General features: G+C 36.1%; 3 protein-coding genes and 1 pseudogene across 5 annotated transcripts; 2 read left to right on the top strand and 2 right to left on the bottom strand.

The window, feature by feature from the left end:
• Positions 1 to 5,910: 5,910 nt before the first annotated feature.
• Positions 5,911 to 13,927, top strand: LOC147511720 (synaptotagmin-5-like). The gene is given in 17 exon segments (XM_086603384.1): positions 5,911 to 6,019; positions 6,098 to 6,169; positions 6,171 to 6,203; positions 6,275 to 6,325; positions 6,402 to 6,522; positions 7,548 to 7,669; positions 8,481 to 8,582; positions 8,668 to 8,742; positions 9,883 to 9,962; positions 10,374 to 10,524; positions 10,609 to 10,839; positions 11,972 to 12,079; positions 12,081 to 12,180; positions 12,183 to 12,252; positions 12,254 to 12,269; positions 12,870 to 12,983; positions 13,405 to 13,927. Coding segments are annotated over 17 exon segments (1,698 nt in total). The 5' UTR covers positions 5,911 to 5,914; the 3' UTR covers positions 13,552 to 13,927.
• A 1,785-nt stretch (positions 13,928 to 15,712) lies between these two features.
• LOC147511721 (NAC domain-containing protein 14-like) lies at positions 15,713 to 24,334 on the bottom strand. Its single transcript, XM_086603385.1, has 6 exons — positions 23,993 to 24,334; positions 23,277 to 23,542; positions 22,190 to 22,483; positions 21,707 to 22,090; positions 16,332 to 16,780; positions 15,713 to 16,249 (listed from the first exon to the last, which is right to left on the bottom strand). Exons 1-5 carry the CDS (start codon positions 24,156 to 24,158, stop codon positions 16,757 to 16,759), a joined length of 1,134 nt encoding a protein of 377 aa, XP_086459511.1. The 5' UTR covers positions 24,159 to 24,334; the 3' UTR covers positions 15,713 to 16,249; positions 16,332 to 16,756.
• Positions 24,335 to 25,791: 1,457 nt separating this feature from the next.
• Positions 25,792 to 27,367, top strand: LOC147511722 (transcription initiation factor TFIID subunit 7-like). 2 transcript variants are annotated; one of them, XM_086599410.1, is made up of 6 exons: positions 25,792 to 25,926; positions 26,007 to 26,142; positions 26,213 to 26,346; positions 26,439 to 26,558; positions 26,681 to 26,750; positions 27,013 to 27,367. In XM_086599410.1, exons 2-6 carry the CDS (start codon positions 26,028 to 26,030, stop codon positions 27,171 to 27,173), a joined length of 600 nt encoding a protein of 199 aa, XP_086455536.1. In that variant the 5' UTR covers positions 25,792 to 25,926; positions 26,007 to 26,027; the 3' UTR covers positions 27,174 to 27,367. The 2 variants fall into 2 exon arrangements, with proteins under 2 accessions (XP_086455536.1, XP_086455535.1); XM_086599409.1 differs by lacking the exon at positions 25,792 to 25,926 and having other exon boundaries at positions 25,957 to 26,142.
• A 1,134-nt stretch (positions 27,368 to 28,501) lies between these two features.
• Positions 28,502 to 34,703, bottom strand: LOC147511723 (bifunctional purple acid phosphatase 26-like; annotated as a pseudogene). The gene is made up of 11 exons (XR_015219492.1): positions 34,500 to 34,703; positions 34,092 to 34,301; positions 33,315 to 33,516; positions 32,976 to 33,087; positions 32,114 to 32,340; positions 31,853 to 31,991; positions 30,884 to 31,089; positions 30,673 to 30,808; positions 30,355 to 30,517; positions 29,770 to 29,816; positions 28,502 to 28,995 (listed from the first exon to the last, which is right to left on the bottom strand). The product of XR_015219492.1 is annotated as a bifunctional purple acid phosphatase 26-like (transcript).
• Positions 34,704 to 72,089: the final 37,386 nt, after the last annotated feature.

The following is a 72,089-nucleotide window of genomic DNA, read 5'->3' on the forward strand; positions in this document are numbered from 1 at the left end:
CACATGTGAAAATGCCGCGGGCTCATATCTTGTCGGTTAGCGGCGGGTTGGATATATTGGGCCGAGCGTTTGGCATTTGAGACATTTGAGGGCGTATGCTTTAGCATCGATCGCATCGGGGCCAGAAATATCCTTGAGAGATGGCCTTGTGGGCTAATGGCTGACGCCGGCGTGATTTCCACATTAAGCGCCGTGGATTTGGCAAAATCAATCGACCGCTGCGGGGTAATGCATCGTAAGTGTGGGCCACCAACCGGATTTCTGAATAAGCTTGTTTTGGACTAAACAATAACGCCCGAGCTTGATAAAGAGACCTGCGGCCTTGAGTGCGCTCCTCGGGGGCGTCGCGTCTTGGATATAATCGATGATGGGGTCGCATCCATGTTTGGCTCAGGCAATCGGAGAGGAAATAGGTAAACTTATCAAAGGTATGAAAGTGGAACTTGGTATGCGGTCGATTAGGCGACTTCTATGAGAACTTGTCGGAGGGCAGCGGCTTCGGAGATGCAGGTAGCCAAATAAGCTAAAAGCTGTCTGCGTGGCGGTTCTCCTCCATAAGAAATGATGTATATGTACCGCTTAAAAAGAAGGCAATAAGCCCGATGAAACGACACGAAGATACTTGGAAAGGTTACCTTAAATTGGGTAGTGTACTCTTTTTGCAACTTTGGCGAGCGACCGGTTCGCGAGTCACTAAAGACTTGGAGCTCTTCGACACGGCTGCGGTATATCCGTAGTCCCCTAATTAAACGCCCGTCTTCAGCCGCCATTGTTGGAAGTTGCAAAATCAATCTGGTTGACTTTTCAATCATATTTCCGTCGGGGAAACTAAGGCGACTCGATGCCGCTTCCACGAGATTACTCGAACCATCCACAAAGAGAGACCAATGCGATTTGACTCCGTTTTTTAATGCAGGAGCTTCGGTTTCTTGTTCCCGTTAGGGTCCTCGATTGGGAAATCTGCTAGAAATCGGCTGACGACGACGACGACCTTTCGAAGTCGCGGGGGCGAACTCTATGTGGTGTTCTCCGAGTTCTTCGGCCCCAACCGCCATTCGAGTAGTCTTGTTTTCTTTGTGAAGGACTTTCTTCATGGAAGGTCGGTAAGAACTTTAATTTGATGTGCTTGAAAGTACGGCTGAACTTCCGCGCGGAATCTGACAAAACAAAGCAAAATGCACGCTCGTTCGAGGAAGGAATAATTCTTTTCGGCCGGCGTGAGTGTCTTACTTGTGAAGTAGATCGGCTTCTCTGAATTGTTCTCCTCTTTAAAGAGAACTGCTGATGGCGAAAGTCGGAATGGCGGATAAAGCCCGGTGTCTCTCCATATCTTGGTTTGGCTAAGGCGGGGGCGTGGTGAGATACTCTTTGAGAGTAGCGAATGCATGATGACATTGATAAACTCCATGAAACGGCTCGCCTTTTTGAGGAGCTGCGAGGAACGATCGACATTTATCGAGGCCCTTGATATGAATCGGTTGGCCCGACCATTCCCGACAACCGTATCTGTTTCTTTGTCGTGGATCGGGCATATCTAAGAACGCCCGGATCGGGTCGATTTGCCTCGATCCGCTGCGACACGATACCCTAAAAACTTGCGGGAGGGCCCAAAGAGGCATTTTTCGGTTCAACTTCATGCCCGTCTGGCGTAGTCTTGAGAACGCTTGTTCTAAGTGGGTGAGGTGATCACCCGGCTTTTTTGCTTTTGACCACCATGTAAAATCAATGTAGACCTCCATGGTGTCGCCTAACATGTCTTGGAACATATCCGTGACCGGGCGTTGGTATGTAATCTCTCCAGCTTCTTTAGACCGAGCGGGAGGGCGTTGTAACAATAGATCCCTTTGCTCCGTAATGAGCGAAGTCTTCTCTTGATCTTCTTCGGCGAGTGGGATTTGGTTGTACCCTGCATCGCGCATCCATAAAGGAGAGGAGTTCATGACCACAGGGTTTGAATCGACCCGGTTAATCAATGCGAGGCAAAGGAAAGCTATCTTTAGGGCGTGGCCCGATTGACATTTGTGAAATCGACGATAAAGCTTATTTGCCATTCTTTTTGGGGGCGGCAACAATATTGGCAATCCACTCGGGGTAGTCTACCTTTCCGATGAAACCGACTTGCTTGAGTTTTTCGACCTCGTCATTGATGGCTTTTGAAAGCGGGGATAGTCGGCGAATTTGTTGTCGGACCCCGGTCTAGCATTGGGGTTCACGTTTAATTTGTGGCAAGCGAGGTTAGGATCGATTCGGGCACATCGATATCGACCAAGCAAAACATCTTTATTCATTGATAAGAAATTTACAAGTTGGGATCTGAGTGTGGGGTCGAGGTTAGCCCCTACATATACAAACCGGGTAGATAATACGTGCCAAGATTCACTTTTTCTTTTTCTGCCATTGGGGTTTTACAACCGCGGCAAAGCACTACTTGGCGACTCACGCTTCCGAGAAGCGCTGAAATCTGGGACGATGGGGCGATCGGTGATTTGATGATGGTGGAAGCGACTGTTCGGCGAACGGCGGGGGTAGCCAACCAACGGGGAGTGGGACCTGGCTGCAAACATATTGATGATGTGCGGCTGCTATTGCGCTTTAATGGCGGCCTTAGCGGCATGGGCTGAGACGATCTCGAAACTTTAACCGACGGCCAGCCATCACCATTTGGGTCAAAGCTAGAGGTCTTCGGGTGCATTGAGGACTTCGGGGGCGAAAGTGCAGGTATCGGCATTGGAGAGAACTTCGCTTGGGAAGAGCCCCAGCGTTACGCTTGGCGATTCGGGGTTGGACTTCTCGCGACTAAGTCCGCGTGCCATTGTGTAGGCTGGAGGGCTCATATATGGTGGGAAGCAATTCCGCGGCGGTCGATCGTTGATTGGACTGGATTTACAATGGTGCGCTTCAAGTTGATTGCTTCTAAGCTCCATCATGCCCTCGAGGTCCCGGGAAGCGGAGAACTTGATGTAAAGTGGATCATGCGACTACCGCATCGATGAATCCAGCGTCGTCCAGATGGCATTGTATGGCGAATTTTGTCGTCGAGAACGCGGTGAAACCGGAGTATTGCGGGTAATCTTATCCTCCTCGAGAGCCCACCGATCTTGGTAAGATAATGTCACCAATGGGTTGACTCTGGAGCCATTGAACCCGTAAAGGGGAAGCGATTAGATTAGACTAGAACGGACTTAGGGAGGTTCATCTCTTGCATGGTGTGGTAAAATAAGATGTCCACAGAACTGCGAGGTCGATCGGGGCCATTGACATTATCGATCGCTGATTTTGACATGAAATCGACCAATGCGTCATTATGAGGAAAGGCGGACTTTGTTTAAGTCGGCCTCTGTGAAAAATGATATCGCTGCGCTGCTTGCGACTGAACCAGCGGGCGTGAGCTGCCCAATGAAGTAAAATGATAGACTTCACGAAGAGCGCCGACCCGGCGTCTTTTCTCTCGGGAAGAGGTTACCGAGTCGTCCGGAAAGGTAATCACATGAATAGTCGAGAGCATTGTCACGATCCGGACGAGTCTTTGCCTTCTCTCGTGGCGAAACGATCCGCGGGGCGTCCTCTTGTGAGGGCGAGCACAGTATCCTTGGCGGTGATGGTGAGGTGGAGACCGACTCATTACCTGACGAGCCATCAACTTGTGGCGCAGTCGCCATCGGGAATGCTAATGTAATGTTTGATATAACCGGCTTCCACCAGTCTTGGAGATAATGCTTGAGCCCCGGCATGCATCGGTTTCATGGCACTTTGCTTTATGAAATGCACAAAAAGGCTTACCCAGTCGATCTGGGCGTGGGATGGTTGGCGGAAAAATGAGGCGCTTAATCTTATCCATTATGTGGTAGGGGAACGTGTCGGGACGATGAACTCTCTGTTGTTATCGATCGCACGAAATTTGGGCATCGCGACTGGCGCTTCTTGCCCGGTGGGGAACGATCCGAGACTTCGACCTCCTCGTGGCTCTACTGCTAAACCATGGAGTTTTAAAGTTTCTTGCAACTTGATGTACTTATCCACGAAGCGGCGTAGAGCTCGGACGATGTCTCTGGCGTTCCTTCATCAACGACCTAGCTAGGTCGCTTATTTCGCGACTTCGGCAAGCATTGGAAAAGGCGGTGTGGCGAAAAGATTCTTTCAAAGCCACTTTCCATGCAATGATTCGGCCTTGAACCGTCCCTAGGAACTCACGAATAGTTTAAGCCCTCCTTGAATGATAATTGAAACAGAGAATCAAGATCGCCTTCTTCCGCTTTTGTGGGCGTCTTGGCCGGGCGAACAAATCGATGAAATTTGTTCGAAAGTGTTTATAGAATCGGACTCGATTAAAAAGAACCAATCTAGAGCCATCCTCGGGGGCTAATGGAAATAATCTGCAGTGGAGATAATCAAACTTCGGGTGAGCTATAGAGTGCCAAACTCGAATATAGCGAGCCACGTCTTTAACCGGGGCATGTCTTTGCCGTCGTATATGGGAAAGCGTGGCTGGATAAAGTCGTGTGGAGAGGATTTCCGAGGGACCTCTGCGGTGAGCGGAGATCGCGCGATCGTTTTAAGCATCTTGTGTACAATGCGTCGAAGTCCTTCTTCTTCGGAGAGTCCGGCCAATCCTTTGGGATAACTTCGTTAAAACTGGCGATTAACGTCATTGATCTTGTGTTCGGCCGTTTCCGACTTGTTGTTCTTGATAACTATCCACCGAAAGCACGTAAAGTAGCATTTTCCTCCCCGCAAGGAAATGCTCTCATTCGTTATTCCTAACCGGTGGGCGAGGTTCAACTTGATCTTCTATGCTAACCATGCTTCGGGGTGGAGAGTTAGAGATGGATGAACCCGATCTAAAAGTGGCTCTCGATGTCGAAACCACGAGGCGGCCTTGATGTAAAGGAGCGTTTTAGTTTTTCGATTATAGTAGAAGAGGTCGAGATGGGTTTGGACTTTGGATGGGGCCGAGGTCGCCAAGCTTTAACCGCCTACGATATCTTCTCTTGTTCTTCCTTTTTGTTGGGGAGAAGAATCGGTCCGAGCGTAGTTCCGATTAGATGGTATTTATAGGATTTTGGGAGCGGAGATCCTTTCGGACCGTGTACCCTTTGTGTACAAATGTAGGGTAGAGATCGTGAATGAGTCTTTGGAGTGGTTTTGGTGTGAGTCATACTGATTGGGAGTTAAGCGCGGTAGTCCCTATTTCCTGGTGGGGAATACAAATAAGATTTTAGCAATGATTACATCCGGTGGGCGTTAAATGTCTCGGCAAAGCGTTAAATCTTGAGATATCTTTGTTCATTACCACCTACTTGTAAAGAGTCGCCGCTCCTTGATCGGTCTTGGAGGTCGATCGTTGAGGTCGCTTGTGCTTAAAATGCGTCTGCAATGTTCCTTAGTGGGGATATTGCTCCCCTACATATAGGACATGCAGGAGGGACTACCCAGGAGTACCTTAAACCAGAGGGCAACATTTCATTGGACTCAAAAGTAACTGTAAATCGTCTATTCGGAGGAACTTGATCAGTTGCAGGCAGCACGGAAGCGTCAACTATTTGCCTAGCAGCCCATATAGCACTCTTTCTCTTGTCCGCTGGCTACTTTTATCTTCCCCGTTTGTTCTCACACCCCATACGATAGTGAGTGCAAATAAGTTTATAGTTAGTTAGTCGGCAGACAAAGTCACGTGTAATACACCCCACGGGCGGCCAAAGTAATAAAGCCAAAACCTCTGAAGTTCCCCCTTCTAGAAACTCCAAAACCAAGAGAGACACATCCTCATTTTTTTCCATTTTCTCCTCTACAGCAACCAGCTGTATACCGAAGATTTTTTCTTTTTTTCCCAAAACGCCCCCCACTCATCTCAATCTCACTACACTAGACTTCTTTTAAGTAGAGAAAATTTCTGTTTTTACATTTGTAGAGAAAGATGTCTTTTTTTTTTGGTTTGATTGTTGGGGTTCTGTTTGGGATTGGAATCATTGTTGCTTTTGTTAATTGTGAAAATACCCGATCTAAGAAGCGTACTGATTTGGTAAATGTTTTTCAACATCCATTTTATTTTTGATATAATTGATCCCCAAGTATAAGTATTCATTTTGATATTTTTTAGGCGGCGGCAATTGCGGCATTTGCTAGAATGACGGTAGAGGATTCCAGGAAACTTCTACCAGCTGAATATTACCCCTTCTTGGGTTGTTTTCTCACAAAGGCAGAAGGTGTAATTTTTATTCCAATTGTGCCCATTTGTCTCTTTGTTTGTTACTGATTTTTTTTTTTGTTTTGCTAGTTAAAATGGCTTAATCTAGAACTTACAAAGATCTGGCCATATGTTAATGAGGTCAGTATCCTAATTTTAGTAAATTTTATGTTATATTTGTGGAAATGGTAGTTTGATTTGGTGAGAGGTTAAACAGGCAGCATCAGAGCTGATAAGGACAAATGTAGAGCCAGTTCTTGAACAATATCGACCCGTGATTTTATCTTCACTTAAGTTTTCCAAGTTGACTCTCGGTACAGTTGCTCCTCAATTTACAGGTTAGTTTAAGCTGTCCCTTTAGTATGATTGTTTATGGTCTCCTAAAGTTACATTACGTGCACTTATCATGGTTAAATATTGTCTTCTTTTTTGTAGTTTTGATGGTAGCTAATTGTGGTCCAAACTTTATCACTTTCATTACTGTATTTGACCTTGTACTTATGTCAAACTTATATGATACCTGTCAACATTAGTTACCATATGAATTGTGTTATTTTTTTTTGTCAATATCATGCCCTTGTCAATATTTTTTGGTGGTACACTATCTTGTTGGGTCACCGTTGTAAAATTCAGTAAAACTCCAAAATGAGTGGGGTTGAGCAAGTATCTGCATGTTAACCTTGACATAATAGGTTAGCACCTCTTAACCCACTTATCATTCCCATTGCACCTTTTGATCCCTTGGCACAACGTTGTTGGCAAAGTAACCCACAAAAGATGCAATGTGGATTATAAAACCATTGAGTCCTAGTTACTACGAAGTCTTAGGACTTCAATTGAGCCTTCTTAAAGTTGGTTGCCATGCTGCCCAACCAAGTCGTCTCTATCACGTCAGGGCTAGTTTGCTTCTCTCATACTTAGAGAGATCCTCTTATTCCCGTCTTTCTGGAAGGCCCGTACAATGTACTTTGGGATTTGATTGGCCAACTACTGGTGCGTGAGCCTAAAGTGGGTGAATTATTAGGGGCTCTGTAAACCTTCCTTGATGTGGTGTGGTGGAGTCTATTTCAAGGAGCCACTGAGTTAAGCGATGCAGCCCGTGAGGTTGTTAAACTATAAAAGGTTTCAGAATCACCGAGGTTAGGGACAATAATTATACTTAATTTAATATCTACGTTTCATTGATGCCCGCTTTTATACATCAGGTTCCACATCTTTAGCTTGGTCTTTTAGGGATCTCAAAGCTCTTACATAATAACAGCAATGATCTATGAGATTACACTCTCCTTCTTTGTCCTATCTATATGTCAGTTCCTTTGATTTCATTGCTTATATTCTCATGTAAGTTGATCATGTTCTTTAGGAGTATCAATCGTTGAAGATTGTGGTGAGGGCATCACAATGGAATTGGAGTTGCAGTGGGACGGTAATCCAAGCATTGTTCTTGACATTAAGACTAGAGTAGGTGTTGCCCTACCTGTTCAGGTGATTTTCTAATTGCTTGAGCTTATTAGTTCTACATTTCCTTTACTATTCGATACACTCTCTTCTTATGAAATTGTAATATAAAGAACTTGCATGGACTGTTATATTATATTATTCTTGAAATATATCTACCACCAAAGAAAGATGAATGGCCATTATTATCTCTATTAGGAAAATCACACACTGTTTACGTACAATGAAAGGACTCACTCAACTAGATGTTTGACTGTGTCATTATTGTTCAGTGTTAGCATGAGCAGTGGGCAGATCATCTTTAAATAATTGACTGAGTGACTTGTGCCTGTTCAATTTGAACTGAATACTGGCCAGTTGAAAAAATGTTAGTTAAATGCTTTTTTACCATGATATGGATTTAGTACTTTGTACTACCTTAAGATTATGGTTCATATTTCTTGGTGACAAGGAGTTGCCATTCTTCCAAGTTTATCACCATCGTTGATCCTGTTGCATTACCAAGTCGAGCTCTGTCCTTTTTATGCATCCAGTTCTCTTAAAAGGCACTTAAATAAAAAACCTAGACAAAAAACTCACAGAAATCAACAACATAACACCCCCCAAAAAAAAAAAAAAATATAAACACAAATAAAAAGAAAACATGTACACATTTTTTAACTAATAATAATTTCTGTTCCCACTATATCATTGAAAATGAGATGTTTCCTTGTGGTATTTCATGAGCATCAGCTATTGAAATTTAACTTACTCTTTTCTCTTATAATTAGGATTTACTGTTTTTATGTAATGTACGAAATAAGGGATTCTAATGATTTCTTATATGTTTTCTGTCTAGGTTAAAAATGTTGCTTTTACTGGGGTTTTTAGGTTAATCTTTAGGCCACTGGTTGATGAGTTCCCTTGCTTTGGAGCCGTTTGTTATTCTTTAAGAGAAAAGGTTTGGTGTTTATGAAGACCTTTATGTCCATCGTGTAATCAAACATAATCTGTGACCTGACAACAACTTGATGTTTGATTGGCAGAAAAAGATGGATTTCACACTTAAAGTTGTTGGCGGAGACATATCATCAATTCCTGGGATATATGATGCTATTGAGGTTCTATACCAGTCTTTTTAATCATTTTTTTTTTATTCTCTTGAGCAGTTTGATGTTTGTGTGATAGGATACCTGGAAAATTTACCAAAGTATTCTATTAGGAAAGTAAAAGGAAACAGAATACATAAAGGGTTAGCTGTATACAAATATGGCCTAGTTACACCAATCATTTCCAATGTCTTAGCTTGATCACCTGCTCTATAGAAACATCTAATCCCTTGTTGGTGAGCCTATTTACTTGATTAGGGAGATCCATAAAATGCCAAACTCCTTAGCCAAAAACAGGTTTATAGAAGAAAAGCTAATGGATGTAATTAAACGACCCAAAATTTTCTATTGCAGATGCTGACTGGGTTTAAGCCTTGTACTTGGAAGATTATCTAGGGGCATGTATACATTTTCTACAAGCTCAATATATTTTCCACCGCTATGGTTCTTCTGTTTCTAACAAGCATTATCTTGCAATCTTGAAGTTACTTCTGGTGGATGTGATGGTTTTGAATGACTCAGTACCTCGCCTCACATGTAACTTTCTAGATAAAAAAAATTCATTCGTTCTCTGACAGAAAAGATAGCTCCTTTACAGTTTATTTAATTAAACTTTTTCATTCACATAAATAGGTTCCAGATTAGCGAAGTTCAATTGTTCTGTTCTTCAATGGTTGCCGTATATATTGGTGCTAGCTGGCAGCTATTGATTTCAGAGTTGGAGTTGCTTTGTAAATCAAAATCCCTCCAGTAAAGAATTATCTTGTGCATGATTTTAACTGTGAACCCAAAATGAATGGTACATTTTAATCATGCCTGTGCTGGTCATTTTAGAACTCATTTGAGAAAGAACCGCCGCTATATGCTTGTTTCACTAGCCTACTGTAACGCTGAAAATAGTACCGTAATAACGTAATTAGACTTGGCAATATTACTGGGCGCTATGTTGCATTGAATGGATTTTTTTTCTATGTATCCAGGTTTGTAGATAGACTAATTTTACCGCAGGTTCGGGTTGTAAGAGAATGATATGACAGCTGTGGGTCTCTGGTTTATGCAATAAAATAGACATAGTAGCATATTCAATTTTTAAGAGCCTGGTTAATCTGTCTTGCATGCATTAAATTTGAAATTGCTACACCATTTATGCAGGGAACAATACGAGATGCTATTGAAGATTCCCTGACATGGCCAGTGCGAAAAGTTGTTCCTATTTTACCTGGGGATTATAGGTATGCTTGTTTGTATCAATGCTTGGTTAAGAAAGTTAAGTCCGTCTTTTCATGGATCATAGTTGGCCCCACCAACATTCAGCACTAAGTCTGTCTTTTCATACATCTTGAGCATGATCAGGTCTACTAACTTTAGCAATAAGCCAATAGATAAATAGCAGACAATCAAAATTTGAGTCAGAATAAGCAACATGAAACATGATAGATTTTACACTCTAAAAGATTGGCCAAATATATGTTCTTAAGTTGTACTTAAGCACACATAAACATATATATGCCAAGTATGTCAACCCTGTTTCCTTTGAGACTGGTACTTTTTGATGTTCTATATTCAAATGCTCAAGCAGCAGTACAGCACCATGTCTTCTGTTTCGTGTTGCTTCCCTTATCTGCAATTTTATTCTTTTGTAGTGACCTGGAGCTTAAGCCTGTTGGAACATTAGAAGTGAAGCTTGTGCAAGCCAAAGAATTGACTAATAAGGACATTATTGGGAAATCCGATCCTTATGCTGTATTGTATGTGCGACCATTACGTGACAGAACAAAGAAAAGCAAAACAATTGTAGGTGGTCTGATATTCTTACCCAGCTTTCTCCATTTTATCTTCTTTCATTTTCTTAGCACACTTTTCTATAATTCTCTCCAGAACAACCAGTTGAATCCTGTTTGGAACGAGCATTTCGAATTTGTTGTAGAAGATGCGTCTACGCAACACTTGGTTGTGAAGATTTTTGATGATGAAGGACTTCAAGCGTCTGAACTCATTGGATGTGCACAAGTACGGTTAAAGGACCTAGAGCCTGGGAAAGTGAAGGATATCTGGTTGAAGTTGGTCAAGGATCTGGAAGTTCAAAGAGATAATAAGAACAGGGGTCAGGTGAGCGCACAAAATTCTTCAGTTCTGTAGACTAATTTATGTGTCTAGAAGCAATAGAGAGAAAACACATGTAGAAAAAGAAATGATCAACTACTTTACTACAACAACATATGATTGAATAGGTTTCTATCAAAAGAAAAGCAAAGTCCAATTTATATATTGTGAACGGTAAAAAGAGGTAGAATCTTTTTTCACATATGGAGCACTCTTTCATCTATTCCACGAAATTGGCACAAGTTACTTTAACGAATATTGAATTAGTTCTGTGAAATATTTGCTCCTAAATCAATATGGTGATGGAGGGATTTACAAAATGACACTGGGGATGAATTTAATTCTTTAATAGACATGAAAAGTGTTCAACTCCACTGTTGTTTTCCAAACAACGAGATCCTGCAATTTGCATTGACCTGTAAAGAAGAGAGAAGAAAAAATTATTACTCAAGTTGGAAATTGGCCTCCCTTTGGCGGAATGAATTACAGCTTGCCACCACAGGGAGGCCGACTCGCCCCTGTTCAGGATTCCGTGAAGTTATGGGGAGGGGATAGAGCCACTCCATCGACTTACAAATTGAATTAAGACCTGATTTTGTGTGGATATGATCTTCTAATGTATAATATGCCCACAAAATTTCATCCTATTTGGATATGTCTAATCTTAAGCGAAAACTAGTGTTCAATTTTGAATGTTTATCTAACGGTCCAGAATTTTCCAATTTCATAATAATATTTGATTAGGTTAGATATATTTGAATGAGCCAAATTTGGTGAGCATGTTACTCGTGGTGGGGAGATCATATCTACAAAATATCTGCCCTTAATTCAACTGGTAGGATGAGATATGGCTTTGTATGTTTTGGGAGTGGCTCTATCCCCCTGTGTGTGTGTGTGTGTGTGTGTGTGTGTGTGTGTGTGTGTGTGTGTGTGTGTGTGTGTAATTAAATATGTTGATTGTATTTCATGAAGTCAGAGAGTTTGGACTCTTTTCTTACTATGAAAACCGAGTCCGCCTGTTTTTTTTTAGAAAATATTATATTATTTTAAGACATTGTATTTTATGTATGTGTATGATGCACATGGATTTCTTCAGATGGAGGTAATCCGCCTTTATATTTCTATATTTTTGGCTTAGGTGCATCTGGAGCTTCTCTACATTCCTTTCGCATGGAAAATGGCTTTTACCAATCCTTTTGCCCCAAATTTCTCAATGGCAACATCATTGGAAAAGGCACTCAAAAAGTGGGATAGATGGAGCAGAAGCTAACGATACTGAGAAAACACCAACTCAGAAGAGGAAGGAAGTCATTGTGAGAGGAGTTCTTTCTGTTACGGTGATATCCGCCAAGACTTGCCTGCAGCTGATTTAATGGGAAAAGCTGACCCCTTTGTTGTCCTTCATATGAAAAAACAGAATCAAAAACAAAACCAGGGTGAGTGAATTGGTTGAAAACGTAATTTCCTTTGTCCTTTCCTGAACGGATGTCCAAAATAGTGTCTATATTTGATGGTTATGAACCTATGACCGGCCCTATGGATCCGATTTTTAAAGAGTTACTGATCTCATTTAAAACAGGCTTGCCAATAAAAAAATAGATCTGATTTTGATGTATCTTTGTCGCTGAAGCAAGAACAATAGATAATGCTAATGTATAAAAATACCCAAAACTAGGGTTTAATGAATAAAAACGAATTTCATAAATTCAATCTAATAATAAATCAAGTCTGAAAATCTTAAGGTTTATATCTGCTTATATAGAGAACTAGTTAACAAATCCTAATCATAATAGAACTTGGGAAACTAAAATAGAAGCTAGTCTAATTCTAATTAACTAAGGATTTAAAATAGAAGTAGAATAAAAGATGAACTCTAGCTGTAGCATTATGCATGTGCTGTGCACATGATAATCTATTGCATCCTCAAGATCAGATTTTTACCCATTGGGATGATGATTGATTTTTTGTGTAGAATTTCTAGCTTCTATTATGTACTATCGATAGTTTCATTCTGAAAATGTGTATTGCATTTCCAGGTTGTGAATGAGAGCCTTAATCCAGTTTGGAATCAGACATTTGACTTTGTTGTGGAGGATGGCTTACACGATATGCTAATTCTTGAAGTTTATGACCACGATACATTTGGGAAGGTAATTTGCTTTGATCTATCACCAGTTCTTTAGATGTGATGCTATGCTAGATTTGTTTAAGACACTGAGAATCCAAACATGATAATCCCCAATCAAATATTACACTGTTTTATATGCAGCATTGGCATCATTTGTTTGACTCAGCAGTAGTACCTATATATACCCTGATCTTAATCGATTTTGTTCCTTGTGTATATCAGCAATTCAGTATTCAGCCAACCTGCTTCTTGTATAGTTTGGGTCTGCTACCTTTAGCCAGTTTCACCCTATGCTTTTCTCCTTCTATGACATAGTCACGCACTTGACACTTCGACTTAATAATTATAATATTCCTTCCTTGGGTTCAATATATTGGTTAACATTTCTAAGAGAACGCCTTTTGCAACTGAAGTTAAATGTTGTATTTGTATTATCACTACAGGACCATATGGGAAGATGCATTTTAACGCTGACTAGAGTAATATTAGAAGGGGAATACAAGGATTCACTTCCAATAGATGGGACAAAATCAGGTAAGCTAAATTTGCATCTCAAGTGGGCACCACAACCAATCTACCGAGACAATTGAATTTGACAACTACAACTCTGTTTGATGGAATATTCTTTGCATTGGGGTGTTCTGCTATTGAGCATATAGATATGTATACTTGGTCTTGTTCTCCCAGTGGAAGTAAGAAGAAGATTGTAAGTTGTGAAGTCCTTGTACATTATGCATTGTCTTCCAGGTGTTTTTCAGTCAAAGCCAGACTTCAATTTTTGGAAGCTTACATGAGAACGTCAGGCAAATGATTGTTAGAAGTACCCAATAACTGCCAAAACTTTGATGTGTAGATTAAGTAGGAAACGGATGGAAAGTTTTTGTAAATGGGAAATGATCCAAAATGGTTATGTATATGAGAAACTCATGCACAGTTCATTTATAGAAGTTTTGTGGGGTTGCTATCTGACTTGATTTCAGGGACTTTGGTTTTTGTTAATTGCTGCATCGAGTTTTTATTATTTTTTTTCTTTGAACTGAAAAGAAAGTCATTTCTCCCTTTTGAATCTATTTTGGGTGTTCAATACTTGAAAAATTAAAAATATTTTCTGCGAGCCCCTTTTTTGAACTGTCTATTGCATTGTTGTCCGAAGAAGTAATGCATTTCTCGCTTTGAGCAACAACTTGCTTGTACTGGTTTCGCATTTAGAGGCGCTGCAGGAAAAAAACCTTTTCTGGCAAGACCGGTTCTTGTGCTGCAGTCACTCCTGCTGCAGCGGCTGCAAGGATTTCTGACTCTAGTGCCTCTGCCAGATTTCCCCATCTGCAACTGCAGCTGCTGGAGCCACAATTCTGGCTCGTTGTTCTCCCCAACTTGGGAGTTGGGATCTGATTATCTTGCAATAGACTGCAAAACACGAGTTGTGTCATTCTTTTGTTTTTGTTAGCAAATCGTTCGTTTTCATTGTTAGATATCGACTTCCTCTCTTTCGTTTGCCTCCAATAACAACCAAATTCGTTGTTCGTTCATGTGAGCGCCAAGGTGCACAATGTATGGGTAGAAGTATTATCCCACTTCAAGAAAGTGATCAGGTCTGGTCGAGTAGATATTCACAGGAAAATTAAAACAATTAATGATGTAAGTGGATTGTATTGGGACAGAATCTGTGTAACTCCATACGGACAACGGACAGTAGAATCTGTCTTATTACTCCTTATGAACCACACTCCTTTGGGAGCGGACCAACCAACGGCCTAGCCTCCCTAAGATCGTGTTCCATATCCTTCGTAAATACATGATACTCTCATGATATAAACAGATCGAGCTGTTGGCATTACCACACGGTCTAAAAATGAACCGTAGGATTTGTTGACCCTACTCGAAATACGTCAACAGTTTCATTATCAACTTACGCCCTTCAACAGGAACCAGCTTACACTTTTCTGCAGCTAAGTGTATTTTCACTCTTCTAACACCACCGTAACTCGTAATTTTAGTAATTTTCTTACAGTAGTTACACCCAAACTTCTTGTGACGGTTTTCCATATTTCCAACCAAGAACTTCTGCAAATCACTTCTGGTTAAGAAACCGGAAACTATTTCTTACTGCTGCATCGAGTTTTGATCGACGTTATAAGAAACAAGAAAATGAACTTTGACTACTGGGGACTAACTTTGTGACTTGTCCAAATGTGTAGATTGATCTAACCATCAGATTGGGCTAACCCAACGGTTATTGACTCTGTACGTGTACAACTTTGTGTACATTGATAGCTAGCTGCCTCGTTTTTGAACAGTGGCTCTTTAGCAATTTGTTGCCAGCAACAAGAGAATACAGTTAATTGGTAGGAACACTTTCATAGCGCATATAAGTTATAGTTTCTCTGGGAACAAAGGGATACAGGAGATACATTAAAAGAAAATAAGTCTCGTATTCTTTTCGTTTTTTTTCCCGCCATAGCAAGTTCAGAAAGAACTCATAAGCGTTCGAGCAATATATGTTTCCGAAGACTGAAACCAACATGGCAACACGTACAAGACTTGGAACAGATTTATTGACAGCCAAATATACGAACAAGGAACATTACAACTTAATTGCAAATTGAAGACACTGGTGCCTTCTCATCCAATACTTATAGGCTTTATAGCACTTGCTGATAAAATATTCCGTGGTAATTAAGATATAGCCAAGAAAAGAGAAAAGAAAAGAAAAAACTGGGGCAGAACGAATAGTTAAAATGGAACTCTATGTAGTCAAAATGGAACTCTATATGCAGACCGCAATTGTCTTGTTTCTTTTCCTTTACCTTACATACATATAGGCGAAAGCAAACACTGCCTTCAATATATCAGAGTCAAAGCCCTCAAATCCTGCCAGTACAATCTGCATAAAATTATACACACATATGCATACATATTACCTAATTCTACTCCCACTAACCAAAAACCTCTCCATTTACAGCAGTTATATGTCCTAATATAGAACTGAAAGGAGAATAGGATTTATGTTGTCAAGCATCGCCACACACCAAGGAGCACAGCCGAGATTGTAAATACCGCCCCAAAGACAAAATAAGGAAACGAATAGCTAAAGGGCCGCAAGGTAGACGCCTTAGCAGCTACAGATATATCCTGTTGTCCACTGTCAGTTTTACCATAACGTTTCGATCTTGATCTCAACCTCAGCTTTGTTTTGAATTCACAGGAGATATCAACACCATCCTCAGAAGCTGCGACGTTAGCAGACTGCAGCACGACTGTTGCATTGTCTTTGGTTTCGCCAGTACTCTGCAACAACAAAAAAAACATCTTTTGAGTTCACGAGTAACTATCAGATACTAACCTTTATTTCGATTGACGAACTTCTCACCTCGAGAATTTTTGGTTTTATCTCCTGGTCTTTTGCACTGCCACTTGATTCTCTCCCCTTGAAGGAAGCTACTCTGCGAGTGAGTTTTTTCTGTAAACGAATTCTTCTTGGGGCGTTGCCCTGATATACCAAGTTATGAGAACTTGTATGACTTTGTGGGTGGTGGGTCCTTAATTTGACCCCTGTCCCTACAACGCCTTTATCATCATCAAGAGGAGTTGCTCGAAAGTTAGAGATCCAATATTCTTGATGGAATTGCTGTAGTATGTAGCAGAGTCATCGGCTGGAGACTCCAATGCAGCAGGGTTACCAAACCGATACTCATATTTCCACTCCAGAACTCATCCCCATAGAATCCGTCAATACTGTTTATTTCTGAAACGTTCTATGCCTGTGCATAACCACGGGCGAGTCCATACCAAGGCTTAAGCTTCCACTTTCGAATAAGTCTGGAATATCAAGAAACATAAATAACATACATAAGTACATTGAAGTACAGTCAATCATACTAGATGGTTTTGTACAAAATATGAAAACTTTAGATCAGAACCAGTGTTTAAGCTACTTGGTTGCTTACACCAACAAGAAATGAATTAGGGATTCATGGTCTTATCTTATATATAATGCCAATACTTGCTTTTTCGATTAGTTCCTCATTTCGGTTTTAGACCACAGTTTTAATCAAAAAGAGTACCAGAAAGTTGGACAGCCACATTCTTTTTGCTCTTCGCAGAAAGGGTATATCAGTAATTTAGAATATTCCCACACTATAAAAATACTCTAATTCTTCAGCAAACAGAGACACCATTTTAAGAAAGAGAAAACCGTTCCGACTTCTCCGCTCCTGACATTACCCCCCTCTCTAATTCCCAAATTAACTTAAAAATCAAGATTCCTTATGTTCTCTATTTCGAGTTTTCACTTTATACCTTCTTCCCACCAAAACTTGATAAATACTCGCCGAATATTGCCTTCAACTTTGGTACAATGTTATTTTCAAAAGGCTAAAGTAAAAGGGTGCATCCTCATTGGAATTGAAGACTTCTAACATCCCTATTTTAACGGTACAGTTTCCGAAAACTGTTTTAGTATTTTTTATTCTTTAATCGCTGCAGGTTTTGAAGGATCTCTGTTTCGATTTTTTCCTGTTTACATTACAGTTCCAGTCATTCATGACTGTTGTTGTTTTATTCAAGACTTTCACCCCAAAAAATTCATTTTTAAATCGCAAAGGTATCGTATTCTGCCGCCTCTTTTTAGATTACTTATTTGTTTATTGCAATTGTGCCTTTGACCTTAATATGATAATACTAATGAGTGTTTCAAGTCATGTTGCTTCAATTCTTCGATTTACAGTTGGTATCACTCGTTCTGTTGTTTATATACCACTAATTTTCATTAACTCCCTATAACGGTAAAAACTCTTCTAGACAAATTGTATATGTCGTGTTCCATCGCAAATATCCGTTTCATCATAGAATCGTTTGCAAATGGTTGATTTAGGGAACATGTTAGATTGATGTGATGTTTCACATTAACCACTATCTGTGATTTGCTGCTTCTAGACATCTAGACATTTTGTACTGACAACTTTAGAGTCGAAATTTCCCCAAATATTATTTCAGTATACCATCAGTTCGGTAAATGTATAAGTGCAAACAGGAGCGGACCTACAACAGGGATAGCAGGTGTTGCAGCAGTATACCATCAGTTCGGTAAATGCAGTTGAATCTCCTACCAAATTAAGCATACAACTTAGAGAGATGAACCCAGAATATGCTTTTACAAACTCCTATTATCAATATCTTTCTTTTTTTTATTTTTTTTCAGTTCTTTTTATTTTTTATTTTTTTGTAGGTTCTTATTTCTTAAGGTATTGTTGTTTCGTCCTTTTACCAAGTTGGTCACAGTGACCAATTACACAACCCAAATTTTTTGTAAGCTTTTGTATCTATAAGAGAGAAACCGCCTGAGTCATTTAGTTTTTTAACCATGTATAAACACAGTGACTTAATAGAGTGCATATATATATAGTCTTTCTCTAAAAAGTAGCTACTTAAGTTAACTTAAAAATAAGTACGTAAGTAAAACTTCACCTAGAAAGTAAGTAAAACTTCACCTAGAAAATGAATTCAACCCTAATACTTTGTGGTTATGAAGCACTCATCATAAAGATTATCTCCACAAAATTTCAACGCATTTAGAAACCTCTAACATAGATAAAAATTGTTGTTATTTTAAAAAAGAAATCTAATTGTCCAGAAATGTTGAGTTTTTGCAATTATTTTTTGCCAATGTTAGAGGTTTTCAAATGAGCTGAAATTTTGTGGAGATGATCGTAATGTTAAGTATATTATATCCACAAAAAAAATTAGGGTTGAATTCATTTTCTAGATGAAGTTTTACTTACGATTTATTTTAAGTTAACTTAAGTAGCTACTTTTTAGAGAATTATCATATATATATATATATATATATATATATATATATATATATGTAATATAAGATATACAATTGGAATACCTGTTTTTGTAAGTCACCCTGGTGAAGCAGGTCTCGATGGTGTCATTCAGTTGTCTAAAGCAAGGCCAAAAATATCGACCGATAAATCCATATATCGGCAATATATTTCAATTTTTGGCCCCTCCGATATAGAGATATTAAGATATTTCGAATGTATATATTGATATAATTTCAAACAGATATATATCGAGTTTTCTGATATATCGATATATATATATCGACTGATATATCCGATTTTGACCGCCGACTTTGTTGATTTTGACCGATGTTTGACTGATTTATTATTATTTTTTTCGATATTTCCGATATGCATCGCTATATATCGACAATATTTCCTGATATATTGACACAAATTTTTTTTTGACCAATCAACAAAAAAAGATATATCGTCCGACATATCAACATTTACGATATATTTTCATTTTTGAAAGGTCCCAAATATCGCCCGATTTCAAAATATTAGGCCTTGGTCCGAAGTGCTTCTCAAAGATTTTTGAGCGATGCTTTCAAGTTTTGCTACTTTGAAGTATGTTTAAAACCTAGGAAAGAGGATGATACACAGGTTAGAAACATTAGGCCACCTCTTTTACCAGATTTATTTGAAGCACCAAAGGTGGTTTTTTGCTTAGGAAACTAAGTTGATCAAGAAAAGTGCTTAGTCACCAACAAGGCTGGACTTTTAGGACAGTATGCAAATTAATGGTTTTATTGTGCAATCGCTCACTTCAAATACAATATAAGCCATGGATAAGTAGTCAAGTCCAATTCATCATAAATAGTTTTTGTGACATTGTACCCCCTCCAGATCAACATTACTAAATAAAGGCTAATTGCTCTTAATTCTTAAAATTGTATGTCTTGTATATACTTTCAAAATGCAGGTTCGGAAAGAATAAAAAAAAATATTACCAAATACTATCTCAAATTCAGGGCGAAACTGTCTAGTGATCAACTAAATGATGTAATCATGTAATCATTTAGTTTTATCTAAGTTTGAACTTCATGCCCTTCCAATTGCGGATTTGTTATGAAAACCAGAGACGATATGCTATATGAGAAAATATAGTTATTTTTAAACGCTCTTTGACTTTATGTTTGTACCTACCATTTGTTGAAATGTTTGGTATATTACTGTGTTAAATATCCTTACCTTGACCTAAAAACTTATGCATTTAAATAACAGTAGTGCATTATTCATACAAATCCTTTTAAATTGGAATATTACAAATTTTACATGAATGTTATTGCCATAAATGCTTTGTTTTGTAATACATACCATCCATGTATGTGGTTTACATGTGTTACTTTATTTTGAGCTTGGCACTACTCCATCAAGGTTGTGTTTTCACTCAATTCACAACCCTTCACCAATTTTCGATATAATATATACTGTGTGATGATTTTTTCTAATCTAGAAACATAATTATTTTGTTGATGATCAAAGAACAATTAGAAGTATTGAATCAAGAAAAAGAAGAGATCTAGAAAATAATGAGTTGAACTATGTTCTTTAATAGTTGCCTACGTATCCTGTGAAGAGGAATTAAACTCAAAACGTAGTTCAACTATCTTATTTATAAGAATAAATTAGGTTTCCACAATTGCTTGTGAATTAAGTAATTAGTGTTTAACTAGAAAACAATCTCTTGTCAAGTCTTATCCAGACTCTTCTAGAAACATGTGTTTCCCAAATCAATAAGTCTTCTTTATTGACTTAAACAATAAGGAAAAATGTTCAGGTTTGGATTTGGAGTTCCAAACTTGGTAGTTCCGGATTTGGAATTCCTAGTCAAGAGTTAGTAATCCGAACCTACTATTCTAACTAATTCCGAACCTCCTCTTCTTATTTCACTCCCAAACCTAGGAGGTGAGTTAGTCAAGACCTGGATTTAAAGTGTGTTATGGTACTTTCTACCCACACTAAGACCATACCATAGCGTTAAGAAAATGTTGCCACGTGTCACATATTTATTCGTTAAAATATGTACACAAGATATTACCCTTTTTCCTTAAGGGTTTGAGTTACAACCCATAAAGAAAAAAGAGAGGACATTTGTGTGTACATATTTTAGCAAATAAATATGTGACATGTGACAACATATTCTTAACACTCAGGTATGATCTTAGTGTGGGTAGAAAGTACCAAAACACACTTCAAGTCCAGGTCATGACTAACTCACCTCTTAGGTTCGGGAGTGAAATAAAAAGACGAAATTCGGAATTGGTTAGAGTAGTAGGTTCAGATTGCTAACTCCTGTGACTAGGAACTCCAAATCCTCCGGAATTACCAAGTTCGGAACTCCAAATTTAAACATGTTTCCTTGTTGTTCAAGTCAATAAATAAGGCTTATTGATTTGGGAAACATAAACTTCTAGAAGAGTCTAGATAAGACTTGACAAGAGATTGTTTCCTAATTAAACATTAATTACTTAATTCACAAGCAATTATGGAAACCTTATCTATTCTTATAAATATGATAGTTGAACTATGCTTTGAGTTTGATTCCTCTTTACAGGATACGTAGACATCCATTAAAGAAAGTGGTTCAACTTATTATCTTCTAAATCTCTTCTTCTTGATTCAATACTTCTAATTGTTCTTTGATCATTAACAAAATACTTGTGTCTCTAGATTTGAAAAAATCATCACATATACTAACTCTTAATATGTTATGTTTCATATATACTGTCCATGATGTTTTTGCTAGAATGATTTCTTTATTGAAGTTTTTATCGTGCAAATAGATATTATGTTTTCTAGCCATTGCACTTGCAGGCGCAACGCGCATGCCCGTTTACTAAGATGTTAAAATCATTGCCTAGTTCATACGTTTATAAAGGTTTCAATTTACCTGTGCCTGTAAACCTTCATTGTCTGCATCACTGCAAGAAGCTCTATCCTTTCCAAACACAGATTCTCCTGATTGTTGTACCGCATAAATGAAAGCAACTTCAGGTTCACTCTCAACAGCATAGTGTTTCTGACTAGTTGAGTCACCACAGTAGTCTTGGTTACCCAAAACCTTCTCCATGAAATCGAGATCAAATAAATCCTGCTCTGTGCTACCATCCTGATTGTGGGCATTTCCAAACTCGGTAGCCAAGGCAGAACCTGAGTAAGAAAATCCTTGACCAGTAGACATGTTAACATGTGGGGGAGTCAGAGCTTGATCCAATGGTTCAAGTTCAAGTATGGGATCATCTAGCATACCCACATAATCAAACTGCGGATCCACCTAAGGAAACAAGAAACAAGATTTAGTTTCTGAAACATCTTCCAGCGTAAGGTGCAACATAGCACAACTACAAGACAGAAAAACAATATCTTTTCTCACCTCTACAACTCTTAAATCTGCTCCATGATCTTCCCCATCGGAAGCCTGACAACTATTGGAGTAACTTTGTTCAGGTAACGGCGTACAGGAGGTTAGGTTGTCTGACTTCTCTTCTCCTGTAGAATTCTCCTTTATTTGATCTGCTCCAGAAGTTTCCTGCATCAGTGCCTTCTCTGGTCGCAGACTTTCGATAGAGGAGTTGGTAGCTGTAGGGGAGGAGCCTGTTGGTTCTATTTCATCACATTCCGAGTCTGCTTTCTCTTTATTGAATAATCGGCAAAGAACAAATGGACCCTGCCCAAGGTCGAGGAAGCAAGAAACAAATTCAAACAATGAGGATGGATGCTTTACTGCTGAGTATGTGTAGAAAAATAAGGAGCGTAAAAGAGCAAGAAAAGAATGTATACAGTATATCTAAATATCATGTAGAAGAGCTACATATGAGGCACACTGATCCTATACATAATATCTTAAAACACATGAAATGTATTAGATACAGCTACTTGGTAATATGAGATTTTACAACTGACACCAATACTTGGAAGAAGGGTGATAGATTAAGCACGATTCATACCTTTTTTCGAAACACTCGCGTCAAGATTTCAACTATGGCACTTCCTTTTATTTAGGTGTATCAAGGAGCTAACAAAGAAGAGTAATAGGATCCCAAAGAATCTTGAATTATAAGTGCGCCATTGCAACCAAAATGATGAACAACTTCAGACTCTACAATTCTTAGTAAGTACGTCATCCCGGCCTACTCTCTTTTTATCTTCATGGAACCTTTGTCATCTTCATTCTTAACCGATTCCAAATAAATAAATTTTCATTAAGTATATATGGCATGCAATAAAAGTATTAATATCTTTACTAAATAGTGTTTACAAGTTTTAGACAGTGGTCCATAGTTGGTAGGTGTTTTATATAGAAAGTTTAGAGTAACCTTAAAGAAAACTAACAACTTCAACAAAATAGAAAACCAGAACAATATCCTTGGCGATTCACATAACATACAAACAATCAACAAACCATGCTCACCAAGTTCAAATGCAATATAGACCACTGTAAGGGGTATTTTAAATAGTACCTCTTCAGCACAGCTCGTATGATATTCATGCATTATCCAGTGAGTCCTTTTACCACGAGGAGCACGTCCAGTGTGAAAAACCAGAGTCTTCTTCATACCAATCAATTTCATTCCGGAAGAGCGAGACTTGATTGTTCGATCTTTACCAGTTGCTTTCCAATAGCCCTTTTCCGTCGCCCTATTAGAACGACGCCCTTTTGGATACTTTTGATCACGCGGGCAAAAGAAGAACCACTCTGGATCTTCATTCTTTATCACTGACAAACCTACAAGCAACACAAACACTAATTAAAATCAAGGAAAAATGTACCACTTTGTGTACCAACCTATTTTAAGTAAGGGATCAACACCCACATCAAAATATGCCAAAAGCAGTATTATTTAGGAAGCAACAGAACTCAAAATCTTTAACAAATGACACTTATGGAAACATACAGAGCTCAGAAACACAAAACCTCCAAACACTCATTCAACCACCCTATTACAAAAATATATATATATATATATCAAGATCCAAAATTTATCCAAAGACTAAAATGCCCATAACTTCAAAAACCCATAATCACAACAAACCAACCATGAAATTTAACAATTATCAACTAAATTAAGCACCAATTAAAAATACCCAAACAATAAATTCATCTAAATTAACATAAACATCAACACCCATTCATCCAAATCCATCAAAGACACAAACTTGTGAAAGAAAAACTTACTAGGCAAATCCCAAGGCTCCCATTTACAAACATCAACTTCAGATATAGCTTCAACTTTAGATTCTTGACCTTCAATCTTCAACTTCAAATAGAAATTCACTAATTCTTCATCTGTTGGACTGAATCTATATCCAACTGGCAGAAAATTAAGTGGCAAAACCGCCATCTTTTTTCTTTATCCTTCCTCTAAATAACTCACAAAAGTATTTTAAAAACAAAAAAAAACAATCTTTTTTATGCAATCGAATTCCCGAATCATCTGTGGTCTAACATGAGAGGTTGTTTGTTTTCTATGGTGTGTTGTGTTGTTTCACTAGCTCATCTTCTTCTTCACTGCAGCCTTTTTTTTATTTTTAAAGCGCGTATATACCGCGTAAGGATGTTTGCCCTTGGACTTTATGAGAATAACGATGATGCCATTAGTCAACCGTTGTGTGTGGTAGGAATGTAATAAGTTGGAAAGAATAGGGGTTTGAGATGAGGGATGAGAGGGGTTTTACTTTCATTCAGCTAATAAGAGCGTGCCACGTATGGAAGATGATATCATGTTTCCGTACTGATCCCACCGTGTTGACGTCACGACATGGTAACGTAATTTGGATTGAATGTTCTGGGAAGGTGAGATGCATGGAATATAGTGGGATCATCCCAGTTTCTAAGTTGGATAGATTTGGTACTGAATAAGCCTAGAATCAATATCTTTACCTTTTATATTTTTATATATATGAATGAATGATATTATTTGCACCTACTGAATGTAAGTACATTCATTCGTCCATATAATAATAATCAACAAAAGAAAAAGTGCATCCATCCAAAGTCTGGGAAAAGCAAATGAGTACCAATGTTTTCTTTTTTAAAACTTGAGGCTCAAGCATTTTCAGATGCACAAAACTTGGTGATAACAACATTTTATCGTCCACTATCTCCCTCCTTATGATCCCTGTCACTACAAATCGTACAATATTCGGTACAATAATGGTTTCTATGTCTAGCTTTTCAAACATGAAAGATTCCGTTGAAAGTTGAATTGTCGGCGGGTTAGAACTTTATCAAAGGAAAAGGTTCATGCCATCCTTATCTTTTCAGACAAATTTGAATGTTCTCCATCCTGATATATGAAGATCAAACAATAGAAACCCCTAATATGAAGATCTCCTATGTCATTATTATCAGACCATTTAAGAACTTTTTTTTCTTGACCAATTATACCAAACAAACTAAAACTAACTTTTGAATCTATGACCAACTTGTTGACAGCCGACCACACTAGCACTGGATCAACCGAGTAGTAGTGATTCAAGACCTATTGTTCCCAATCCAATAATGCCTAGCAGCAGGCTGGATATTGATCTTACTATCTTAGACAAACAAGTATGCAAATCTTTGCTATGCATCGGTTTTTTTAAGTCTTGAAACTCGTCCCTCAAGATCGATAGTTAACATGGTTTATTTGGATTCTAATTATAAATGGTAATTGTAATTATATAGGAGAGACTCATCTATTTATTTATTTTAAACAAAATATGAGATAATTATGCTATTCAAGTGATATTAGGGAGTTCCTTTTAAATTATTAATAATAAAATAGATTTTGTTTTAATTTCAATATGGGAAATGGGGGTAATTATTTAATTTAAGTGATATTAGAGAGGTGTTTTTAAATTATTAATAAAAAAAAACCTTATTTAAATTATATTAATAAAAGTGAGGATTTATTCTAAATATAGTGAGGGAGGTGTTTCTAAATTAAATAAATAAAGAGATTTAAATTTGCCTACTCGGCTATTATATGTGTAGTAGAGATAGGAAAATTTGACGAAATATGTTGGTATTCCAGAGTTTTCTGAAATATGTTGACATTTATGAATTCTTCTTAATAAATCCAATTGAAGAGTATAAAAGCCATCAGAATCAAATCTCTCTTCTAACAGGTACGTTTGTTTTACTTATTATTCTTCCTATGTATGGTTATGGTTATATTCAATTTTGAGGCCATTATGGTTTTTTATAGGATTTGACTGCCTGAAACATAATGGAAGAACAGTTTATACTGAGAGTGCCACCTTCCGTCGCCGAAAGGATTGATCTCCTTCTAAGTGAGAACGCTTCGTCTTCGGAAGACAAGTCACTGGATTTATCCTTTTCTGGTATGCATATCTTTCATTGTCTTTAATATGTAAAAATTGAATTTCTGACACTTGAATTGCTTTGCTGCAGAGGATGGAAGAACTGGGACATTTGTCATTGGTAATGACCACTTTCCTGCTTCTCTCTTGGATATTCCTGGCATTGTGGAGTCATACAAAACTTATGATGATAATGTGCTAATCAAAACTGCAGATATTGGTCAAGTAATACCACTTAACACCACTTCTATTTGTACTCATACTTTCATACATGGGGCGCTTTCTTTTACCCTTTTCAACTCGTCATTTTTATACAGATAATAATGGTAAAAGAAGATGGTGGTAATGGTCCAGATGGAATAGAGTACCGGCATGGTCTTACCCCTCCAATGAGGGATGCTCGAAGGAGAAGGTTTCGCAGGGAACCCGATCTTAATGTATGCAATCACCTCATAATTTTGGGTCTTTCTATCGTTCTATTAAAAGAAGAGAAACTATGTAAATGTATGCCTTGTGAGCTTATTGTTTTGTGCTGACAATTTGTTTGATGCATTCGCAGCCTGAGTTAGTTCAGCGGGTTGAGAAAGATCTGGTGAATATTATGGCTGGTGGAACAGCAGAGAATGTGGATATCCTTTGATGCAATTGTCGTATTTCACTTTTATTTTATTATATTTATTCTACTCAATTGTTATTATGTTTACATACAAGAGAGTACACCAAATCTTGTACAATGAGCTGCACAATTCAGCACTACATTTGTACCTATTGTTTCTTAGTGCTGTATGATTGTGGTTGAATTTGAGAAATGGTTGCCTTAATATATTCTACGCCATGTTATATGTGATTCATTTTTATATGTAGCTTTCCTTGACTAGTAAAGCAGTTCACATGTTGAAGTGGTTGAGCAAGAGGAAGATATGGATGGAAGTGCACGTAACGCACAGGAGAAAGCTGCTTCTGTGCCTAAAGCAAAAACTAAGGTTCCAGTGGCTGAGAGGCAGCCTGAGAGAAGCGAAAGTGACGATTCTGACGATTCAACGTCAACTTGAAAGCCAATTTTCTTCCTTTTGTTATCAATGTGTATGCTATCTTTTTGAAGTGCTTGATGCAAGCTTTCATGCCTACATGAATCGCATGTAGAAGCATTACAAATGTGGTTGTTTTTTCGACTCTGTGATATATGCCATGTATGAGTGTATGAATAGACGTTCTTAACAGTTAGTGCATTTGGCTGTTCTTATAATTTTGTTATATTGTGTTTCTGGCTTGCTTCTTAGTTGTTCAGGATGGGGTGTCTAAATACTTATTTTGCGTTAGGCTATGGAAGTATAAAATAAATAACAGGAAGATGCTGAAGTATCTGCTTGAGGTCTCTTGTGAGTTGTGACTTGTGACCGAATTCAAAATAGAAACCAGAAATACCAAATCATAGGGAGAGGCGGAGAGCAAAGTCCACGTGAGGTTAATATGCAACTCAAGTGGATGAATGAATGAATCTTTGGAATGACTTCATTATTACACTTACAAGAGAATGACAAACTGGTTAATGACGTGTGTTAAACTTCTCGAAGGAGAGTTTCAGCTGTAAAAGCATTCATATATTCTAGTTTTTGTTTTATTCAAATTTTCAGGGCATAGGATACAGAGAATAGCAGAGTGTTAAGTATGGTTGTCGTTACTGTATACAGTGAAATTTTACTCATACTGCAGTGATTGTACCAATGCCAAAGTTGAGTCATGTATGCAGCAAAAAGTTCCTCAGAGACAAGCATACATAGTACCAGGGCAGATGAACAGTACTCATAATAATCAGCAGTCATGCATGGCCTGTGGTTTACAAGTGTTGATGCAGCTTAGCATAGAGCTTTGTTACGACTTACGAAACACATCAACAAAGCAAGATGCAGATAGAGACGCTATAAGTTCTCTGGTGCCTCAGCACTCATAACCTTCTTGCTATTTAACGATTCGCAAACCTGTTGCAGATGAACAAATCCAGAGTCGAACAACTGAGAAGATATTCCTACAACAGTTGGCATTGAGCATCCTTGATATCGTGTGTTATTCCATTTCTGTCATCTTTGTTATTACGCTAATTCTCCAATTTCTTTTTTCGCATATGGATTGGAGTACACAAATTCTGCGATATATACAAAAAAACCACTTGAACAGAACAAAGCTCTGATATTCTCCAATTTATGCATCGTTAAAAAGCATATCCCTTCTAAACTTCGTCTTTGAGTCCAATCTTACTTTAACCGAAGAGATTAAAAAAACAAAGACATTCTTTTGTGAGGTGGGGTAACAAAATCATTACTAAGGGCTAAGGAGTAAGGAGGCATGTCATTGAGATACTCTATGACCGCAGGTGCCGGTGAAACCAATGAATTTGTAGATGAAATTAATATAGAAATGCGAAAGCACAACAACAGACACAAAATGCAATCACATCACTCCCCTCTCTCACACACACGCACACCAGCTGTTAAGAAAATTATTAGTATTAAAAGCTCGAGTTGTCAAGGAACGAAAAGCTAATTACATAACACAAGCAGCTAACACTAGATGTTCTATGTTCTATCCTGTTGGAATAGCTGAGAAGCTTGAGCGGATACTGGTAGGAATTGTGAATCATGTGTTCGATTCTTCTTCTTAAAGAAATGAACAGCCCAAAAGTCCGCCGCAGGAAGAGAAGTGGATCAGTTCCTGTATATCTGAATGTCTACGATGTCACTCCCATCAATGGTTATGCATACTGGATTGGTCTTGGAGTTTATCATTCTGGCATCGCAGTTCATGGCATTGAATACGGTTTTGGTGCTCACGACTTGCCAACAACAGGGATCTTCCAAGTTGAACCAAAACGTTGTCCTGGATTCAAGTTTAGAAATCAATTATGATCGGAAAAACAGATCTTGGCTCAAAAGACATTCGAGCTTTCATGGAGAAACTAGCGCAAGAGTACGTGGGGAACACATATAATCTTATTACTAAAAACTGCAACCACTTCTGCAACGACATTTGTCAAAGATTGACAGGGAGTCGAATTCCTCGGTGGGTCAATCGCATCGCCCGAATTGGCTTTCTGTTAGATTGTGTTCTTCCGGTGGATCTTAGCCAGGTCGGGCATCAAAAATCAGCTGCACAGATGGTTAGGAGAATACCTTGAAGATCGTGCAACAGAAGATGGCTACGTTTATTTCTATGAAAACATATTGTAATTACTATGTATGATTTTTGTATTATGCATGTAAACAACTTAGAATAAAGAAAATAAAGAAAATGACCATTGATAGAACAGCATTGAGTTTTGTTTGTCCTGTTTCTCGTATTTGTTTTTCATGTTAGTATCGTACCACAATTAACTCAAACTACCAGTTCATTTTTTTCAAAATGATCATTAGCACATACCAATATTTGGATTCCCGTCCATTATTCAGTAGAAAATGATTTGAATGTTAATACTAGTATCAGAATATGAAGAAGAAAATATCTACACTCAAGCTACTCTCTGGTATAATAATTGAAATGGATGCTACTCAAATTATTCTAGTTGTTTCCCTTCATTTAAACATTTCCAATAAATAAGAGAGAGACATTGACACATGGTATATAATCAGTTAGTTGCAACGCTTCTATAGGCACCTGTTAGATGTTTCTTCTTCAGTCTTCTCCTTTGCAAATTGCTTGCCCTGCATGATCACAAACTTATTAACTTAATAAAATATTACAATCTCAGGTGAGAAATAAAGAACAATGTAAGATGCTTAACGAGATGGTAACTTCCTTCAGAAAAAAAGTATATGTTGACTCTATTATTCATATCATCGTTTGGTTTTATGAACGCGAGAGTAGTATGATTACCTCCCCTCTTTTCAATTTACTTGATTTCTTATCCTCTTTTCAGCTTACTTGTATTTATCCAAACACTAGTAATTATTCTATATCTATATGGTGTAGGAATCCAATAAACTTTCCCAACTCATATGACTGGAAGAATGGAGCATTCTCTGCAAAAGGGATGAGCCGGAAGGACATACCTTTTCACATAAACCCGTCATCTTTCTTATCTCTATATTAAAAGATTTCAAGTTTTTAATATCACATACCAACTTCTAATAAACACATTTGAAAGGCCCACATTCAAACTATTGCTTTTGCTATTAATCAGACAATTTTTTTTGCTATTTACAAATAGGAGGGAAATGCTATATTCTAATTACCACTTACCAGTATTGATTGAGGAACATGACGGAGTCTGTTGGCACCTTTTTCCCATCATCATTCTTGGTTCCAATGGTAAAATGCATGTGTTCTGTTTTTTATCTCCAATGTCGAATGCCCATAACTGGCTTCCCTGAATGCAGAATAATCTGGCTGTGGATCTCTAAATCTAGAAACGCAAACCAGATACATGGTAAATGAATACTGAACATTTTATATTGAAGACAGCATATCAGAAACATCTGCTCACGTTGGAGAGCAAACTTGAAATTATCAGAAAGCCAAAGTTTCCGCGGAACTGAACTATGAACGGAAACTTACTACCTCCCAGCAAGACCTTCCTGATTTCCTCCGTCACCAACGGTGATGTACACGGGGCTGATTTGTCAGGTATGGGGTAACAATCACCACTTGATACATTGTAGTGTAAATTCGAGATACGGTACTGCAGAACAACACACTTCACTGTATGATATTTCTATACAGTGAATGAAACCAGGAAGAACAAGAATAGTCCATACCGATCTTTCAGGGCATGGACATGGCCAGCAAAAATGAGATCAACTTTGTATTTGACAAACCAGCTCTCAAAGACGGGACGCATGCTCTCACCCTCCATGAAGTGAGCTACATTACTGTTGTATATTGGGACATGCATGAGTACAATTAACCAAGGTGTCTTCTCACGGTCCACTTTAGTTAGCTCTTCCAGTAGCCACCGCCACTGGGGTGTGTACTTCACTGTGGAAAAGGTTTTATAGATCTTGAAGCGAGGCATACATAGAAAGAAAAAATAAATAAATAAAAACCACAATTTTAAGATAATGAACTTCTTCGTAGTTCGTGTCTCTTTTCAACGAGAACAGCACCTTACACGTAAACTGATGCAGTCAGTGTTCATGATAAGAACCAATCTGACTGTATTGTATCTGTGACACTAGCAGAAATAACATGCAACTTGACATTGCTATCTCTTCCCCACAGGTAGAGGCAGTTAGAAAAATCAATGGTATAAAAAGAACCCAAGTCTAACGGTTACTTACTTACATGATATAGCGTGGAGCACTGAGTTTGTGATTCCAGAAATATAATTACGGGCTGGGGTTAGATCTCATCCTCTATAGGACTTAACATGAGGTTGAGTTTTGTAACATGAAGGCAAGAGGGTTGAGATTTGATCTCACACTCTCTCCAACATCTATAGATAGATGTGGGCTTCAATTCATCTTCCTCTCTATAGTCTTAAAATGCAGATTGTAAGGACATCAACAAGTGCCAAATATCTGTGAGTGATTGTGAGTGCAGGAAGAACGTTGCACACATGGGAGAGACAAAACATCTTCATGATTTTCTTATACTTTTTATGTGAGAATCTAAGGTTCCTACTCAGCTTAAACAGTAGCACTTCCAAAATTTATGAGCACATTAACTAAAACTTAGATGAACAGTAGCACTTCCAAAATTTATGAGCGCATTAACTAAAACCAAGTAAGTGAGCGATTACCAAATGGCGAATAGCTGGATAGCACAATAATATGAGCAGATGCACGTCGAATTGCATACCAAAGAGGACTGGTGCTCTTGGAGGCCAGGAAAGGTGTTGTGTATCTTTGTAAAAGTTCCTGAAGGGGACGGACTTCCCCTAAACAAACACCATAAAAATGTGGGACAGAAGTTGTTCGGTCAACAGTTGGAGCTAAGTTGTTCGAGAGAAAAGACAAAATAGTAACAATATATTGGAGTAAAAGAAGCTTTTCAGCAGTACCATTTCTGGAAAGTAATCAATTTCATGATTCCCTACAGACCAAATCCATGGCTGATATGCAGTACTCTGCTCAGCAAAACGACCCCATGTGTCCCACCGAATACCCACGTCATTATACATATATCTATCAGCATAAGAGAGATCTCCAACGAATAAAACTGTTTGCCCTTGGCTTTCCATGTAGTGTTTGAGAGTGGAAAGAGAATTATATGTTTGGCCCAGATCACCTGAAATATATGAAGAAGTTCAGTTCTAAGAGGAATCAGTGAAAGAAATGGAAGATATTAAACTGTAGTTATCATCAAACTAGTTACTGGTGTTTCTTTTATGCAGTCATTTGATGCAGAATTATACAGGGGACAGAACTATAGCCATTGAAGATTTTGGAGCGTAAGAAGCTGGAAGAAATGACATCTTTGCTCTTCACTCCGAATTTTCTCTAAAGTCGTCAACTAATCAGAACTGGGAAATTTTGGTGTCAATGTCATAACTATGAGATGCTAGCATATTCACTCAGTTCATCTTATGGATAACCATTCAAGAGAGATTACGCAGAGAGACATTTTTCCCGATTAATTACCCTCTACTAAGAACAAAATGTGTGTTAAAGATGTCAACTATATGAGTGTTGGTTCATCAATTTTTTTTTTTTTTGAACTGCAATTTTGGCATTACATTATACTAGCTTGGATAATCATATGCATCAAATTTCTTATTTTAAGTAATCTTTAATAGAGTAATATGGATGCATACTCTGCCTGATATCTCAACTTCAACAAATTGAGATCACAACTACATTCCACTAGCTCAATAAAAATTAGTTTAGTTATTTTACAACAGATAGAAGGGAAGTATAACCCACCAATGATACCGAAGGTGTAAGGAACATCAGGACCAATCTTCGGAGGTGTTTGGAACCAAAACTCCCTTGAAGAATCACCTTGCCCAATCTTGTAGTAGTACTTGGTGTCATACTACAAAGCAAAATACTAGTTTGATATTAGTTATATGCAATGTCCAACTTAAGGTGCCTCCAACTGACGTAAAAAAACATACTAGAGAACGTGGTACAGAAAAGGAATGTGTTTTCACATGCCAAACAATTTTAAGAAGTACTATAAATCAAGAGGAAATCAGCAGGAAATAAGAAAAAGGTTCACATTGCTAGCAGAGATTAACTCATAACTCAACGCCATATTACCTCAAGGCCGTCAACTAGACAGTGGTGAATGTAACCAGAGTTATACTTGTAAAACGTATAGTTTGTCGTATTCCCCTCAGCACTAAATTCATATTGCTTTTCTGATGTGCCATACTGCACTTTTTACTGGGGCCAGCTTCTTCGGTGTCACCCATGAAATAATTACAGCCTTTCCATTATAGTCTCCTTGAGTGATATGCACCTATGGAAAAACAGTAGTTGAAGTTAGTGGACGGTAATAAATGTGAGACAATTGATCAAAAAGTAAGATTGTTTAACAAAGACTTACTTACATGCAACGATAAATCAGTAACATAATCAATAAAGACACGGACCAAATGAGAGAGTAGTATAAAGAAGTATTAACAGATTATACTTGGCTAAATGGGACCACATGAGAGAGATACAACAAAATCGCTCTGACATAAAGCACGTTAGATAACCAACAAAGGTTAAACCTCTGTAAAAGTACAATCTTTATAATGGTTTTGTTCTCAAGACGGAAGTCACAGTAGCATTAGATAACCAAACACAATATGATAGTTACATTAACAGAAGCTGGAGCTAAGAAGATTTGAAAGAGCAAACTTTTCTACATAAGTGGTGTCCCTCAAGTAGAGTAACCTTATGGGGAAATATATTACATTAGACCCCATTAAGCGAAGTTGACCCCTTCAAATGGTGATTTGCAGTCCAGTATGTGTGTGTGTGTGTGTATGAGCAGCTGCTAGATAACTCAATGACAGAATGCGTTATAATAAGGAAATAAAAGCTCACTTGCTGGGGGGCATTATGACCCTTTGGAACTACAAATGCTTCATTGTCAAGAGGGATGTCAGTAGATGGCCATTCAGAACGAATAAAGGTACTCGTGATCCCTGCACTCCCATAGCTCACAACACTCAGGAAAAAAAAGGATACAGCCAAGAACTTAAACAGCAGAGCATGTGTGATCATAATTTCAATCAAGGTTGTTGCTTGATCAGCCTGTAACAATCAAACTTGATTTAGACTTAAAGTAATAGCAAACAAATCTAACAGGAAATTGCTTAATCATATTTTCAGTAACAAACTATACCCATATAGATAAAAATTTAAAAGCTTTACTCAAAAACATAAAAAAAATGATATCCAAACATTGAAAAGAAAAGAATAATAATGGGTTTGAAGAGAAGGAGAAAGTACCTGAGGTAGAGTTTGAAGAGAAAGATGAGTTCAAGTGTGTTTTTTAAGGATGGATCAGAGAATGTGAGATAAGGAATGTTAAGAATGGGTCAGTTGTTGTTGGCTGTGTGACAGAGTTACCTGCCACCTAATAATCTGGAGTAATCTTTGAACAACCCCCCCCCCCCCCGATAGATTACGTTACTATTTTTGTCAGGGTATCTGTGATGATAAGTGCAATTATTATAGATGCCGTGAAATTTTGTGATATCAGTTGAGATATGGTGATATATATACTAGTCCAATTTATTGAAGAGATTTTGACTATATCACATTTTAACTATGAGATTGATCAATCCATTTTAAGAGAGTGTGGTGGCATAATAGCATAATAACATTGCATATTGCTTAATCAACTAACACCGAGGTTCTAGGATTTGTTTTGTTGGTATCGTAAATACCCCGAAGATTTTACCAACTTTGCTAGTTGGTATCTGGTGCAGGTCTAGGAGGGCAGTTTTGTATGCTGACCAACTAACCCGACACAAAATTATTGGGTTCGGGTTGGAAAAAAAAGGCTTTTGGGTCATTTAAGGGTTGACCTGCCAAACCCGTCAAATAAATGGGTTGGGTTAGGGCACAGATGCTAACTCGAGTAACCCGTTAGGCCATCTCCAATGGGGGGTATAAAATTATACATCCACATAGGCTCCACCTAGGTGCCATTAGGATTTTACAACTCCAATTGCAAATTATTGTATAGCCCATAAATATTCACTCTCTATTGTTCCCAATGGAGATGTGTAAAAAAGTTAAATTTTAAACTCGGATGACACTTGAAGTAACGTCCCTCTTTAATGGCACCTAGGTGCAAATTAAAGAAGTAACGTCCCTCTTTAATTTGCACCTAGGTGCCATTAAAGAGGGACGTTACTTCAAGTGTCGTCCGAGTTTAAAATTTTCAAATTATGACTTTAGAAATAGATAGGGACGACACTCCAAGTGACGTCCAAACATTTCTTTTGTTCAGATGTGTGTTCAAGTGTCGCCCGGGCTATTTATCAACTGATAGCGAGATGGAAAATTCCCCACCCCCTCTATCAACTAATAGTCTATTACCTACGGTTTAGCACCCCCATTGGATTTGACACTTGGGGTGTAAATTTTCCACTCTATACGGTTTATACCCCCATTGGAGATGCTCTTAGTATACTCGATTTGTTCTCAGGTCTAATGAGTCAAGTCATCAACCCATGATCAATATAACCTGTTTTTTTTTTTTTTTTTTTTTTTTTTAAATTTTTTTAAGATCTCATCATCTCAACTATCTAAAATAAACGACTAAAAGGAGAATATTAGCCGTCATATTGATTCATTTGATAAAGATATGTTTCCTTATTCAATTTTTATAGATATATAATTGAATTATGAATGATTTTTGAAAAAATTAATATATTTTGTTTATATATATATATATATATATTTTTTTTTTGATAAATAAAATCGTAAAATACTAAATATTTTGCATATAGTTATCTGTGAATCTTATCCGAAAGTGACCCGCTAGCTTATACTACATATTTAACATGCTAATCTATTATTGATAAAAAAATGAATTAAAAAGAAAAAATACCTTCAAAGCCGGAATTGAGATTGAAAACAAATAAAAACTTTCCAAAGTTGAATCCAAAAAAACTTAGTCTTCATCCTTCTAGTAGTATTCACCACACCACAAAACACTTTTCCTTTTCTCCTACTTTTTTTTTTAACTGACCCATATTATATCTAGTACCTTAGAAACACATAGGTTGTATGTTTTGTTCCAAAGCCAGACACTTTCGAAGACTACTTTCTTAAATCCCATTTGGTATGCCCAACCAAAATAAATCATGAGCATCCCCATTAAAAATCCTATTAATCCAAAAGAACCTACTATACTGTAAGGAAGCTATTAGATTGTTTATAGAATCTCTCTTTCCAAAGCCCAAGGACAACTTGGACTTGTGAGTGCTTTTATCACCTCTGCTGAATCTCCTTGAAAAACACTTTCCAAAATTGCTATAGTCATTCTAGCTATAGTCATTTTGCTATGGCTCCGAACCTCCTTTGGATACTAAATCATTGGTTTCATCTAGCACCCATCCTTTTAAACCATCAAACCCCACAGGGATATTATCAAAATCATTTAGAGGCAAATTCATAGGTAATTTAGGGCCATGCTTTTTTGAATGATTGGATGCATTTCAAAGCATTCAAAGAACAAGTGAATGATCTTATTTATGATTCTCCACATGTTAGAATCTTGTAGCAAAACCAACAAAGGACATGAGCAAGGCTCCCTGGATAAAAGTTTCCACCCCAAAATTTTTGGGGCCAACCACCCTCCCCATCGAGGGCAAACCATAAGCCATTCATTCAAAAGAACAAGTAATGTCTTCTAGAATGAATAAAATGGTATTTCTTTGGGGCCAATTTGTCCCCCTTGGCCTTCAAGATATATAACTTCCGTGAGCAATAAAATGGTCTTTCTTTGGAAGCTTGGCCTTCCAGATGTGAGCAATAGTCTTTGGCTGTAACTAGAAGAGAAGATCCTCCCCATCTTTTATGATTTAGCATGGAGTAGACAGGACTTCACAGCTTAAACTCCCGTGATCTATCCTCACACCAAATCAGCTTGTCCTTGCTAGCCCCTAAAGGCCCAACAACCACCTCTTGGATCCTTTGCCTTATGAAAGGCTCAAAATAAAGCTCTAAAAGCTCAGGTTCCAGCCAGACCCATCATCTTTAAACAAGCCAGACACTTGCATATTTTCAAGATGAGGGTTTTCAACCCCCAATTCTTTAAGAGTCCTTGGTTCCCCATTGCAAACAAGCCAAGGATCCTTCAGAACTGAAGTGGTTTGTCCATTATGGATATTCCAAAGAACCCCCTCACTTATAGTGTTGAACACCTTATGTATACCCTTCCAGAAGAAGGAAGCATTATCAGGGGGCTTGTCAACATCCCCAATCCAGTTCTTGCTATATATACTATAAAGAGTTTTAGTCCACATGGACTCCACATCAATGGCAGCTTTCCATGACAATTTTGCCAACATAGCCACATTCATCTCCCTTGCTTTTCTAAAATCCAACCCTTTATGTTTTTTAGGTTTACACATGTGTTCCTACCCAATGGTGTGTACACTTTTGAAGTTTCATCCATTCGAAAAAAGTCCCTACATGTCTTATCTATTTTTTCACAAGTCGAAACATGCAACATGTAGGTTGACATAGCATACAAAGGTGTTGCTTGGGCCATAGAGTTTATGAGAGTAACTCTACCAGCCTGAGACAACACTTTGGCTTTCCAGCCCTTTATTTTTTTGTGAACATTGTCCACTAAGAATTCAAAAATCCTCAAATTTTCCTCTAGGATAATATAACCTGAATCCCAAGATATTTCTCTCTCGATTCAAACCGCTCCTCATTTTCCGAATCTCTTCATCCTAAGCTTGTTCCCTGAATCTCACATTCCTACTAAAGAACATGTTGGACTTATCATAATTAATTTTTCTGTCCATATGTCTCACAAGATTCATCAAGGATTTTTCTCAAATGGCCTCCATCGAAATGTTGGCCTTAGTGAAAATGATCAAATCATATGCATACAACAAATGAGTGATGGGGAGACCTCTTTTTATTTGGATCCCATGTATCTTTCCTTCCTGCTCTTCTTTAGCAATAAGCCTAGACAAAGCCTCCTGAAACCATGATAAAAAAGATAAGGGGACAAAGGGTCCCTTTGCGAGTCCTCTATCGGTTTTGAATTTCTTCAGGGGGACCCATTCAGTAACACTTGAAAAGTGACAGAGATCAAACATTGCTGGATCATGCCTCTCCGTTTTTCATTAAATCCAAGCCTATCCAAAATGCTATTAAGGAAAGACCATTCTACCCTATCATAGGCCTTAGCCATATCCATCTTGAGGGCCACCCAACCATCCCCCTTAGTTTTCATGTTTTTCATGTTATGAAAAAGCTCACAGGCCAACCTAGTATTATCTCCAATACTCCTCCCTTTGATAAAAGCCCCTTGAAAAGGAGACACAATTTTATTTATATGACATTTCAACCTATTAGCCAAAATCTTCAAGATAATCTTGTAGCAGAAGTTGCACAGGCTTATCTCCTACTTTAGTTGTACTTTTCCTGGAAAGACTAATGGTCCCTTTTACCAAAAAGTCATTATCTTATATAGAAATTTTTTGAGAATACATAAATGTGTGTAGAGGGATCCACTTAGGATTCCAAGTTTTATCTTAAGAGGACAAGTCATTGTCATACAAGTACTTGTACTTGATATACTAAAACACTTTTAATACATATCTCTTTAATATGGAAAATGCCCATTAACAAATCCATATTTATAATAAGGCCCCTTGAACTTTCAAGAAAGTTTTTTCCTACCATTAATTATATTTAAGTCCCTCCATCTCACTTGTATTCACAATTAGACCATTGGGAATTTGTTATTCATTGTCACACCCATGTCTAATTGACCCTAATGTGACATTCAACATCAATTAAGCATTAAGAAACTATTTATTATAATACCGCCGGGTTTGAGCTCAATTAGTTATGTCACACTTTCCTAATACATAACTCAGAGTGGTGGATCATTTATTAGAATTCATAATTCAATATGTCCTACATTCATTACCTAAAAACGCGTCAAGTCAAGTCTATGAATAGACATTACTTTTTAACGTCTCAAAATAATAAATTTGAGACACAATGAATTTTCATAATTCCTCAAGTCTAGGGATTAACCAGTAGAGTGAGATTTGCAAACTAACCTTAACAGCGAATTTATAGTGTGTTCTCACTTTGATCCCCTCAGTGTCAGTCATGTGACTACACCAATATACAAACTTAGAGTCATACTCAAATGATTGAGATATCATCATCCTATCATATAGTAGTTATGTATATTACAGTCTTATAAGTTAAGTGTCTAACTTCACCCCTAACTGTGAGCATTCTAGGTAAATAGATGTAAACCCTTTATTTTTTTGTACATTATTATTTTACAATATTTAGTATTTTTGGATTAGATATTTAATGCATGGTCAATATGCTAGAAAATTTGGTTTGACTTTTATTATAAAAAGAGAAAAGAGGGAAAACAAGAGAATATTTTTGAAATTTGTATTAAAGGAATTTAATGTTTTGAATTTCAAGTTTTTGTAGAGATTTTTAATATTTGGAAAGTTTTCAAAATAGATGTTAATATAAGGTATATAATAAATAGAGTACTTTTAATAGAGAATAATATTCTATATTTATGAATAGAGATATTTGGTTAAAAAGAAAATTTCTTTATTAAGGTGAGATAATATGGCAATAATTTTATTATTATAGAAAATTAATTTTTATTCAAAGGAAAGTAATGGAAAGTTTTTAATTGTTAAGGAAACTAATGTGTATATAATTTAAAATTATGGAATTGTCTTAGTTTATTTCTTTGTATCTAAATAAGAACATGGTTTCACTTAGAACAAAACAAAAAGAAAAAAATATATAAAAGAGAAAAAGAAATCAAAAGAATATTTAAAAGGAATAAGGAATAAGGAATAAGAGATAATGAAAAAAGGGAGTATTTCTATTACTTAGTGATATGGATTTTACGTGGCGTGGATTCTTTTATATAATTGTTCTTTCGATAGAAACAACAAAAAGGTGAGTAGACCTCACTAATTAGTTATTTTCAATTATTTGGTTGTTGATTCATATATATTACATTCAATTAATTAGAAAACAAAGAAATATATGTTGTGTATCTTGAAATGTTAAATATTAATGTATGATTAATAGTCTTGAAATAATTGTTTTAATTATAAGGGTTCACATTTTATTTACATGAATCAAATTTAATATTACAAAGTACTTATTAACGTTGAATAACGTAAAATAGATAAAATGAAATGATTAAATTGTATTAGTAAGTAGACCTCACTAATTAGTTATATATATATTTATATATTTAGTTGTTGATTCTCAATTTAATTAAATTGAGAAACAAAGATGCACTATTTAATTTTATATTGGTACATGGAATGCTAAATATTAGTTTGTGTATAGTTGTAGTTGTTTTGAAAAGGTGAAGATCAATCCCGTTTTACATTTAATTACATGAAGTTAATTAATAGTCTATAGTCGTTACTACCATTGTATAATATAAAATAGAGGATAAGATAATAAAAATCTGTACGTAGTAGTTAGCCAATCTGTTTTAACGATGAAATGAATAAATGATAGATTTTTAAATTTATTACAATATATGCATTAGGTGTTGTTTTCGTATGGAAAATGATATTTATTTTGTTAGCATGTAATATGTGTAGAAACGTTGTAATGGGAAATGTATTAAGTGTAAAGACATGTATTTGGTGTTTAAAAGGTGTTTGGAATGGATTAGAAATTATTTAGTCATGAATCAAAATATAAGTATATTTTTGGTGTAATATTATGACATTGTTGAAATGTTATAAAAGTATTGTGCAATATTTTTATGGAGTGATTACGATATTTCGTTGTAAGTTGAAATTTATGTACTAAATTTATTCTCTGTTATATTGTTGTTTGATAATTATATATATAATTAAATAAATGCTTATATATATTTTTGAGATGCTACTAAAAGTTATTGTAGCGGTTATGGAGATTTGTAATATTTTTAAAGGATTTGTGGTTTAGTGTAATTATTTATTTAGCACGTGAAATAATGAAAATTGTTATGAGATGTATTGATATAATAATTTAATTGGCATGCATGTGATAGAGTGAAATTGTTATGAGATACAAATAAATGATATTTGAATAAGTTACGTAACAAAAATCCTAGTTCTTAGCTACCACAACTCATTTGATTATATGATGTTGATTTACCCTTGTAAAGGGAATGTGATTTTGTTTCAAAGGAACTTAGAGCCCTTGTAACCAAATGATGTCTTTATTTATCTCATCGCTAATTCAATACGAGACGTGCGATATGTTATGCTTAGTACGTAAAGGCTTACTCACATAGTTTTGGCGTCTGTGTGGGGGTTACCTGGTATGCAACATCCCGCTTAAGGAAACTACACACGTGAGTGGTTCCAGTATGTAATAGAGACATGCGGATGTGCATGTTTGGCTCGATTGAGGGGAGCGATTGTGGATTTATGGTAGACAGGAAACTAGGTAAAACATAGAGACGACGTGATTCTAGAGACACTTGAAGAAACTCTAAACAATAATTTTGATGATATATCAAAGTGTACGTTAAATCTATAATAAATGATTGATTGTGGTTGTAAAATTGGTTATTAAAATTGTTCTTGTTGGTTCAATGAGATTATTGGAATTATGTATGTGATATGTTTGTTTTATTGTAATTTATTTTGCTTTCACAATGGTTTTGCAGAAAGGTGTGTTGAATTGATTATTTATGTAGGTGTGACCCACTCTGTGATTAGGCCTACATCAGTTTAAGTATAAAGTAAGTTTTAGTTTTTGTTATTTTATTATTAAATGCATTTGATCTAATACGGTTTGAAGCTAAGGCGCCTCGGTGGAGGAACTAAATGCCTTATTATTATTGAATTGGAAGCTAAGGCGCCTAAGTGGAGGAACTACCTACCTTAATTATTGTACTTAAGAATGTTGTATTATTTGTTGGATGTTAAGGTGCCTCGATGGAGGAACTAACTACCTTATTGATTGTGTGTGTGTATATATATATATATATATATATATATATATATATATATATATATATATATAAGTATGATTTGTATTTTAGAGCTACTCATATCAGCATTATTTATAATGTTGACCCGATTTGCATGTTTGCTTATCGGGTGTGTTCATAAAATGAACATAGCCGATAAGTCTTGATAGGATTAGTGTTGAAGAAGGTTGATGAAGAAGGTTGATTGCTGCTTGTGGTTTGTGTTAGCGTCTCATTACAGAATATGTTTTGTTTTCCCTTGAGGTGCAATAGATTTTCAGTTGAGACAATGTTTTTGTATTTTCAGTTGTAATTATAATTAAAGAGTTGTTGAAATGAAATTTGTAACTTAATCATATTTGTGATTTTTTTTTTTAATGAAGATGACTTTTGTTTATTTAAAATTTTTATTGGTTTCAAATTATTGGAATAATTAAACATATTATGGGTTTTTGGAAGTTGAGAGTGCATTACACCTCGAAAATCGAAGAGTCGGAAACAAATATTGTTTTTCTGATTTTATCGAAATTCAAGGTGTGACAATAGATACGATCAAATCTCTCGCACATGACTCTTCATATGTTTGATTGTTATAATTTTATTACCTATGGAATTTATGGTTTCATCATATGATATTAGTTCACACATATGCATAATAATAAGATTTGTGTATTTAACCATCATGTATAAATAATAAATGTTCATTGGTTTTGTAAAGGCCAAATATCCCAACAATTTTCCACTGGCCTTCAAAGCCATTTAGCAACCATTCTAAAACCCATAATATCTATATAAGGGTCTGCACATACATGTATACTAATATATAGTATTTGGTCCTCGATCATAGACTATATCATTCATAATGAATAGTATATTATATACATATGAGACCAAAAACATAGCCATCTTACCTTCAATCTTCTTGTAAACACAAGGTCCTTCCTTACATTGATCAAAACCAAATGATTTGATTGTTTGATCAAAGTTTACATTCCAACTCCTTAAAGCTTGTAGGAACTGTAAAGCATCCAGGTTCTAAAACACGGTCTTTACATCCATTTGCCAAATCATATAGTCATAATGAACAGCAATCACTAGAAGGACTCTAATAGACTTTTCATGGTTACTAGCGAAAAAGTTTTCTCATAATTGATAAGTGCTCAAAAAGTGCTATTTAACTCTCGATTATGCCTCTTGTTTAGCCATCTTAGCGGACTAATATTGTTTGTAAGTTATGTTTTATGATTCTACAGGTGAAAGAGAGAGTTTTGTAGAATATTAGAGAAAAAGGGGTAAAATGGAGCAATTCGGAGCATTAATGATCACATGGGAAGCCCATGGACAATCATAGAGAAGGCCAAGGAATTGGAGCTATTAAAGATGCGACTTGGACCTATTTTAAAGCCTATTTGGAAGCCCAAGGCCAAATGATTCGTTGCTTGGACCAAAGCCCGCAAAAGAGGATAGAAGGATAAAGCAGAAGATACAAAATAGGCTTATGCGTCTGGGACGCATGGATTGAGCGTCCAGACGCATTGATCGCGGCTGAGATGCATGAATAGTGCGTCCAGACGCATGGATCGACACTGTAGCCAATTTCTTCTCAGTTTTGGAGACGAAGTTAGACTCTGAAAGAAGTTTATTTGTATTAGGAAACAAATGACGGTTTGGAATGCTTCTAGAGCTCATTGTAACCTCTATAAATAGAGGACCTAAGTGCCTCATGTAATTTGCCAATTCACTTATACTCTTTTCTCCAGAACTTGAGGCAGAGAGAGATTAATAATAAAAGATCGGTTTTAACTAGCTAAGTCTTAATAAATTAGTCTTTCTAGTCTTATGTTCTTCGACTCTTCTTCTTCTCGTTCTTCGTGTTCTTCCTTCTTTATGGAAGGCTAATCTTCTCCTTCAAGGAGAAGATGAAGCCCGTGCTTAAGGTTTAATGATTATTCCGGGTTCATGGTGTTCTTCAATCGGGTTAGTTCTTTATGTTTTTAGTTATTAGTTCCATTGCCCGCACGGGGATGGAAGTATAGATTAAGGTTTTTTATTTATTGCAATCGAATATCATGCTAGTTTAGGATTGTATTTATTGCAATTGAATATTTGTTAGTAACATGCTTTTATTTATTGCAATTGAATACAATGCTAGAATAGGGTTTTATTTATTGTAATTGAATTGTATACTATTATTCTCTACTTTTCTTCTAATTGTGTAGTGTTTTAGAGTAAGGGAAGTATTCCTTGTGTTTGCCTTAGATGGTGATTCATTGAATAGCTGCCCAAGCTCACATAAAAAGAAAGAAGATACTAGTAACATGAACATAGAAACAACCTTAAGTAGAGTTAATTGTTAACGATGTTTCATCCAAGAGGGCATCGGCACTCGCTTGATTGCCTAATTGTAGTCTACTTGTGAGAACAACCATGAAGCAAAAGGTCATTGAATCAAAAGTATTGGTGGATTCTAATATCTTAAATTCCCTCTTTTATAAATTTTTAATAGTTTAGTTTAGTTTAGTTTAGTTTAGCATTAGAATCTACAATATCTATAATAATAGTTTTTAATCCCTCAAACCCCCTTTCCAGTCCTGTCCTTCATATAAACATACACTTAAAAGTGGAACGATACCCTACTCATCCTTTACTTATTGAGGGATAATTAGGTTTTGATACGCTTCTATTTTGTTCAACGATCATCATCCATCTACATCATCTACCTATATCATCCATACACCATCTCATCTACATACACAAAAAGAGGCAATTGTCAATAATTGATACCCTCTTTTTGAGTAAACATTTTCTCCACTAGTCTTGCTTTAAAAGTCTCTACCTTTCTATCAGCTTCTCTTTTCCTTTTGAATAACCACTTATTCTTAATAGGCTAAATATTTGGCAGTGGATCAACAAGTTCCCAGACATTGTTGGAATTAAAAAAGACTTCCTTTCTTATTTCATTGATTCAAGCCATTTTCTCAAATCAATGTTAGAAATTGCTTCTTTGTAGTTTATGGGATCTACATCCTTGTCATCTGATGTAACTGAGAAAGTTTCCCTTAATAGGGTTAACTTTCCTGGAGGTCTAATTGTCCTCCCACTACGATGAAGTATCTTGGATTAAGTTCAAGTAATTAATGCTTCGAAACTTCATTTGGAAGGTTTTCATCTAAACTATGAGTTAATTCAGATTGAACATGACTAGGAATATCCGTCGTCATTTCTTCAATGACCATTACTACTGAGGTTTTCGTTTCAAAATATAATCTTCCTCGAGATACTTAACATTTGTACTCACAAACACTATTTGTTTTCTTGGATTATAAAATAAACCACCTCGAGTTTCTTTTGGATACCCAATAAACATACATACTTCAGTTCTTGATTCTAACTTGTCAGTCTTTCATTTTAGTACATGCGCAGGACAACCCCATATATGTATGTGGTGTAAACTAGGTTTTTGCCCTGACCATAACTCCCTAAGAGTTATAGGAACTGACTTAGAAGGAACCAAGCTCAAAATATATATCGTCGTTGTTTCTAAGGCATATCCCTAAAAAGATATAGGTAGATTTGAATAACTCATCATCATGGACCAAACCATATCCAATTAGGCTATATTCCTTCTTTCAGCAACCCTATTACATTGTGGAATTCTTGGTGCACTTAATTGAGACAAAATTCCATTTTGTATTAAGTACTCTTTGAACTCATCTGAGAGGTATTCACCACCTCGATCCGATTGAAGTGTTTTAATTAATTGGTTTACCAGTTTGCTTTTCAGCTTTTGCTTTGAATTCTTTGAACTTTTCAAAAGATTCAGACTTTTTGTGCATCAAATACATATAACCATACCTTGAATAGTCATCAATAAAAGTGATAAAATATTCAAAGTTACCTCTTGTTTTCACATTAATGGGTTCACATACATCGGTATGTACTAACTCCAATAACTCTGTGGCTCTTGACCCTTTAGCTTTAAAGGATCTCTTAGTCATCTTTCTTTCTAAGCAAGACTTACAAGTTGGGCAAGGTTCTAAAGAGAGTGAACTTAAAACTCCATCTTTCACCAACCTATCAATCCTGTTTAGATTGATATGACCAAGTCTTAAATGGCATAAGTACGTTGGATTACAAGAAGTTGATTTCCTCTTTTGAGGCAAGACCTTTGATGAATTACCAATAACATTATCATTTATTTCTAGCATAAGAGAAAGTATATAGAGACCATTTACTAAAGTACCAGAGTCAATAAACTTTCCATTTAGTATGATTACAACTTTTGAATCAAACGAAATGGAATATCCTGACTTATTAAGTGCAGAAATAGAAACCAAATTTCTATTTATCTCTGGAACATAGTAACAATCTTCTAAAACCAACACTTTCTCACCTAATGCTAAACAATAAACTACTACCGATACTGCGACAACCTTTTCCTCTGTACCTAGTGTTAAGTACACCTCTTCTTCATTCAACCTTCTTTTTTTCCTGAAACCCGTATAACATATTACAAACGTGGTTAGTGGCCCCTGAGTCCACACACCAGGTGTCAGAAGAAAAAACCAACAAATTAGTTTCAAGAATAAAGGATTGCATATATTCTTTATCTATTTGTTTCAAAAAACCAGAAACTCTGATAGTCTGATCCCTACAGTTCCGCTTCCAATGACCATACTTTTCACAATAGTAACAATTACCCTTTGTTTTAGCCCAACTTTCAGCATTCAAGATAGATGCTAAGGGATTGAGAATTGATTGAGACATATCTGGAACATTTACATATACATAAAAAATATTATAATACATTTAATATTGGTTTTGGGAATTTAATAAACTAATTACCCGCTTATATAATAAAAATACAATACCCTCTATATTGTATCAATAAGACAAATATAAGCAATGGAAACCTAATACTTATGAATAATCTCTTATCCGTAGGGCATCAAAATTATTCAACTTAATCAGGCGAGTTCTACTTGACCCATCAATTTTACATACATGTAATATGATTTCCAATATTATTCATTTTGTTACTAAAACATAATTGTACAAACCGTAGGACTGTCAACTATATTTCAACCAAATATACCATCATCATAATTCATTAATATAACCGCGAGATAATGAATCCGTAAGGAAAAACACTCTCACTAGCCATACATGAATTTTTCTTCTCAAGAATAGACAATAGGAAAAAATATTTTAACATGCAATTAATTTATCCATAGGGATCATATTAATCACATCTAAAAATATAATTCCTATTGAATCGATAACAGTGTAGTAAGGGATTCAATTCGTAAATTAAATGCCTTTACCACTTGCTTTATCCATATTTACAATAAGGCCCCTGGAACTTTTAAGAAAGTCCTTTCTTACCATTAATTATATCTAAGTCCATCCACCTCGCTTATATTCACAATTAAACTATTGGAAATTTGTTTTTCACTGTCACACCCATGTCTAATTGACCCAATGTGACATTCAACATCAATTGAGCATTAAGAAACTATTTCTTATACCGGCCGGATTTGAGCTCAATTAGTTATGTCACACTTTCCTAATACATAACTATGTAGAGTGGTGTATCATTTATTAGAATTCGTGATTCAATACCTCCTACATTCATTATCCAAAACGTCAAGTCTAGTCTATGAATATACATTATTTTTTAACGTTTCAAAGTAATAAATTTGAGACACAATGTATTTTCACAATTCCTCAAGTTTAAGGATTAATTGGTAGAGTGAGATTTGCACACTAACCTTAACAACGAATTTATAGTGTGCTCTCACTTTGATCTTATCAGTGTCAGTCATGTGACTACACCAATATACAAACTTAGAGTCATACTCAAATGATTGAGATATCATCATCAGATCATATAGCAGTTATGTATATTACATTCTTATAAGTGAAGCGTCCGACTTTACCCTAACTGTGAACATTCTAGGTAAATGGATACAATCAAATCTCCTACACATGACTCTTCATATGCTTTTGATTGTTCTAATTCTATTACCTAATGAACTTATGGTTTCATCATATGATATTAGTTCATATATATGCATAATCATAAGATTTGTGTATTTAATCATCATGTCATGGATTTAAATCTATTCAAAATGACTATTTTATATTTTTCCTTAACAATAATTAACGGGAGATCGAAAACTGGATGCAAATACATTGTACTAACCTAAAAGAATAATTAATGAAAAATCAGAAATTTGATATTCTTTGATGACCATACTTAGTGAATCATGTATAATATTTTTTTTATGTCAAGTTTGCAAAGAAACTACAAAAGACAGAAGTTGGTATTACACACCACCTTGAAATCTTGAATAACTAATGGGAAATCACAAACTGTATGCAAATGCATCTAACTAACCTCAAAAAATAATTAACGGAAAATCAAAAAATTAAATGGATGCAACTGCATTGAACAAATCTAAAAGAATGATTAACAAGAAATAAAAAAATTGGGTGTAACTGCATTGAACTAACTTCAAAGAATAATTAACGGGAAATTAGAAACTTGATGCGAATGCATCAATTTAACCTCAAAGAATAATTAAAGAAAAATCGAAAATTGTATGCAAATGCATCAAACTAACTTCCAAGCAAAATTAACGGAAAATCACAAGCTATACGCAATTGCATGGAACTAACCTTAATGAATAATTAATAAGAAATCGGAAACTAAATGCATCGAACTAACCTCAAAGAATATTTAATGGAGAATTAGAAACTAGATGCAAATTAATTGAACTATCTTAAAGAATAACTAACGGGGAATTGACAATATGATGCAAATGCATTGAACTAACCTCAAAGAATAATTAACGGAAAATCCGAAACAGGATGAAAATGTAATGAACTAACCTTAAATAATAATTAACTGGAAATTTTTTTATGGTCCAACATTGTGAATCATGTACTTATATGATATTTATTGAAATCCATGTTTGCAAGGAAGCATCCAAAGGATTAATAGAATTTGGTATTACTAATGGAAAATAAAAAACTTGATGCAATTGCATCCAACTAATCTCTAAAAATAATTAATGGAAAATAGGCAACTAGATGCAAATGCATTTAACAAACCTCAAAGAGTAATTAACGGATTTTTTTTTTTGCTCAAGATAATTGTATTGATTAAGAAAATGTTACAAGTTTCAAAAAAGAGTTAAAGTTAATATAGGTATCATGTCTTCATTTCGACAGATAGCTAATTTACAAATCTATAGTATGTAGGTCATATTATTGTCTTCTATCATGTATAGAAAATTAGGAGTACCGACCAACCATTTGTTTCCCCCTTTGCCAAGGTGACAACAGTTTTAGAGCAAATGTCTGCTCCAAAGTTACCTCTCGACATGTGTTGGTGATTAGAATCCAATCGGCTAGATGCTTGACTTTTTTCCATGCCGCTCACACTCACCAATGCATTTGGTTGTTATTAAATGACTTTATTGCAGCAGTGGAATCCGACGACTCCACCCATATATACTTCCATCCCAGTTTCACTACCTTGCTAATGCATCCAACTAACCTCTAAAAGTAATTAACGAGAAATCAGAAAATATATACAACTGCATTGAACTAATTTCAAATAATAATTAACGGAAAATTAAAAACTGAATGCAAATGCATGGAACTAACCTAAAAATATAATTAACGACAAATTAAAAACTGGATGAAATTGCATCTATCTAACTTTAAAAGATAATTAACGTGAAATCAGAAATTGGATGTAAATGCATTGAACTAACATCCAATCAAAGAATAACTAACGAAAATCATAAAAAGGGATGTGAATGCATCAATCTAACCTCAAAGTTAAGAATAATTAACTGAAAATCATAAACCAATGCAAATGCATAAAAGTAACCTAAAAAAATGATTAACGATAAATTGAAAACTAATTGTAACTGCATATAACTAATTTCAAAAGATATAATGCAAATGCATTAAAAAAAAACTAACGGGAAATCGGAAACTGGATGTGAATGCATCGATCTAACCTCAAAAAAAGATTGACGGAAAATTAGAAACTGATAGCAAATGCATCAAACTAACCTCAAAGCATAATTAATGAGAAATCGAAAATTGGACGCAACTGCATGGAACTAACCTCAAAGAATAATTAACGAGAAATCATAAACTAGGTGTAAATGCGTCATATTAACCTCAAAAAATAGTTAACTGAAAATCGGAAAATGGATGCAAATGCATTAAACTAACCTCAAATAATAATTAATATGAAATCAGAAACTTGATGCAAATGCATCGAACTAACCTCAAAGCATAATTAATGGGAAATTGGAAACTAGACGCAACTGCATGGAAGTGATGGAACTATGATGATAAAGTACACGAGTTTTGTGGAATATTCACAAGTCTACATGCAACCAAACTCAAGGACGAGTTTCTTTCAAGCCGGAAAGTATGAGGCATAGGCATAAAAACTTCTAATTATATTATTAGTAGTCATATATAATTTATTAGTAGAGTTTCTTATTTGTTCTAGATCTAGGTTAATTAGTAAGGTTTCTATTTTAGTTTCTAAATAGAATTAGAAACATTAGTTATTATATAAAGGCAACTAGGCCTTCATCGTTAGATGATTGTTATTAAATATTTATTCTAAAGAATTTGTTATTCATGATTGAAGGTTTATTCTAACCGCAAATAATATAATTAATGGAAAATCGAAAACTTGATACAAATGCAACGAACTAACCTTAAAAAATATTTAGCAAAAAATCATAAACTAAATGCAAATTGATCGAATTATCCCCAAAGAATCTACTAAAAGAAGGGCTTTTTGTGTCACTTTTTAAGTGACACAAGAAGTCACTTGTGTCACTTTTGAAACTAATTCTGGAGTGACCTATAAGCCCCCGACACATAAAGTTCTACCAAAAGTGACACAAAAGCCTTACTAAATGTGTCACTTTTTGTTAATAAAAGTGACACTTAAGAATAACCTCTTGTGTCACTTTTAAGAAAGAGGGTCACAGTGCTTATCAAAAGTGACACTAGTTGTATCCGTTTAGAACTAGAGTGAGACATAATTTCGTTAAAAGTGACACATTAAGTATAGTAGTTGTGTCACTTTTGGACGAGAGTGAGACATAAGTACGTCAAAAGTGCCACATTAAATATACTAGTTGTGTCACTTTTGGACTAGAGTGAGACATAAGAATGCGTCAAAAGTGACACATTAAGTATACTAGTTGTGTCACTTTTGGACCGTGAGTGAGACATAAGAACGCCAAAAGTGACGATTAAGTATACTAGTTGTATCACTTTTAGACCAGAGACATAAGACATAAGTACGTCAAAAGTGACACATTAAGATACTAGTTGTGTCACTTTTGGACCGAGAGAGACATAAGTATGCGCCAAAAGTGACACATTAAGTATACTAGTTGTGTCACTTTTGGACCAGAGTGAGACATAAGTACGTCAAAAGTGACACATTAAGTATACTAGTTGTGTCACTTTTGGACCAGAGTGAGACATAAGTACGTCAAAAGTGACACATTAAGTATACTAGTTGTGTCACTTTTGGACCAGAGTGAGACACAAATACGTCAAAAGTGACACAAAAGCCCCTTTGCTTTGTGTGTGTCACTTTTGGGAATCAACTCCATATAACTCGTATGAAAAAGAAAGCGACACATAAGAGTGGTCAGTTGTGTCACTTTGAATAGATATTATGTCACTTTTTTCAAAAGTGAGACAAATGAAAATAATTTTTTTTAAAAACATTTTCTCATTTTAGTATTCAATCGTATTCATTTCTCAACCTGCATCCTATACGTCATAACCAAAATCCCATTAACCTGCTTTATGACATAAACAACATCCACATACATTTATCAAAACATCACAACCAAAATCACTTTAACCTGCTTTATGGTACGGAAACAACATCCACTCAAGAAGAAAGAAACAACATTTAAAACAATTAACTTCTATTGATTTCATCGATCAAACCAAGTATTTTTCATCTAGTTTGACTCTCAACAAAAGAAGTCATTCCAATACCAAAAGAATCATAATTTAAAAAAAAAAAAAAAAAAAAAAAACTACATAACGCCAATACTATCCTAGCAATATCTTAGCTTATTGTGCGCACTTCCAACACCAAAAACCTAGCTGCCATCTATTCATCTGTTAATCGATCCATCGATCCATGACACCTGCATCATATCATGAAGTCGTCATTCCACTATGACTAGTATATAAAATTAAAAAACAAGTGAATCAAGAAGGGTATATTATACAAGTAAGAAAAAAAAAAATAAGAAAAGTATATATATACATAAACAAAGGGAAAATATGGAAACCCACTTACCCAAATTAACTACTCGATAAATTGTTGGATAAAGTCGATGAATTCAAGACGGTTCATCTATTTCATTGGTGTAACTCTTCTTGCTAGAGAACTCCAATACCGTTCTCGAAAAATATATTATAAATATTAATTATGAAAATAAATGATGCGGGCAATGCATTGCCTACCATATTTACAAATGCACCAATTTATAAGCTAGCTAAGACTATATGAAAAATAATGCTACTTTGTAGTCACCTTCTTTTTATCGGTGGACCGGGGATCCTCTACTAAATCTCGCATAAAAGCAAATACATAATATCCGCATACAATCCCTCCTTGTTGTTGTGGGCACTATACATAATTAATACTTGCATTAACACATACACAAATTGAAAGATACTTTGTATTGTATTCCAAAGAAACTAAGCTTACTGTTACATAGTTCCAATTTGGATTTGATTCATCTTTCTCTTTCCTTTGGACATATTTGATGTCTTGATCGCACTGAAAATGAAAATGCATTTGTTTCATTCTCATTATTTTCAAGATAGAATCAAATATACAATGAAAAATACAATAAATAAAGACTAAACTCACGTGTTTACTAATAATTTAAAAGCTGGATCCGGCGGCCCACGAAAAATCTTTTAAAGAATCCAACCAGTACACTTCCATTGATGGTATGTCAAGAACCATTAAGACCCAATGCCCCCTACATGACCAGTTATGTGGATACAAATTCAATTAAGTACTTTTAATTATATAACCAATCGGAAAAAAATAAATAAAAATAAAAATAAAAATAAAATAATTTTAATTATATGAAAATAATGTATATGTACTACAAATGTATAAACACACGCTACCCCCTGTGTTGAAAGGAATTAAAAGCACACGATCACCGTGTTCTTCACCAACTTCTGAATATATCGAGCCTTCTCATCATCTTTTGTATAAATAGTAAAACTTTTCGGGTTACCAAATGCATACTTTGCTTTCGAAAGCAATTCCAAAAGTCGCATATAAATATCTACAACATATATATACATTCTTAAATTAAGTCGCCGATATGAAAAGTTAAATTATAACTAACACAAATAAGTTCACCAAATTATTCATACCTCATGTAGGAGATAATGCAGCTACCATTTAACATTCTCTTCTCACACACATCCATCAACTCATCTTTTGAAACTTCGTACTTCCTCCATCTCATCATGGAAAAGAGTTCCAACCATTGAACTTCTATAAAAGCGTTTTCTTTCACTATTTTGTCGACACAATCCACAAACTTTCTGATCTTATATTGAATACTTGCCCCCCGAAGTGGAATACGCTTCTCTACCTAACAAAAGTTGATGAACAAAATTGATATTTATATAACAAAATTAAATAAATTACCATACAAATATCCATATCCTTATACTACCTCGTCACTTTTAAGTATCACAAGTTCCTTAGGCCATGCCACAAACGAAGTTTATCGCGCATCTTTAACAAATACATGTTCATCGCCGCGTTTTGAACGGGAAAGGCATCACCACACAATGCTTTATTTATTGAGACCTTCATATATGACTCTCCCAAAGGCATGTTGTGAACAGATCCTCCTCTGGCCCCTTCCTTGCTAAAACACCGACCTTCGCAACAATGTTGTCTTTAGATCCCAATGCCAATCTACAATCTTGGTCCTATAACAAATAAGCAAAACAAAGACATGATTATCTAGTAACAAATTTTACACAAACATTTAATCAACCTTTTTAATTAAGAAAATATTTTTTTTACCTTCCCATCTTTAGCTTTAAGTTTTTTGGAATCCACAATGCTCTTTCTGTTGTCTATTTTTGACTATACGACAAAGTGTACATCAAGTTAGTATATGTGAAGCACTTGGAATAAAAGAATGAAAAAAAAAAACTACGATCATTCCCTGCATTTACTCCTATAACAAATAAGCAAAACAAAACAACATTATCTAGTAACAAATTTAACACAAACATTTAATCAACCTTTTTAATTAAGAAAATATTTTTTACCTTCCCATCTTTAGCTTTAAGTTTTTCGAATCTACAATGCTCTTTCCGTTGTCTATTTTTGACTATATGACCTAAGTGTACATCAAGTTAGTATATGTGAAGCACTTGGAATAAAGGAATGAAAAAGCTACGTTATCATTCCCCTGCATTTATTATACCACAATGAATATAACATGGTTAAGGCAACTATAGAATGAGCTTACCTGTACATTTTTCGACTTAAGTTTTTATTGAAGTCACACCTTTTTTGTTGACCACCATCTTTTCTCTATACATTAAATATGAGTTTAGTTAAAGAGAACACTTGAAATATGTAGAAAATCAAAATACAAATTTAAAGCCAAAAACTTACCCGCTTAGACTTGCCAATCACCTTATGCCTATTATCACTTTTGGCACTATTAGATTCCACATTTTCTAATGGCAACGAGTTGACGAAGTTTTGGTCCTTGCTTGAGCAACTCGCTCAACAGTTAATTGCCACCGGGTGAATTAGTCTCACCTTGTTCTTTAAGCACATGTAGCACCAAAATTTTCAACTTCTCGTTTTGAGCTTCTTTCTCTTTCAACTTCACTTCCAAATCCTCGTGATATTTCTTTGATCTTTTATTAGGAAGATTGAAGTACATAGTGGGAGTCGTATATTGTCCACCCTCACCTAACTTCGACCACTAGGCTCTGGAGTTCCCAATGCCATAGTAAGTATGTCATTCTTTCCTTCCGTTGCCAAAACCCCCTCCTCTACCTTATTTTTCAGCTCCTCCTGCAAAAATAGATATAAAATTCAAAATCAACGAATGAGCGACCACAGGCTGTTCTAAGAAGAGACGAAGACGGCGGATTTTCAAGATTGTCATTCTGTTTCTGCAAGAGTAGTATATCGTTAAAAACCATCATAGAAAACTTAGTCAATGTGTAGGAGATAATATCGATATGTAAATAATTAAGCTAATTTATGATCGGATTATTCTTATCTTTCTTCAGACAGAGAAGATGAGTAGATACCGATATATTGGAATTGTAGATCTTGCCAACACCTCAACTTCAGTTGGCGAGATCACGTCAAGCAAAGCGTGTGGTGACTCGAGATCTGGTGAAAGTTATGGTTCAACCGGATTGTGTACCATATCTTCATAACTTCGATTAAGGGCTCCACTGTTTGTTTCCACCTGCCTCAAGGCTCGAGTAAAACCCATCTCAACTATAGTAGCAATAGTTGCTTCATCTGGAGGTGGAGCCATACTTATTCTATATCTATACTATAATAAGAAAAAAGAAATATTACTTTGTCGTAGAAAATAAGATAGTATTATACTATTATAGGTAAGGTGGTTCAATTGGATGAACTAACCATAAATAGAAAAGTATCTGCAAGAAATTGACCAAGTTAATGCATATAGAGTCCAACTTAGCTCAACACCCTTTGCTTGAGGTGTTGTTAACCTCAAAGTTGTGATACGAAAACCTTCTGATGAAGTGGCACAAGTGTGGGCGATGCGCCAATACCACAAGACCAAGTCTAACATTTGGACAAGACGAGGAAAATAGCCAAAATGGCAAAACACGGTACAAGAAGAGCAAAATACTGAAAATAGTGTAAAGATCTCATTTATAACTGTTTGAACTTGCAAGAAATACATATATCGGTAGAGTTTAATTCGTGATGCGATTACACGGTAGACATGCATCAAGAAATACATTCTCGTGACATGCAAGAAATACACATGCAAAGATTACCGGTAGTAAATACATGCAAGAAATACACATGCATTACATACGGTACACATGCGATTACCGCGGTACACAAGATACATTCTGTGATGCGGTACACATGCAAGAAATACATATATCGGTAGAGTTCATCCAATCCTCAGAGACAATGATCCCGGAGCATCCCCTGAAAGAGCCCGTACATACGTCACCCCGAAGTAAATATTCTTACAAAGGACCTCAAAGCATTGCAATCCTTAACGGCTTGCGGGCCTTTGTTATTCAAGCACAATGCATCCAAGCACCGTGGTATGCATGCAACGAATTCCAGAGCAAATAACACCACCCATTACAGCCTCCGAGAGCGGATGGCAAATCAAAAAGATCTAAGACAGAAAAACAAGTAGGATCTATGAGAGTCGAAATAAATAGTCGCCTGTTATCGAAATAAATAGGTCTGCGGTGGTATGCAACCAATCCATCGGAATAAATAGGTCTTTGTTATCCATTTCGCCCACCTCAACATCGACAACTTGTTTTCCCTTACCAAAACTATGAGAGTCTTCACCCCCGCTTTCTCGGAGCCACTTTCAATATAACAAACTTCTGTCTTGGGGACGAGCAATAGTGTCGTCTAACCCCCAAGTCTCTCAAGCGGTCAAAGGTGGCCGGTTGCTATAATCCATAAATGCCTCAAGAACATGAACTGCGGTACCAACCAAATGTAAATGTTGGGGTTCCAAGTCTTTAAGAAGAGGAAGAAGAGTAGGTATTAATCCCGCTTCACGCAATCTTGAGCAACCGGAAGAGGATGAAACCAAAATAGTTACTAGCGACGGGAGAGCCTCAAAGAAAACAACGGAACATTTTGAGTAATCACCGGTGATGGAATCGATAGTCTTACGCATGAAACTTGGTAGAATGCCACGGTGCCCACCGGATGTGATAGCGATCCAACAACTGCCGCCTGGCGTGATCTATCTTGGCAAAGGGCAACCAATGCTAGAGTAGACGAATTCGGATCTTTTCGAACCATATCTTCATAACTTCGATTAGTACCATATGATTACCTATAGCGGGTATTATAATGTAACCGGGCGAATTTTATCTAATAATCAACGTGTCTTTGTCGTCAAAGGTCTCGTAATACGATAATTCCTCTCAATTTTAAGCTTATAAACAAAACTTCAAGATACAAGTTTCAAACAAATGTAAAACAAGCCAACTCAAGCACTATAAATATTTCAATTTCATTACAACCTAAACTGCGATATGGAAAATGGTGCTAATTATTATAATATCTAAACTTATCACGGATGACAATCTATTATCAATTCAACATGTCAGTCCCTCCGTATGATATGGATGATCTCTAACAACATGCACACACTCTCCATTTCTGGGATTCCAGATCCTCAATGATGCATCCTCGAACCAAGTACAAACCATTTTACCATCAGGGGTAAAATCACCACACGTGACAGTGTTACTATGACCAGAAAACATATTCAAAAAGACATTCTTGTCTCCATTCCACATCCATGCTGTGGAATCCTCTGAACCAGCTAAGACCACATATCCTCTTGGATGCCACCTAACCCACTCAATACCCCCTCCTGGACCTTCAAGTGTACACTTGAGACTACCTGAAGTGATGTCCCACACTTGAATAAGTCCATCAAACCCTCCAGAAGCGAGGAGCTTCCCGTCAGAACTAAAGACAGTTGCTTGCTTTGGCTTACTCAATAGGGGATACCCTGATCTTTATTTCCGGGTATGCGTCGAGGAAGCGAAAGATCACTCCACTTAAAAGGAGAGGAAGCTTTCAAGAAAGGAAGCCTTGGAGGGATAAGCGGCGAAGTCAAAGGTAGCAAGCAAAGGCTGTGAAAAGCCATGCCCGTAGAAGCTTTGAAAGCTATCTCTCAAAAGGGGTTTGGAACCGAACCTTGATGGAAAGGTGCCTAGAAGTGCCTACTACTAGACTACATTCAATCTCAGGTCGGAGCGTTCATCGTTATGCTTGCTAGTTCAGTAAAAAAAAAAGTCATAAATCGAAGCTAGATCAAGCTAGATAGGGAACCACATCATCTAGATCGATTACAAAAATACATCAATATATCAAGCTAGGTACCCTACACAATATCAAATATGCTTCGCAAACACACATACAATGATGAGCTTGATACTTACAATCTTTTGAACTACCTCCTTTGTGGCATCATCAACATATTCACCACTTTTGTCTTGTCGAGCTAAACGCCACAAAAGAGATCTATCATCTTCATCAATAGGTATCCCAGCTTCTATCTATTATCAATTACAAATAACCAAACCAACCAAGTAATATTAGATTACCTACGTTGGTTTTATCTAACAAACTTAAATATAATATCTACTTACCATCTTATCGACAAGGCCATCATAACCTAATTTGCTTAGTCGATGGTTATACTTGTTCAAGTTTCTTCTTTCCAATTGAATCTTGCTTAGTTCCTAACAGCCCAAATGAAAATAGTATATTAGTTTATCACACCTTAACAAAATTATAAATTTATTAGAAATGAAAATTCAAAGGAAATGACGGATATATACCGGAACTCTTCCGATAACCTTATTTTTACAAATTTCTCCCAATCTTGCTTCTTAACATTCGGATAGATTTTTGGTGGATTCATTAGATCGGGTCATCTATGTAAGGTATGACAAAATATTTTGTGCAATAATTCTTAAATTTCCGCCATATCTTACCACATTGTTTTGCAATCCTTTTTCTTAAACTTAGGATCTGCCTCAAATTTTTCCTACAAATAACCAAGGCGAGATGAGTCTACACTTCTATAAAGACAATAATAATAATTCAAAATCAGTATAATAGGCAAAACAACCACTTACCAAAGATCAATCCCATACATCATCTTTTATTTGCTTGTCAACTTTAGGCCCAAATTTTGGGTACTTTCGCCTAGTGGAACCATATTTTTAACTAGTGTGCCAACCCAATTACTGAACTTCGCTTTGAATAAATGCACCTTTGATCTTTCCTTTCTTCGCATTAAACTCCACCACAAGCTTACCTTTAAAATGCTTAGTGAGTGAAAGTTTTTAGCTTGACCCCTAACACTTGTAATATTGTCACCTTCCTCGATTGGATGCTTCCTTTTTTTCCTGAGATGATTTGGCACTTGTTTTGGATCCATATCTAACTAAACCTTACAAAAAAAACTATAGAATAGGAAAATCATTAGAAGATGACATTGATCAAGAGCAACAAGCATGTCTATGGCAAAACTTGATATCATAATTTGAAATGTAACCAAAATAATCATAAAGGACAATACATAAATGACAAAAGTTGGTCACAATCTCTTATTAACAAACCAAATATCGATTCCACCACAAAAGACAATGAAAACTAATAAATCAAGAAATTTCTTTATGCTCAACCCAAGTGCCCTCAAGAAATCTTCCGGGACGAACCGACCGAGATTCGTCATTAACATCCAATGAGTCAACATTTGGCAATTCAACAAAATTGTCATCTCCTACATGAGCATCAACGAGCTCATCATCGTTATCGTCGTCAGATTCGGTGAAAGCATCTTTGAGGAGATTCTACAACAACTGACCACGCGTTGGGTCAAGTTGATCGTGTACATAGAAAACTTGCTCGGCTACCGAGAAGCTAGGATGAAGGAATCAGATTTATAGCCAACTTTACCAAGATCCACTAAAGTGAAACCCATGTCATCCTTCCTAATTGCATTCTTGCTATCAACCCAGTCACACTTGAACATTGGAATCTTGAAATTTGTATAATCGAGCAACCATATTTCAGCAATAACACCGTGAAAAGACATGTTCAAAAAAATTGGGTTTTGATCCTTTTAAGCTTGAAACCTCGTGGTGTTGTTGTTTTGTCAAACTCACGCCACTATTTTGATTTACTCGTAGAAGCGTCTTGCCGTTTAAATGGCAAAACGATAACCATTAGTGACATAGGTAGAATATTTGTAAACATGTGCCAAAGGCCCCTTCGATACCCACTTCAAGGTGTTTGACACCTTGTTGTCGATTTTCCCTCTCCAAAGAAAACCTCATGCATTTGTTGTGTAAACATTTTAGTCCTAATCTAAGTTAAATTAACATACAAAAATAACAAAAACAAAAAAAAGACCAATTTATAATATACCTTGTCTCTAAGCCAATCACTAAATGAGCGATTGTGTTCAGCATGCAACCATGTGGGTTTTTTTGATTTACGAGGTTGTTGTTCCTTCAGATAGTTCATATGTTCTCTATCATGTTAGGCCACAAAATAAACTAGTTAGCTATCGGAATCCGAAACCAAGGAACTAAAATAGACTTTTAAAGTGAACAACTAAAGAAACCTTACTCGATGTAAGGCTGAACATCTCTTGTGTTTTGCAACACATAGAGATGTGCCTGGTCCAATGTTTTTCTATCTACTTGACTATGGGTACTTCCTCGGGGAAGATTTCCAGATGATATCAAATCTGTGGTAGTGTTATCTTTACGGAGAGGAATCCCAATTGCATCTAAGTCGTAAGAATTAAGCTACAAAATTCAATTGCTTCCTCTGCAATGTAATTCTCAAACAATACAAGCTTCCTACGATTTCGATTATGATAAAGCCCTTTAACACGGTCATGTACCTAAGAGATTGAACAATAGTAATGTTTATAAAGAAAAGCATTAAGAAATATTGAAGGGTAATATATAATTCATTGTACCTCTCAAATGCATACATCCATCGGTAGAATAGGACCACAAAGATCAACTTCTCGACAAGGTGCAATCGTTAGATGAATCATAACGCGTCGAAAAATGATGGCGGAAAATACTTTTCCAAAAAAATCTCTTGTGTGCACAATGTCTTCCTGAATTTGAGGCAATTTTTCCTTATCTATTACTTTCGAGCAAATAGCCTTAAAAAGAACATAGCCTAATAATTGCACATCTCACATTCTTTGGCAAAATTGTTCTTATTGCAACCGGAAGAAGTTCTTTGCATCAAAACATGACAAATGTCGTGACTTCATATTTTGCAGTTTTAGATCTTGCATCGAGACAAGAGGCCTAAAATTCAAGAGTATCCACTTGGGACTTTTAACTCATGCAAAGTTTTGCATAGTCTTTTTCTCATCTCTAGATAGTGTGTGACAAGCCGGAGGCAAGAACGATCGCTTTTCCCCAATTGTTGGAGCCAATTACGTCCTTAGACCCATTTCTTGGAGGTCAAGACGAGACTTAATGGTGTCTTTATTTTTACGTGGAATGTTAAGTAGGGTCCCAACAATGCCATCACATACATTTTTCTCCGTGTGCATAAAATCCATATTATGTCGGAGTTCTAGATATCTCCAATTATGGAAGCTAAAAAAACTGATTTCTTCTTAAAACAATTGGTAGCACCCGTAATGGTTCCCTTTGTTCCCCATATGACTTTGATCCCTTCAACTTCTTCTAGTACTTTCAAACCCGGTTAAGGGTTCGGTGCCTCCCCGCGACTCTGTTTTACCATTGAAGGCTTTTTGTCTTCGATATGGATGATAGCGGAAGAAATCTTCTATTGGCTGTGTATAACGTTCTTCCCGAGTGCTTAAGCCTGGTTGAAGACGTGCCCTCGCCGCCAAATAGGACAAGCAAAATAACCTTTCACAAAGCACCCGAAAAGATTGCTATACGCGGAAGATCATTGATTGTCCATAACAAAACAGCTTTAAGTATAAATGATTCATGACGGTACACATCATAAGCATCCACCCCTATCTCCCACAAAACATGTAAATTAAATCAACCAAGGGTGCCAAGTAGACGTCGATATTGTTTCCAGGTTGATTTGGACCTGATATCAACATCGTAAGCATCATATACTTTCTTTTCATGCATAGCCACGGTGGGAGGTTGTATGTGACCATCATAACAGGCCATAAACTATACTTAGTACTAAGAGTACGGTGTGGATTGACTCCATCAGCTGAAAGTGCTAGGCGAAGATTTCTGGATTCTGCTGCAAATTCTGGATATTTTTCGTCAACCAACTTCCATCTTTGAGAGTCTCATTGGTGGCGATCTTACCATCAACCACCCTTTCATCGGCATGCCATGTCATTGACTTTGATGTTTGGGCAGATTGAAACATCTTCTTGAATCTTGGAATTGGTGGAAAATACCACAAAACTTTTGCTGGTACTCCACCTGATTTGTTGGTCGCTCTCTTGTTCTCTTTATATCTTGAGACTCCACAAATAGGGCACATAGTTTCATCTTTGTATTTATCACCCTATAGAGTATACAATCATTTGGACATGCATGTATTTTCTCGTACTTCATCCCATAAACAGATAATGTCTTCTTGACTCCATTCAAGGATTTCGCAAAGAGATTTGGTTGAGGAAGCATCCGTCCCAAGAGCTTCAATAACTTCAAAAACTTGTGTCGGACCACCCACTATTTGCTTTCAGATTAAATAAAATGATAACTATTGATAGCTTTGTGAATTTTGAGCAACCCTCGTTACAAAGGCGTTTTTCGGCATCTTCAAGCAATTCCTTAAATTTCTGGATCGATCATTATAATGGTCCTCTGCAGCCTTCGCCATTTCTCTCATCGTTCAACATCTTCGTGAGTCTCAGTCTCATCATAATATCCAACATCTTCGAGTCTCGGTCTCATCATAATGTCCAACATCTTCAAGTCTCAACCTCATCATAATGTCCAAAAGTGTCTTGTTCTGTAGAAAACTAGTCGGGTCTCGGAAAATAGAGAGCTTTTCGCCATGAAACCGCCAAATAGTGTAACCTTGGCTAATACCACGCTCGAAAAGATGATTTCTCGACCTCGGTCTTAGTTAACTTCGTTGATATTTGAACAATCTCTACATGGACAACGATGAAACTTTCTTCTTCCTTTCCAACACTAATTAACCTTTCAACTCCTTGAATATATTAAACTTGTTAACCGGTCCTTGGACATCCAAGACTTATCCATATCGTAGCAAAATGCAACAAACCGATCTCTTAAAGAAAAACAGAGTCAAAAAAAAAAAAAAAAAAAAATCAAGTACAAAGACCACACATTCAAAAATAAAGTATCATGGCAAGATGATATCAACACATGACACATTAGTAGGAAAAACATTAAGTAAGTCTAAGATGATATGATAATGGTATTATGCAAAATCAAATTACATTGGAAATCTAACTAACCAATTTAGGCTACTCTCAATAACCAAATAGAAGCTAAGAAGCATGGATACCGACATGCGACACAGATACGACACGACACGGATATGCGGACATGGCATTTTTCAAAAATATAGGAAACGGATACGTCCTGGACACGTTTGAATAATACAAAAGAAATTCAAAGTGATCAGGTAATGCACCTGATTAATGCGGAAGAAGATCAGTCAGCAGCAAGAACAACTGAACTTTTATTTATATGGATGGAAGTGTATGTTACAAGGGGAGATAGAGAGCACTCTTAGCAAACTAGAAAGAAAATTCAAAGGTAAACAATTCGATGCCCTCAACAAGGGTGAGGTATCCCTTTTATACTAGTCGGAACTCAAAATATAATTTGGAGTCCGCACAGGGAGTGGCTACGTGTGCTTCAATAATTGCAGTCGACTGGGCCACCTTGACAAAGCATTCTTGTCTTTTACTTCTGTCTTCAAAGGATAAGAATCCTTTTGATACTTTATTCCATTACCTTTTGACTTTAAAGAAAAGAAAAAGGTGAAATGTCCCTTTCATGGGTCCTTCTTGGATAAAGTAATAAGAATACAGCTGTAAGTATTATGCTGTTTTAATTTCTGGTCCTTAATTTGGGCCATAGTGTCTGCCATTATGCTGAGTGCGTAGATTCTCAGCAACTTGGATCAGGATATCATTATCCACATCTTCTAGTTCTGACTCAGAGGAAAGGTACCCAAGATGGTTAAGATACTCATAAGGTCCTTCTTCATCTATTAATTTGAGGATCTCCATAGCCGTTGGACTAAGAGCCAAAGAGCTAATCCTGCTGAATTGCTCAAAGAATTTGGTTTTATTAGAATTGTCCAAGGATTCTGTAAGGATTAAAAATCTATCAGATTCAGACAGAAAAGTAAACTTTGGATACTTTTGTCTTTGAATTAGATCGATAAACCATTTAATCGATGAAGACCAATAGCACGGTTTCGCCATTTCTCCTGATCCCTGTCTTCTTTGTAATTATATGAAATTTCTCCTTAGATTCGAAGAGAAATAACTCTTGATATGTCATCAAAAGGTCTCGTTTATGGATTCGGACCAAAAACTGCAGGATAAGTTTCATCTTACGTATATTCGGGACAAAAGGCTGTAATAAATTCACGATGAAAGATTGCCCGCCATTTAATCATAGTATTTTCTATGGCATGAACCAATGGTGAAGGCGCAGAATGTTACATCATTAGTTCCTGCTTCCAAAGATATTCGCGACTTGATGGTTATGGATTTAATAAATCCCATCTCTAGTAATTCATCAATTAAAAACATATCTTCAGGACCAAAATATTGCCAAAATGTAGCAGGAAGGAAGATATGAAGACTAGGATGTATACTGTGAGTGCCTTCAGTAATATGGGCAATACCTTTTATAATCAAAGGGCAAGAACCCAAAACTATTGAATTCCAATTATTAATCCATCTCTGAAAATGTGAAGGAGGAAGATTTTGGATTAATTCAGGTAAAGGTGCTGGAAGGGAAATTTTGGCTTTATTCCAAAAATATTCTGAAAAGTCTTTGGAGAGAATACTCCAAGATACACAATCAAGGGATCTTTTTGAACTATTGGTTTTATTAACCTGAGACCAAGGCTTGATTGAGTTCTGGTTAAGCTTGCTAAAATATTTAGCAATGATTTTAAGAATCTGGATAAGATCTTTTTATTATCTTTGATCAAAGGTATTGATAACATTGTCCAAAATGGACTTCAAAAGCTGTGAAGCTTTTGATGTGTAAAGAACTTATATGTGGGTTATCATAGACATAAGGTAACTCTAGATCATCAAATCGTACTTTTCTTTTTTACCCGTTTTTTTTAGACTTTCTAGAAAAATTATCACGAAGAACTTCGCGATAAGCTATTTGAAATATTCGGACTCCAAGGTTTTACCCTTGTTGAAGGCCGAGAAATACCAACGGACTCACAGGAATGATCCCAGTTAAGGAGGCCTAAATTGTCCTCAAGAATGTTGATAATCTCAACATTAGCAGTATCCTGAAAGGATTCAGAGTCCTTTAATGGTTGCTCTGTGTGCTGTCTATATAATGGATTCTCCAATGAACCAAATTGGAGCATGCTGGATTCTGTAAAAAGACATTCAATTATGTCTTAGATGTACAGGATATAATCCCGGAGAAATATTCTCTGAATAATGAAGAGTATATTATTTCCAAAATATTTGGATACTCATAAAGCCTTTGTTTGTGAATTAGATTTCACAATCTTGGATCTTCCTGTTATGCAAAGAAGAAGAGATAAATTCGAATACCAAAGGATGATCTTCAAAGTTAGTGTAAATACCATAATTGTCAATTTTATTTATAGGCATAATGGTATTTAAGAAAGGGGTTCCCAGTATAATTTGCTGGGTAAGGTCTTTAATTAATAGAAAAGATAGAGGTATATTAACCTCATTCTTATTAATATTAACCTTAGTAAGCTTATCTTTGAATAGCAATTTTACTACCACTAGCACTGGTCATAGTTTGAGTAGTAGTTTCAAAATATTTTGGTGGAATTAATCCTTCTTGGATGCAATTCATATCTGCACCACTATCGACAAGAGCAATATAATTATTCAAAATATATTCTTTGTCAATAACCAAGGTTATAAAAATATTCCATTTCCTAGAAAGTATAGAGGAAGTGAAACCTGTTGTTGGAAGTTAGTGTCTTCCTTGAAATAGTGTTTCTCTATTTGAAACACTCTTTGCTTTTAAATGAAGAATCTCTTTGTTGAGATTCGGATTTTATCATTGAGATTCGGGTAACTAGAGACTTTGAGGAACTAGGTTTATTTTTTCCTAGGCGATCAAATACCTCTTTAAGATTATACCCTTCCGTAGGATCAACCATGTTGTCCTTAACTGTTTTAAAGAAAGTTTTAATTAACTTTAGCTTAGTGTCGTGGTCGATGTAATAGAGTCGATAAGCTCTAGGATGATTTGTTGTTCTGAGGTCAGAACATTAATAGCTAACCCATTCATCTGTAAAATAGCTCGCATGCTATCACATTTAGATTGCAACATGTTACACTGACATGGTGCTTTATTCTCTGAAGTACTAGAGTAAGGATCTTCGGATTCATTATCAGATTCAAAAGAACTAGTATTAAGTAAGATTTTACTTAATTGTAATTTAAGATCTTCATCGATCTCTAGATTATTGATCTTCTGTTTAGTATAGCACTGGTTGGCATAATGACCAATTTTTCCACATTTTAAACAAATAATTTTACTTTTATGGTGTGGATCTTTATAAAAATCTTTATTAGGTTTCCAATTTTTATTGGAACTCCTTGTATGTTTTCGAGAATATATTCTCTTCTTGTTTTTTCCGGGTTTTAGGGAAGAAATTTTCTTCTTTCTTTGAGAAAGGAATATCATAAACAAATTGTTCACAAAATTCTTCGAGCTCTTGTTTACGAGAAAAGATTACGCTTTTTTAAGCGATGTCTTTGTAGCTTAAGATCATTACATAGGCTAAGACCTTCTTGAATGACGACTAATGAGACTCCCCATAAGTATGAGACTCATAAGAAATATTAGATCCTCCATTAAGATCTCTCGAGCTTTTTCCTAACCTTTTCTCAAAAGAAGTTAGGGAGACCATCAATAAATTTAGATTTCCAATGCTCACTATTAGCATCATGTAATTGTAGAACTTTGGCTAGGAAGACATCCTTATACCATCTAAAATGAGATAGAGTAGGACATCTAAGATTTTGCAGCATCTCTCTATTCTTTTCAGCTGACAAACCTTCTGGTCCAATAAAATGATGGACAATGGTTAGGCATAGAGTGTAGACTGCGTCAGAAATAGATATATTCTGATTAGCTTCTGAACTAAACTCCACTTTGGTAGAGTTATAAATTTCATCTCTTTGCTCATGAGTGAGAACATTATCCCACCAACCTTTAAGAATACCTACAAATCCATGGGAAATAAACCTGCAGACATCTGCATCTGTATTTCCATGGGCTTTGCAAACACTTGCATACATGAGCATCTCCTGAAGAGTGTGATAAATCTGATAGTCAGATTTAGCATCAATATTCCAAGTGTAAATAGTCTTAGCTTGATAAGACACTTGGTCATTAAAATAGGCTTCTTCGTAAAGAATATCTTGAGGAGTGGGTCTAGGATAATAATTCCTGCTGTGACCTATATGACTCACTTTCTGCGTATTTTGTTCATAAGTTATTTTATTCAGATTAGGAGAAGCGAAATTTGCTTCAATATCCAAAATTTCATTTGGATTAATATCATCTTCAGAGTTAGATTCTTGAGAAAGAATATTAAGATTTAATTTGCTTAATTGAGTGTATAATTTCTCAATAAAATCATTTTTGGATGAAGACTGATCCAGTTTGAAATTGGGAATATCCACAGGAGGCTGAATAGATGGTCTAATATGACCAAAAGAACTATTTTGTTTTAAAGAAATATTCTTTAAAGGTTCTTTATCCTTATTAGGATCAATCCTAGGGGTATGTTTAAGGATATTTTCAGTATTATTCTCAATTCTGATTAATTGAGCTCCAATAGTTTGTAAACACAAATTTGTATAATTATTCTGTTTACAAATTTTATTAATATCCTCCATCCATTTGATTTGTGGGCTTCTTCTTGGGTAGGTTTGATATAAGCCCGAGTTTCGAGGCTATCTTCGGCTTTAAAGGTGTTGTTGGGGATGAATAGTCACATCATCTCCTTTTCATCGATAGTAGTCCATTTTTTTTTCGATGAAATTCTAACACCAATATAATTATTATATGAGGGGGTAAAATTACATTTTTTAATAGTAATATCCTCCTTGATAACAGGTGGAATAACAATCCTTTCCTGTTCTTGTATTACCTTGCTATTAGGTAAATTATTTTCCTTTTTAATTAAGGTATTTTCTTTAGGTAAATCTATTTTTACCTTGGCAATAAGCCTAGCCTCTTGGTAAATCTATTTTTACCTTGGCAGTACTAAAAATCTTTATGCAACATGGAGTTCCACAGCTGACTTCTCTAGTGGAACATAACTGCTGGAAACTTCATTGAACTTGCGTTACAAGAATTCACACCGCATATACGTTGTACCAGAAACCAAAATGGACTCTCAGAATGACAATCTCGTTGAAACATAAGTGTTTCACTCGAAAACAGGACCGCCAAATTAGATGAGGTGGGCTATATATACAAGGGTTAAAAAATCTCTTCGCACTGTACTCGGTCAACAAAATGATGTACCATACCACTTTTTTACTTCGAGTTTCTAAAAATGAGAATAGCCAAAGGGGGATTTACTAAATCATATACCATAAGGAGAAACAAATTAAGTGTAAAGGGTGCACCTACTTCCCATTTGCATATGTTGTTTTGCATTTTTTATATAAAACCAATTTTTATTTATTGAACCAGTCCAAAAGTGGCTCTTACGAAGTAGTTTTAGGCTTTTAGCAAATGTAAGAAAGTGGGTACATTAACTGGTACCCTGTAAAACTTCTCATCCTGATGTTTACAAGGACAGGAAATAACTAAATTACAAACAATATATATCAACACCAAACAGATTGAAAATACAACAATCAACATACATGCGACAACGAGAATTCAGAATTGCTATGCTCAGGCTAAAAGACTGGCCATATGAACTTCGATATCACTTGCAACTAGTGGTGTCAAATGGGCCGGGCCGGGCTGGCCCGACCCTCAAACAATGAAGCCCTCATGCTTTGAGGGCCGGGCCAGCCCTACCCTCATTTACTTCGAGGGCCGGGTCGGGTCGGGCCAATACTTAAATCTCGAAACCTTTACCGGCCCCTCAACCCTCTCGAGAGGGCTTGAAGGGCCGGGCTTGAGGGCCAAACGTGAGGGCCGGATACTATGTTATACATTTGATTTACAAAATAAATTTATAAACATTAGTTAAAAATGATAAAATCGAATGCACTTCACAATTAAACCTTCAAACTACTAAAAAAAACTTGTTAAAGTTGTATTAGTCAATTAAGATCAATTAAATTCATTTCATAAAATATTATAATGAAATTATAAGGTTGACAAACTTAATAGATAAACGTTTTTTTAAGTAATTTTTAGCATATTAATGTTAAAATGAAATATATTGTAAATTTTTTTATTAAAATATATGTAATAAATGTTGAGGGCCTAATGAGGGCCGGGCTTAAGGGAGGGCTTAAGTTTCAAAGTCTAGGCCCTTACCCTCCCCTCAAAGGCTTGAGGGCCGGGTCGGCCCCACCCACCGAATATGTGTGAGGGCCTCATTTTGAGGGCTTTTGGGCCCATGGGCGGGTCGGGCGAGGCTGCGGGCTAAGGGTTTGAGGGCCATTTTGACACCCCTACTTGCAACATTCATAAAATGCACAACTGCACTCATTCATTATTATGCCCATCAGAAGATGGATGAATTAGTTGAAACATTAGGGCACCAAAAGCAATGCAAAAGGCCTAACCCGACAATTTGTCAATGAAATTCTATATCTGAGACCTAACCATATATCTTTGATCCAATTACACCATAAAATTCCTATAGATCTATAGAAAATGCTAGACACAATGACAAGTGTAATCTCTTTTCGATTTCATGAGTCTCCTAAGTCGAGGTCACTACTTTCTGAGAAATGATCCATAAAAATATAACAATCCGATCCGGTCTAGGTTCCAAGCATTGCTTCTTCACCAAAAATCCAAAAGAAGAAATGGGCACAAATGAATCAATTAAGTACAAACAACATTTAAAGGTCCATTAAAAAGAGATTTAAGTTTCACTAATGCATCTTTGCAGTCATAATACTAGTATTTCCTAAAGCGGTGTCCAAAAGAACCGTTCGAGAAAAATACAAAGCGGTGACATATCAAAACTAACATAGTTATCTAAACTTGATATATTTGATAGAGCTCAAACAATGCAATCAAAGCCCTTTCAGCAAAGAAACACAGGGTAACATGGCAATCAAAGAGCAAAATACACAAGGATCCGCATCCACGAGAATACCACCTCACAAATGCCCTTTTCCTATGAACAGAGAAGGGTTCTTACTTGAAAAAAATAAAGTAAAACAAAAATACTTCAAAGAATTTTTGGTAAAGATCTTGAAACATGAAAAGAATGCAAAAAAGTTGCTTTCGAGGCCAAAACAGATAGATAGAAGAACGTTTTCTTTATAATACAACTTTCAATTGGGTAACCAAACAATAAAAGCGTCGAGGAAAAGAGAAGGGCACAACACGTTATCAAGCGGGGAGATTAGAGGTGGTCGACGATATGTTCGAAATCCCACGACTTTTGACAAATGACAAAAGCAAAAATCCAAAGAAACAACTGAAAGAGCAACATAATAGACTGCTACCACACAAAAACAAAACTTTGATCAGATTAATAGCATCCAAAACATAGACAATTAAATAAAAACGAAAAAAAAATCTTACCTTTATTTTTTTGCTAGAGAGAGAGAGAGAGAGAGCTGGAAAGCGAACCGGAGAACGAGGGATGGACGAGAGATGGGTGAGGAGCGCGCGTGGTGCAATAAAACACCGGTGAGAATTTGGGAAGAAGAATGGTTACGAGACAGTTTTTGTTTTCTGGTTTTTTTCTTCTGTTTTTTTTTCTTTTTTAACCTAAGTAGTGATGAGTTACGAAGTGATTTAAACACCTTCAGTTTCTATTTATATTCTCTTTCCATTCCGTTTCCTTTTAGGTTTAGAAAGTTAGTTGTTTTTGGGAGGGAACTTAAAAATATAGCGGCGCGCACAAAATCATAACTTTGAGTTTCATGGCATACGAAGTAATTATTCGTACTCGTACTCTTACTTATTGTAAACATTTATTTCGATAATTTGTTAATTTTTGTTTTCGATATTTTTACATCCAGAAGTGACACATCAAGGCAAACCACTAGTGTCACTTTCAAATAATGGGACACAAAAAATAAAATTACTTGTGTCACTTTTCCTAAAAGCAACACATCAGCCCTCCTTCTATAAAAAAGTGACACATCAAAACTCTGTGTGTCACTTTTTTCTAGTAAGTGACACAAGACAAAAAAAATAAGTGACACAAAAAGCCCTTCTTTTAGTAACGCGATCGAATAATTAACCGGATATTGGCAACAAGATATAAATGCATCGAACTTACCTCAAGGAATAATTAACGAGAATTCAGAAACTGAATGCAAATGCATCAAACTAATCTCAAAATATAGTTGTATCATATATAATGAGAATGTCTTGACAAGTATAATTTTATATTTAAAATGGTATTTATAGTAATGTTTTGCTATTCAATTAGCGTCAATGTGATCTTCGTCTCCTTGGGCATTCTCCCAAAACTTCAAACAAACTTATATTACTAATTAAACAACAACAAAAAAGTTGAAGAGTTTTGTCATGAGTGGGTTTTTTCTTTTTATAAAAAGTGGGGTTTTCATATATATTGCAAGAAATTTGGATGAGTAGTCAATATA

This window comes from Coptis chinensis, chromosome 3, assembly GCF_015680905.1.
Source record: "Coptis chinensis isolate HL-2020 chromosome 3, ASM1568090v1, whole genome shotgun sequence".
NCBI classification, from domain to species: domain Eukaryota; kingdom Viridiplantae; phylum Streptophyta; class Magnoliopsida; order Ranunculales; family Ranunculaceae; genus Coptis; species Coptis chinensis.

Excerpts from the sequence above, each read along its gene's own strand:
- LOC147511722 (XM_086599410.1), top strand. The coding sequence starts at position 26,028 with ATGGAAGAACAGTTTATACTGAGAGTGCCACCTTCCGTCGCCGAAAGG. Across the intron at positions 26,559-26,680 it reads GCAGGGAACCCGATCTTAAT|CCTGAGTTAGTTCAGCGGGT; the intron begins GTATGCAATCAC and ends ATGCATTCGCAG. Across the intron at positions 26,751-27,012 it reads TGGAACAGCAGAGAATGTGG|ATGTTGAAGTGGTTGAGCAA; the intron begins ATATCCTTTGAT and ends AAAGCAGTTCAC.
- LOC147511721 (XM_086603385.1), bottom strand. The coding sequence starts at position 24,158 with ATGGCGGTTTTGCCACTTAATTTTCTGCCAGTTGGATATAGATTCAGT. Across the intron at positions 22,484-23,276 it reads ATACGAGCTGTGCTGAAGAG|GGTCCATTTGTTCTTTGCCG; the intron begins GTACTATTTAAA and ends GACCTTGGGCAG. Across the intron at positions 16,781-21,706 it reads ATGAAGGTTTACAGGCACAG|ACTTATTCGAAAGTGGAAGC; the intron begins GTAAATTGAAAC and ends TTGATATTCCAG.